Source organism: Monodon monoceros, unplaced genomic scaffold (genome assembly GCF_005190385.1).
Source record: "Monodon monoceros isolate NGI ecotype Baffin Bay Population unplaced genomic scaffold, NGI_Narwhal_1 Super_Scaffold_16, whole genome shotgun sequence".
Classification (NCBI taxonomy): domain Eukaryota; kingdom Metazoa; phylum Chordata; class Mammalia; order Artiodactyla; family Monodontidae; genus Monodon; species Monodon monoceros.
In genome coordinates this window covers 73,826,211-73,898,299 of record NW_021703772.1, presented here as the reverse complement: position 1 = coordinate 73,898,299, position 72,089 = coordinate 73,826,211, and the positions used below count along the sequence as shown (strand labels likewise).

Here is a 72,089-nt window from a genome sequence, read left to right as displayed (position 1 = left end):
TAAGTGCTAAAAGTTCACCTCACCAGTACTAAATATTCCTCTGTTTAGACACTACTCTTGTCCAAATATACACCCATATACAGTTGATCCTTGCACAACACGAGTTTGAACTACTTGGGTCCACCTACACCCGGATTTTTTTCAGTAGTAAATACTATAGTACTACACGATCCATTGTTGGTTGGATCCACAGTTGCAGAGGAACAATGGATATGGAGGAAACACCAATACGAAAGGCCAACTATAAGTTATATGTGGATCCAACCACAGCAGGTTATACCACTAACCTCCTGGTTTGTTCACAGGTCAACTGCGCATGCACTCACTAATACTCAAAACTGCTCCCTTCTCTCTGATGACCACCACCTTCTGTTTCCATATCTACAATCAAAATAATGTTATAGAGAAAAAAAAATAAAAACCTGGATATTCTGAAATATCCAGGACATCTTTACAAAGCTGCAAACTTTGTTTATATTTGTATATAGATATGTATAGATGATCCTACACATTCCTCCTCCAATAAGTTGTTTGGATAACATAGACCTAAGTCAGGAATTTTTTAAATGATTTTACCAATTTACAGTGAATGATGTGAACAAGTAAATATATCTGAAATCATAATATATTAGTAAAAATATATAACAAGTTTCCAAATGAATTGAGTAAAAATGCAATTTGGAGTCTTAATGAATCATAAAATGGATACATTCATAGTATTATTCCCAACCTACACTAAGCTAAGTTCATCCCATGACTCAGGTACATTAAGATTGGACATGACTGAAGGACTTATTAAATAGACTTACTTACCAAAATCTGTTTATAAGAAGGACATTACAGCAACTCATTCTAAAGGAGGAGAGAACACCAATTTGGTCAAGTACAGTAGCTCAGCACTGGTGAGGTCAAGCAAATGGGAAAATCCACTGCTCAGGGTATCTTTAGCTCAATTCCATGAATGTGTGTTTTATCTCCTTTAACCCCTGAAGAGACTGAAGTTTAAAGAATTTTGGTCAACATCATAAAAGTCAAAGTATGACCATTAAATTTACAGCAACTTGACTAGAGACATAACTAGTATTGTCTGTACCCAGATCACCGATTATTCATCAATCCTTCCCTGCTCCTCAGGCAATTTGCAGATTATGTTTGTCCTTCTCTGCCTGAAAAAATTAAAACCAAACTATTGGGAACACCTATACATACATCTCATGAGAAACTTACTTCTTAGATTTTGCTTGATCATTATCATTTCTAGAGATAAGCAAGTATACAGTATATTGATATAGCTGAGTTTAGAATGAGGGTTGAAGAAATACAGTGTGGTGCTAAGCAGTCTTGGTTCTACTGTATTTTAGATATTTTGTATAATTTAGCGATTCTTATTGAAACTGTTGCCATTTTACCATTGGTATATAGAGATAATTTAAATAACTCAGAGAAGAATAACAAAAATAATTCAAAAAGTAAGAACTACATTCTTAGAAGAATGATGGAAAGGAATTGGGAGCCACACTAGAAAGATTACGCTCAAAATGCTAATATAAAGTAGTCTGGCTTCCTTTAAATATGCCACTTTTTATAATGTAAATAGCTTTCATTTTACAATGGATACTCCATGGCTTAATTAAAATAATCAGGTTGAAAAGCCCCTAAACCAAAGAGACAATAGAACTGAGAAACACTGTCTTCAAATAGTGTGAGAACAGTGGGGAGAATAATTCCACCCCAGCCTAGGATTCACAGAAATTACTTCATCAGTTGTGTCTATATCAGTTTCACCTCTTAAAATAAAAAGATTAAAGCCACCATTTATATCTTGCATTTCATCCTAAGCAACATCCAGTCTTAAATCTAGTGCCTACAATTCCAAAAGCAAGGCACACTAATCACAATTCTATAATTTCTCAACAACTCAGTGACAGAACTAAAATTCTATACTCGGCCCCAGTGAAGAACCTTGTACGTGGGCCATAAAAAAGAAAACTTCTCTTCCTTATGTGAAAAGAAAAAATAGAAAGGAAGGAAGGGAGGGAGGGAGGAAAGAAAAGACTGTGTCATGATTGTACAGTATGTAAATATAACACCCCAATTCATAAAATCCAATAAATCTGCATTTCACTGAGGACCAGGTCAATGATGAATGAGTGAGAAAACACGTGTGCCCAGTTCAGGGCAAGGTTACCATAGATAAGTCATGACTGACTGTTATGACCCAGAGAAATTTGTGCTTAAATGGGTACAGCTTGAGTGCATTTAGATATTTATTAAGCATGTATGAGAACTTCTAAGTTTCGTTTGTCAATCTTTAACATTGTTCACAATCACTATTCTTTCATTGTCTGAAATATTCCTTTCTTTTGTATTTTAGAATTTTCTTACCTTTTTCCTTTCTATTCCAAGAAACCTAAGGAGTGCTTCAAGTTACTTTTTCATCAGATTTTACTATAAAAGACAAGTATTAGAAGACAAAGAAGTAACTCATTAAGACCACAATAAAGAAAAAAAAACATAAGCAATTTGTCACAACCTGAAATAGTTATAATTGCAAAATGTGGCAAAAGGCAGCTGCAATATTTGAGCACCACATTTAATCTGTAAACTCTCTTGAAGCCAAGGCAAAAAGAAGATAAAAATGTTGGTGTCTACTGCTCTAGCTATTCAGAGTCCTGAGAATGGGATCTCCTGTGGTAAGAAACAGCATACAAGCAACACCAGCAACCATAGCAGAAGGCCCCCGAAATAGCTAGTCTTCTAGGCAGAACTGACTCTGCGGTAATACCATTCTGGCTCCATTCCCCTTTCCTAAAATAACCTCTTAATCTTGACCTCCAGAACCCGTGCAGTGGATGAAGATGGAGACACACACCACAAAATTGGACAAGTACCACTCATTGGCTGGCAATGGGAAATCTGGTCCTAAAAGTTTCATAGATCAAGGATCTAACTCTGCAGGCTTCCAATGAGTAAGCACTGCAGACCCTGCCCCTTCCCTTGGCCGCCACTCCAAACACAGCCACTCAGCAGCCATATTCCATTGTGAGGGTGAGGCAGCGGAGTTCCAAATTAATGGCTCTGCTCATTAGTAATATGCTAATCATTTTCCAACCAAGCTGTATTCATCTGGAGTACAATCAGCAAAATCTAATACGTCTAGCGTTATCAGGAAAATCAACTGTTTAGCCTGGATTGTTTTAACCACGTAACTGAAGCAAACCCTTTTAACAATGTCACTTTTGAAAACTATCTTTTTGAGAAAATCATTTAACCTTCTGTAAGGACAGCTTCAGGGTTATCATTTTGATTATTAGTTATTGAACTGGGTAAATTGAAATAATGCCCTGGGAACTCACAAGGATGTAGGGCTGCATAAATGGTCCCTAGTCACCTCTCTTTTGCATGAAGAGTCCTCTGTCCTTCCTTTGAAATCTGCTGTTATTTCTCATGGCTGCCAATATGTTACCACTTTTCATCTGTTCCCTTACTCTCTGTACAGTTGTCTGGGTAAGGTTTGGAAAGTGTGCCCACCTCTCCTCTGGAGTAAGCTCTGGACTGTCATGTATCGTTAGAGGGCTGTTTCACTTACTCCCTCGTTCACAGTTTGGTTTCAGATCATGGGCTAAAATCTGCCTTCCTGACCCATTGAGGTTCACCATATTGTGTATGTTATTGTTGTTTTCCCAGAGAACATGATATGTTTAAAAGAGATTGGCTTGTGTTACCATAAATAAGAAACAAGAACTTGCCAAGGGTTTAATATATAGGCTAATAGCTTTAGAGAAGTGCAGGGCACCTTGAAGTTTCATTCTTATAGGCATTTTGGGTTTCCACCAAAAAAGACACTTAAATAAGAAAAATATATCTACTTCCTTCATGGCTAGCTCTGGCTATTTAAATCAGGCCAACTCAAATGTATACTTATACCACAGACCTTAAAGCAAACCTTAAATATGCACCAAGGTTTGTAGCTTTTCTCATGAGCTTCCTCTTACTCATTCCTAATCTAGTCCTTCATTTCATCTTTATTGAACCCCAGTCTTCTGAATCTTTGTCTCAACTTTATTTCTGCTTCTTGTATTTGAGCTTCAGCTTTTTCCAGTGAACCTGGCTTGGATGTTTTTCTGGATTTTGACTCCATGAATTACCCCTTTGGTAGAAATCCCTTGCTATAGCTCCAGGAAAGAAAGAAAGAAAGAGAGAGAGAGAGAGAGAGAAAGAGAGATGGGGGGGAGGGAGGGATGGAGGGAGGGAGGGAGGGACGTGGAAGGAAGGAAGGAAGGAAGGGGCAGCAAATACACATCTAGTCACAGGAGCTCAGACATTCACCCTTTACACTCTATACAGAGTATTTAGACTTCCAATTTCAAGGTGATTGTGAATTAGAGCAAGTTCAACTCCAACTGATATTTTGTATCAATAGGAAGCAAGTTACCTTATATCTTCTGACAAAGTGAAAGACACATGGAATGGGGAAATGGGAAAATTATTTCATGACTTTTTTTCTTTTTGACATGCATTTAACCACTCCACAGGATTAAGTAAGTGCACAGACACTTAAACAGAAGCATGTGAAGGTTTTGATTGTTTAATAAGAATGTTTAACTCTTTTAAAAACCTTGAAAATTGCCAGCTACAGTTTTCAACAGCCTGCTGACTACATAAGATAATGCAATGGGATTTTGAGGGGATGTTTCCTATTGTCTTGGAAATTCTTCTGAAGCTCCAAAAATGAAAATAGTAGGCAATGAGTACATTTACCTTCTGAAAAAAAAAAAAACAAAACAACTAAATATATCTATACTACACATAACTAAATATGGCAGAAACAATCTAATGATTTTATCAATCACAATGATGCACTTCCTGCCTCTATATAGAGTTTGTTATACTATGACCCTAATCTTCTGGCAAAATCATCATGTGTTCTGGACAAGGAGCTAGTGATCATTTGCCAAAATAGCAATAGTTTGTGCTTAAAATAGTACCAAAAATCACATGTTAGAGCATTCTGACACATCTTGCACTATCAATATTCTACACCTGATATGGCTCTAAAGGCTATGTAGTGAAAAGAAAGAAATGTGAGAATAAAAGCCCTAAGTCATTTTTAACTTAATGAAATAGGATATTGATTTAATGTTAACAAGTAGAGATATTTCAAGTAATAACTTGGTATTTTGTAAACAGATTTTGAGGAGGGCTCCTAGAAAATATTATGGTAATACTCCCAAGTTGGTAGACTATGGCAACTAAAAGGCAAGGACCCAGCCGAAGTGGCTAATCTCACTCATCCGCTGACAGACTGTGAAAAGTGTTGGATTTACGCCGGGGTCAATCGCAATTCTAAATGTGAATCTTTCTCTACTTTCTAAAGATAGACCTGCTACTTGAATATAGCAAACCTAATGAATGAATGAAAAGACAATCAAAATCCGATAATTTCAAACAAAAATTAAAGGCAATACTTCTGAAGCTGTATTCAGTTCCAAATCTGAAAACAGGAAGATAGAAATCAAAGTGTGTATTGTTTAGGAGAGAGGGGAAGATTTTGAATTTAAACAAGTGATTTAATCATGCGGTGAAAACTTTCATTATGAACTACATGCTCTCTAATACTTTAAAAATCTACTGTTCCTTTCTAGACACAATTCTGCCAAGTTTAGATCCTCCTTAAATGTCACAATTTTGATTTCTAAAATGATTTTGTTTTGTTATACCAAGTCACATTTTCTTGTTTTCAAAGTCTTTTAAGTTTATTTAAACTACTAGAAATGACCTTTTGAAAACAATACCTGGAATATCCGACAGAAAAAAATCTCTAATCTTGAAATTCACCTTAGGTTTAACAATTTGGAAAAATTAAGAGGGAATAATATAGATCACATACTTGGAGTTTTTGTTTTGGTTTAACTCAGGATTTAAGTGAACCCAGCATCTTTCCAAACCCCAAGTGTATGGAGTTTCTTGCTCTTCTTCCTGGTAAGAGAAGAGATTTTTTTTTAAAGAAATCTTTTATTATAATCATATTCTCATTTTCTTTTCTCATATTTCTCATATGTATATTAAACCTATAGAGGATTGCTAGGTAATTAAGACATCCTTATATTTTCTGAGTCCTAGAAGTCAGTTTCAAAATATTTCAATGTTAGAGGCAAATAATGTCAACCACATTGTAAATGAATATAAAAAGGGAAGCAAATGCTGTGTTAATAGGTCCAGATTTCAGTCGGGCATTTCTTGCCTTTCTGCCCTTTGTGCTAGTTAATATGTGTGGTAGGTAAGTGTGGCTCAGTGGTAGCAACATAACAGGGCGTGTGTGGACAAACATGAGCTGGGCTCCTATGGTTTCTTTCCACTCTTGAGACAAGGCAGGACACACCAGGCAGGACAGGGCTGGGGGATAGCTTCAACAGTGAACTCTCTCCCGGAATCCCTTGTAACTAAGGAATGATTGCTTTTCTAACATCTTGTCCAAATGACAAAGGCAAAATTCAACAAAATAAAAAGTTTGCATCTGTTAGGTACCACCTACATCTGCCTACATATCTTCATGACGCAGACTGGGAATGTGCGTATGTCACTAGCAGAGGGGGTTGGAGTTCATAGCATGAATCCCATTGGCAAGGATGTATTTTAGTGGGTTGAATTACACCCATCTGAAAAACAGCATTTGGGTTCACCACAGGAAGGGCTTGGAAAGAGAGAGGCTGCTCACGAGGAGATGCTGACACTGGGGAAGAAAGCAGGGAGGAAATGCAGCATAACAAAATCCCATTGAACTATTGATGATGGCGACTCTAGCATGAGAGTTTGCCGGTCACTGCTATCTTGGAAGAAGTTACACAGATATTGATATACCCAAATTAAAAAAAGAAAAAAAAGTTTCATTCTTCAAATAATTTCTTTTATATGAAGTTATTTTTCAAATACCTGTAGGATTTTTCTGGAAAAAAAAAAGTCTATAAAACCCAAATATCAGAAAGTTTTAAAGACATTTGGATAAAATCCTCCCACAGATTCAGTTGGATTAAAATTAATTCCACTTCTCTTGTAATAACCTATAATGGAAAAGAATCTAAAAAAGAATATATATATATATACACACATATATGTATGTATATAATTGAATCACTTTGTTGCACCCCTGAAACTAACACAACTTTGTAAATCAACTATATTTCAATTAAAAAAAAAACAAATTCCACTCCTGGGTCTGTCTAAAATTTTGCATTTGGCTAGGAGAGTTAGCGAACACTTATTTTTAAAGTTTATTTTAGCTGCTAAAGTATATATAGTGTGTAGTATATATGAATGCAATCACTATTTTTTCAATTGACCTCTTACACAGCAATCTTGCTAAATTAACTTAGAAATTCTAATAATTTTGTTATAGATGCCTCAGAATTTTGTATGTATGCAATCATATGACCTGAAATACAACGAGAATTGTATTTCTTTCTTCCCAGTTCTCATAGCTCCATTTTCTTGACTTACTGCATTGGCAGGGCCTTTCAAGAAAACATTGAAAAAAAGTGAATATTCAGCTACATTTTTCCATTCCTCAAATCAAAAGGAAATCATTCAGCATTCCTGGTTAAGGATGACATTTCTGGATTTTTTTTCTTCTAGATACCCTTTATCAAATCAATAGTCTCCTTCTATTCATAGTTTGCTAAGACTTTTGATCATAAATAAGAATCGAATTCTATCATAAGCTTTATCTCCATCTATTGAGATGGCTACATGATTGTTCTCCTTTGTTAACTTGTGAAATGCACTGATTTTTTTTTAATGCAAAAGCAATTTTACATTCATAGAATAAACATAACTTAATCATGATGTATCCTTTTTGGATATTGCTATATTGGGTTTACTGATACTTTGTTTAGGGTTTTTATATCTATGCTCATGAGTAAGATTGGCTTGTAACTTTTCCTTCTTATAATGTCCTTCTGAGGTTTCAATGTCAAGGTTATACTTGCCACATAAAACAGGTTGAGGAATATTCCTTCTTTATTCTCTGGCAGAATTGATCTAAACTGGTGTATTTCTTTTTAAACTGTTTGATAAAATTCATCAAAAATGACAAGTGGCTTGGGAGTACTTTTTGTGGCATATTGGATTTTGTTTGTTAGTCTGAGTTTGTTTATCTTTTAAATTTAGGATTCAATGTCTTTAATAGTCAAATTATTGTTCTCTTTTTGCATTAATTTTGGTCAGTTTTATATTTGGGGGAATTTATCAAAATTTAAATTTATTACTATATAGTTCATAATATCCTCTTTTAATAGTTTAAATCCTGAAAAATATATTATAATGTCATCTTTTCCATTTTTTATATTGATTATCTGTGTCTTTTTACTTTTTTCTTCATCATTCTTACCAAATATTTATCTATCTTGGTCTTTGCAAAAAACTAACTTTTGTCTTTGTTGATCCCTATATTATGACTGGGTTTTATTACATTATTTTATACTTTTATTATTTACTGCCTTCTACTTTCATTGGATTTAACTTGCTCTATTTAACTAAGTTTTTGAGATTAATGCTTGCCTTGTTGATTTTCAGCCATTCTTCTTTTCTGATATATACTTATTTGTATATGTACCTATATAAGTCTCACAAGTTTTGGGGTATAGTATTTTTGCAAGCATTTATTTATTCATTTTCTATTTTTCATTTTGATTTTTTCTTTGACTCATAGGCTCCTTGGAAGTATGCTCCTTAAATTCCAAATCTGTGAGGGTTTTACGGTTATCATTCTGACTAATTTCCTAATTAAGAATGTTAAGGGAAAAACACATTAAGATGGGTAGGAGGGGCAGAGATACAGCCTAGTCAGTATTCACACCCCACACAGGAGACCCACAGGTAGAAAGAATATCACAAACTCAGAGCACTTCTTAAGCAGCAAGGAGTTCTAGTCCCATACTGGACACCCCAGCCCTGGGGTCTGGCACCAGGAAGACGAGGCCCCATAACTGGCTTTGAGAACCAACAGAGCTTACAACCCAGAGAGTCAGAGGGTTATAGGAAACCAAGACTCCCAACCTAAAGGGCTCACGCAAAAAATCAGTGACTGAGTAGTGGCACAGAGGTAGCAGATTGAAAAAGCACCTGACGCTCTAGCTGACCTCCCGAGACCACCCCAGCATGACCCCAGCCTTTACCCAGCTCCAGCCTCAGCCCTCCCAGCAAGACTGCAGTCCTCAGAACACCCCCGAAAAGGTCCCAGCCCATGATGGGCTCAGGCTCTAGCACTCCCACCAAGGCAGTGGCCCCTGGAACACTGCAGTAAAAGCCTTGGTCTGTGCCCACACCAGTTCCAGCCATACCACCAAACCCACCAGGCACATACAGGCACATAGAGATGCTCCTGCACAAAGCCATGCCTCCAAGACTGGCAGAGGTAACTCTTTTGCCTTGTTCATAGAAACTAACACAGAAAATGAGATGACAAAGGAATTGATTCCAAATGAAAGAACAAGATAAAACTCCAGAGAAAAACCCTAATGAAGTGAACATAAGTAATTTACCTAGAAAAGAGTTTAAAACAATAGTCATAAGGAAGCTCACCAAACTCGGCAGAATACCAGAGAAACACAAGAACTTCAACTATAAAAAAGAATGAATCCGAGCTGAAGAATACAATAACTGAAATGAAAAATACACTAGAGGAAATCAACAGCAAATTAGATGATTCAGAAGAACACATAAGTAACCTGGAAGATAGACTAGTGGATATTACCCCTCTATTAGAGAACTTCTGGATAGCTGGGACAAAAACTTATTCAATTTTGATATCCCAAGCATTTAGCACCATACCAGGCAGATGGATATTATGGATGAATAAATGGAAAAAGAGGAAAAGGAAGGAAGTTTCTCCAGATACCTGAGGATCATAAAACGTTCTCCTGCTGTAAAATTCTTCTCTTTTTGAGTGGTGCAATACACAAGGACTAGAGGCTTAAAACTCTGTGCAGTACAACATCTGGAATATTCTGATAGTAAATAAAGTAGCTAGTTCTATATTAAAATGAAATAAGAAGCTCTTTTTAAAAAGAAAAGAGAGGGAAAAATGCATATTTCTGCCAGGTATAAACAGATCTCTAAATTAAATTTCCAATAGCAACTAGTTATTATGTCACTGTTTTTTACTTTAAAAAGTTATCATTTTTGAAAGAGGTGGAAGAAGGTAGAGGGAGTTTTTTTTGGAAAAAAATGAAGTCTGTTATTTAACACAGCTCATTGGATAGCTGGTCATTCATACTTTCTCACAAGGAGTCCCCAAGACAACACTCTATACTTTTAAACTTTGTGTCCTCGGCCTGAACCATGAAAATTATTTCTGTTAGCCTGACCAAACGTTCCCACTGTGAGCAGTGTAGGCTGCGCTCCTCTACAAATACACACACACTCCTGACTATTTGAACAGCATGTCCTCCCTCGGGAAAATAGTCACCTCTATATGGATAAATTGATTAGTCAAGCCCATACTACTCCAACTTTAAAATAGCATGAATATTTTCAACACCCAAAGATAAGGAGTTTTTAATTTAAGTGTTGAGAGGCTCTTCAAAGTGTTGACGACAGCAGAATATGACAAATTATTCTGTATGACCAAGAAGCTCCTCCAGCTAACGATTGACAGGAAATCAAAATGGTGACCCAATATTTCAGGGAACCCAAAGAGGACAAGGGGAGACCAATTTTCTCAGTTTGGAGGGCTTATGGTCTTTGGTGGTTATGCTGATAAACTGTCTGTAGAAATGTCTGTGTATAACTTGTCTGACTGCAAGGAGGGTCACTGTCTTCAAAAGACTAAAAGTAATGCAGGTAACTTTTAATCAACATGTAAAATTTACTTTTGCTAAAAGTGAAAGCATGTAACCAGACAAAATTATCAAAGCACAAACAGTCACAGCACTCTCCCCCCACCCAATTCAACCCCTGGAACTCAGTGCTGAGACTGGCCTTAAGTCAAGAACAAGAAGATCTCGTTTTATTCTACTTAATATGGAGAAGGTTATTGTGGTTTGTCAGAGAGAACATTGAGCTAAATAGGGTGTATAAGGAGATAGTGAAAAGCACAGGTTAAGGAAGATAGAGTAAGAGTCAAGCCAAAGGCAGATAAATATTGTACTTAGATACTGTGCAAAGCTGGAGTATCACACAGCTTCCCAAAGAATGAATTAGCGGTGCCTGACAGCGTCATGCTATGTGTTGCCCCTAACTTTGCCTGGTGAGGATATATGTAATCATGGTCAAGACAGTAGATGCTACATCCGACAGGAAAAAGAGTTTGAACAGTGACAAAGTCAAGAGTTCAGTAATTATAGTTGCTGCTGTAGACATATTGGAACATTGGCAGACTGCAGCAGGGATTGTTGATTTGTCCAGTGCAATCGTGACTCAGAATTCTTTTAAGTAGAGCACTAAAATTTATAGCAAGCTCTGAAACTCAAGAATCAGAACCATTAAATTTTAGTAAGGAAATTCCTTGATGTAGCAAAATCTGTGACCTCCTTGGGCTGAGTGATTTAAGAAGAGGCCAAAGACCTTCTGCTCGAAATGTCACTGAGGCCAGCCTGCTATACGCCATTCCACTCATGGAGGGCTAAGTTAGGTTTAAACATTAAAGGATCCTTTGAAAGTAAAGGTATTGTTTTTTCCCCCATTCTTTATTTATTTCAATGGTCTTGTTTCCAAAAAATAAGCAAAAATTTGAAAATGATATACATCCACAGAAAAACCTTCACACCGGTGATTAGAGCAGCTGTATTTATAATTGCCAAAACTTGGAAGCAACCAAGATGTACTTCAGTAGGTGAGTAGAAAAATCAACTATTGTACATTCAGACAATGGAATATTATTCGGCACTAAAAAAAAAAAGAGCTATCCGTCCATGAAAAGAGATGGAAGAACTTTAAATGCTTATTACTAAGTGAAAGAAGCCAATCTGAAAGGCTACGTAGTGTACTATTCCAGTTATATGACAGTCTGGAAAAGGCAAAACTATGGAGACACTACAAAGATCAGCGGTTGCCAGCGGTTGGATGGGAAAAAGGATGAATAATCAGAGCACAGAAGATCTTTAGGGCAGTGAATATACCCTATATGATACCACAGTGGTGGATACATATCATTATACATCTGTCCAAACTCATGAGATATACAACACTAAGAGTGAACTGTAATGTAAGCCATGGGCTTTGAGCGGTTATGGTGTGTCAATGTAGGTTCATCATTTGTAGTAAACATACCACTTGGATGGGAGGTGTTGATAATGGGGGAGGCCATGCATGTGTGAGCCTATATAGGAAATCTTTGTAACTTCCTCTCAATTTTGCTGTGAACCTAAAACTGCTAAAAATAAGTTTTATTAAAAATGATTTACAAATATACGTAAAATATTGCCAAAGTACATAAATTGGTTGTAGGGAAGAGAGGTGAGGCAGTGGGAGCATAAAGGTGAAGTCATTAAACACGATAACACTCTTCTTGGGGAAGGCCAAACTATTGAGCCACGATAAACCATTAATTGGTCAGATGATCAAATTAGGCACTAAGGTATACAGGACAATTTTGTTTGGGAGTTGTCAGAAGGTTGACAGATGGGAGAAATCCAGCATGTGGGACCCAATCCCTCAAGAACTGTTTTAAATGAGAAATCATAGGGGGAAAGTCTTAAGACATAGGAAGACATCATTAAGCGCTCTTAATTCTGAAATGAATGAAGCAGATGGGAAAAGCAAGCTAGCTAGCAAAGCAGGGACACAGTTTAGCAGGTGGGGAGGCACTAGAATGATTTTGCAGAAAAGGCTCTGGCTCTTGTAACAGATTCCTTTCTTTTTTACCACGTTACACGATTTTATTACAATCTCCTCTTTCCTTCTACCAAAAACTTCACTTCTAAGAAGTTTGTGCTCCACATAAGGCACAAAAATGCTCTGTAGCATCAGTGTGACCACCGTGTGTGTGGTTCCCTGGGGAAGCAGAGCCAGGACAGGGAAAAAAGAACCTGCAAAAGAGAACTTGTGATAAAAACCCAAGTGATGCAGGGCCCTCAAGAGTTCAGCTCACTAAGCTACAGGGGCAACTGAGAAATTTCTCCCTGCTACTGCTGATTGTTGGGTCTCTCCTTACACTTTTTGGTATTCATAAACAATGTCATGATCTGGTCCCTGCTTACCTCTCTAGGCTTATTTCCTGAATTTTTCCTAACCTACTACATATGCCACACGCTCTCAAGTCTCTGTGCCTTTGTACACACTGTTCCTTCAGACTGGAATTACCTAATCCCCTTGACATTCTTGATAGCTGTTATTCAATCTTTATTACTTATCCTTAAAGTTATTTCTGCTGATATTTCCAAACTAACCAGATTCTTCTGTGGATATCTATTAGCTGCAGCATTTATCATTTATCTGTGTTAAAAATGCTGGGGTTTTGGCCTAAGAAACTTGATTTTGAGGACAGTGTCTTAGAAGTTTCCCAATCCTCACTCCTAGCACATAACACACTACCTATAACATAACATTTGTAGAATGAATAGTTGATAAATTCATCATGTCCTGTTTTATCATTTATTTTTGTTACAGTTTCATCTGGCTTCTACTGATTATACATTAAGATGCATGTATATATACACATATGCACACACCTAAAGCTCATTGGTTGCCCATATCCAAATTACAGTCTAATCTGGATTACCTCTTAGAAACTTTAAAGTACATGCTAATTTCATGCACACTAAGGAGTTTTGGGTACATTTCAGTCATGTGGGATAGTATTCTTGTATCTTGTCCTTAATGTCTGTGGCCAACATTGTCTGGGGACTATAGACTACTGCCTACTTACTATATAGCAAATTATTGGGCCTACTCTCCAGTCAATTTTGTTGCTGTTGTTGTTACTGCTGCAGGCACTACTTTATAGTGTCATGATTGAAAACAAATGACAATACTTTAGCAAAACTTATTTATTAAAAATTTCAACAAAAAATATTAACTGCCATTAATTGCTACCTTAGCATTTAATGAGTATCTACTATGTGCCAGACGCAGAGCTAGGTATTTTTTACCCTCCTCGTATCCAGTTCTCACAACAGCACTAACAAATGAGCATTAAAACCCACCGCTTGCACATGAGGAAACTGAAGTTCACTGAGGATACTGGGGTGCCTCAGTCACATCACGAGGAATGGTGGAGCTGAGACTCTGTCTGCTCTTTACTATGCCACCCCGTCTCCCTATAAAGAACTTCTTTTTGTACTCATGGTTCTCTATTCAATGATTTTCTTTACTAAAAAATGAATGATGGGTGAGTATGCATATTTTAATGTAATTAAACCTTTGATACACAAAAGCACAAGCAAACAGAACAGTAAAGACAAAAGAAAGTAGTGCAAATGATACCCAGATTATGGCCATATAAACCAGTGAACCAGAAGCACTTCAGACAAACCAGCAATACCCTGAGTATCCCAGTCATACAGCCGTGAATTTGACTGCTTGTTGGCTTTTCTTTCCAGGCTGTGCTTCCTCAGAGGCAGAAAGATACAATTCAGTGAATGAAATTGCTCATAAAATCAAATTCTAGTAACTGCCCCTACCCCCAGTAGAGTTGGGGGTTGAGGTATACACGAGAGAAAAGAAATAATTTTAAATTTTGGTTTTATGGACCCTGAATTACTCAAACATTATTATTTTAGATCCCAATCTTAATCCCAATAGTATTTCTTAAGCACTTAATAGACTTTACTTTTTTTTTTTTGCGGTACGCGGGCCCTCACTGTTGTGGCCTCTCCCGTTGCGGAGCACAGGCTCCGGACGCGCAGGCTCAGCGGCCATGGCTCACAGGCCCAGCCGCGCCACGGCATGTGGGATCTTCCCGGACCGGGGCACGAACCCGTGTCCTCTGCATCGGCAGGCGGACTCTCAACCACTGCGCCACCAGGGAAGCCCTAGACTTTACTTTTTAGGGCAGTTTCATTTCTACAAAAAAAATAAATAAATAAAAATGAGGGGAAGTACAGAGAGTTCCCATATACTCTCTGCCGCACACGTGCACAGCCTCCTGCACTATCAAGATCTTGCACCAGAGTGGTATGTGATGTTCTCCAATTTTAATAAATTATATCTCCGTCTCCATGGAATTTATTGAGTATGGATTCACCATGTACTAGTTCCCTAAAAACTGGTTAAATCATACCAAAATTCTCATATACTCAACATATAAGGTGAATCCAAATAGCTCATTCCCAGCCTTTTCAGAAAAATCGAAATCGTAGCTGACACTAGCTGAACGTGTTTTATTTGTGCTTTTCTGAGCACTTGACTTGTATGAAGTCATTTAATCCTCCTAACAAATAGTGAAAAATGGGTGAGTATACATGTTTTAGCAAACTATAAAATGTCTTCATCTTCTCCATGGAATTTGTGGCACCCAGCACATGCAGTTTCCATGTGTCAGAGGTTGATCAACAAATGCATCCATGAAAGGCAGGAAAAGGTTGAACACTTCTCAATATATATTCATTGAAAAATACACTATTCATATCATGGGGGAATCATATTGTTCAGTCCATATACTGTCATACATACTTGTGTTTCCTTGCAAATGAGCCAAAGTGGGAAAGGGATGGGACAAAGTCATTGTAAACAGACGGGACAAACTAAATTGAAAATATTGTTCATCGTACCAAAGGACACACTACTATAAAGACTCTGTCTTCATAATATAAATTAAACATGAAAAATAATCAAATTAACCTCTGGGAATTGTTTCTAAAAACAATTTTTATGGCATTACAATGTTTTAACAGATTCTGCTTAATCAAATATACCTTCTAAAACTGGCTTTTCACAGAATTATCATTAAAGTCCATGATTATAACCTTGAGATTAGTCAAATCTTGAAACACCTTCTGAGTCAGTCTTTCAAAATATAAAATAACTTTCAGGGTCTTCCCTGGTGGCGTAGTGGTTGAGAGTCCACCTTCCAATGCAGGGGACACGGGTTCGTGCCCCGCTCCGGGAAGATCCTACATGCCACGGAGTGGCTGGGCCCGTGAGCCATGGCCGCTGAGCCTGCGTGTCCGGAGCCTGTGCTTCGCAACGGGAGAGGCCAAGGCAGTGAGAGGCCCGTGTACTGCAAAAAAAAAAAAATTAAAAAAAATAAATAAATAACCTTCAGTATTGGTGCAAGATTAAGAATGGTCTGTTGTATGAATCACAACCTTTTCAAGCATAGGAATTAAAGAAAAAAATTTCCAAAATTCCATAGTCCCTGCATACTGTAAATGTATTTTTTGTATCCACTTATTGAGCAAATACATAGGGACAAGACCCCTAGAACTTTTCTTTGTGTGTGTGTGTGTTTTCCTTTGCTGTGCAGAAGCTTTTAGGTTTCATTAGGTCCCATTTGTTTATTTTTGTTTTTATTTCCACTTCTCTAGGAGGTGGGTCAAAAAGGATCTGTGATTTATGTCAGAGAGTGTTCTGCCTATGTTTTCCTCTAAGAGCTTTATAGTGTCTGGCCTTACATTTAGGTCTTTAATCCATTTTTAGTTTATTTTTGTATACAGTGTTAGAGATTGTTCTAATTTCATTCTTTTACATGTAGCTGTCCAGTTTTCCCAGCACTACTTATTGAAGAGGCTGTCTTTTCTCCACTGTATATTCTTGCCTCCTTTATCAAAGATAAGGTGACCATATGTGCGTGGGTTTATCTCTGGGCTTTCTATCCTGTACAATTGATCTATATTCCTGTTTTTGTGCCAGTACCATACTGTCTTGATTACTGTAGCTGTGTAGTACAGGCTGAAGTCAGGGAGCCTGATTCCTCCAGCTCCGTTTTTCTTTCTCAAGATTGCTTTGGCTATTCGGAGTCTTTTGCGTTTCCATACAAATTGTGAAATTTTTTGTTCTAGTTCTGTGAAAAATGCCATTGGTAGTTCGATAGGGATTGCATTCAATCTGTAGATCGCTTTGGGTAGTATAGTCATTTTCACAATGCTGATTCTTCCATTCCAAGAACATGGTATATCTCTCCATCTGTTTGTATCATCTTTAATTTCTTTCATCAGTGTCTTATAGTTTTCTGCATACAGGTCTTTTGTCTCCTTAGGTAGAGGAGACAAAAGACCTAGGTATTTGTTCCTAGGTATTTTATTCTTTTTGTTGCAGTAGTAAATGGGAGTGTTTCCTTAATTTCTCTTTCAGATTTTTCATCATCAGTGTATAGGAATGCAAGAGATTTCTGTACATTAATTTTGTACCCTGCTACTTTACCAAATTCATTGATTAGCTCTAGTAGTTTTCTGGTAGCATCTTTAGGATTCTCTATGTATAGTATCATGTCATCTGCAAACAGTGACAGTTTTACTTCTTCTTTTCTGATTTGGATTCCTTTTATTTCTTTTTCTTCTCAGATTGCTGTGGCTAAAACTTCCAAAACTATGTTGAATAATAGCGGTGAGAGTGGGCAACCTTGTCTTGTTCCTGATCTTAGAGGAAATGGTTTCAGTTTTTCACCATTGAGAATGATGTTGGCTGTGGGTTTGTCATACATGGCCTTTATTATGTTGAAGTAGGTTCCCTCTATACCTACTTTCTGGAGAGTTTTTATCATAAATGGGTGTTGAATTTTGTCAAAGACTCCTAGAACTTTAAATGAATTTTTATATTTTATTAAATATAACGCTGTGTGTGTGTGTTAGGGAAATGGTTGGGGACATATTTGCATATGTGCAAGGTGGAGAAAGAAAAGCAGACTGATGTTATGTTGTCAAGGCTCACTTCACATTATGTCCATGGTGATGTCACAGCAGCTTCACAACTTCAAAGGGTCCATAGGTCACACTTTTGTAAGTATTGGTTCATTATGTTTTAGTTCCCTAAAGCCTGGTGAAAGCATATAGAAACTCTCATACACTCAACATGTAAGATGAATCCAAATAGCCGATTCCTACCCATTTCAGAAAAATCAAAATCAGAGCTGACACTTGTTGAGTGTGTTTTAGCGTCTGTTCTCCTCTAAGCACTTGACTTGTTAATTCATTTGATTTTCACAACAACACTGTGAGGAGGTACTCTTATTACCCTCCATACTGCAGATGAGGGAACAAAAATCCAGAGAGATTAAAGTACCTGTCCAGGATCACAGAGCTAAAGAGGGCAACCTAGATAGTCTATCTCCAAAGCCTTCACTTCATATACCTCAATGGGGCTCTATTGTCATCTGGGATGGCATAATCCTTGATTGGATGGGAGTGTCCCACACAGTGTAGGATATTCTGCATTCTTTCCCTCCTCCCATTCAGTGTCAGTAACAGCCCCCAGGTATTGTGACAATCAAAAGTGGTTCCCAATCCCTAGCTCTTCCAAACATCCACTTGGGAGAGGAATCCTCTATGTTAAAAATACTATAAGCCTTTTCTCCAGGCAATACCACATTTCACTGAAGGTCTACACACACACAGACACACACAGACACTCTAGTATACATACACATATTCACGTAATCACACAGCCAGGATTTTCCCTTCAGAGAAAAAAAAATATTAACCGAGTTAAACACTTTCTTCTTCATATTGCTGTCTCAATGAACATTGCCTTCCCTCCATCTCTTACATCTAGAGGGCACAGGCAGGATGAAGAAAAGACAAGGAAAAGAGAATAGAAAATGCAAAAATTAAAGGTGAGGAAAAGTAGGGGAAAACAAATCAAACAGAAGACAGAAGAAATTGTTATGTCTAGTACTTATTGAGATAGGAGTTAGCTGCTCATAAGTCACTGAATAAAATAAAAGCAGTCAGAAAACCAAAACCATATATGACTTGACTTCCCTTAAAATGTCTTTATGCATTTTAGAACCACTGAATTTCAGAATGGAGATGGCCCAGCAAATAACGATAGTGCAAACCCTCACCAAATGGAAGAATGCCCCCTACAACTTCTGTGACAGATGGCCACGCAGCCTCTGCCACATGTCATTTCCAAGAGTAGGCAGATCATTATCTACTTTTAGAAGGAATACATGTCTCTTTTGTGTAGTACTAATTGTTAGAAAGTCGTTCTCATTTAAAACAGAAATCTGCTACGCCTCGGCCTCATTTCTACCCTCTGGAACCATATGGAATGGTTAAATCCTTTTTCCACATGACATCTCTCCAAAATTATGAAGCAGTTATTATGTTGTCCTGAGTCTCCTCTAACCCAAAATAAACATACGCAAAACATAGAATATGCCCTCCAAATATCAGTACACCTGGTAGGATGACCAATGTCCTCAAAAACCCTGTTTCGTTTCCTTCTCCATAGTAATCTTTTCCTTGGAGAGCTCAAAATCAGCACATCTGGTGTGTATTTGTTTGGGAGTGCTCTGTGAACTCTGTACATACATATGTGTATAAATATGAATATGTACACACAAGCATAAATCACACATGGAGTTTGTGTGTTTGCATATAAATATGTAGACACATATGTGTGCACACATGTAAAATATACACATTGCTCATCTTTCCTTTTCTCTCAAGTGTTTCTTTTTGCATGGCTCCCATCCAGTCCAAGTTCATGAGGAGAGTTCATCTTATTTCCCGGCTTATTTCATCCCTCTGGAAATAAGGTGGGGACTTTGGGGTTATATTTACTTTCCTTAGTTCAATCATGAGTGGATGCCTGCATGCTCCTGTCTCCTACGTGCCCAGGCTTGAATAGTTAGTTAACCCTCAGCTTCTAAGGGTAAGGAAACCACTTAGAATTGTACATCAGAGGAGCTGAGTAGCTCTGAAGATATTTGATCATGTAAACGAAATTCATATCCTGTGATAACTGTAAGCATGACATTAATCTAAACCCATTTGTCTTTTCCTCTCTTAATTTCATTTCCAATTAAGTATTTCTTCCACTGTTTCTGGTTAGTTCATCACTTGTCCATTTTCTACCTTATCTTCAGAAAGCAGGAAAAAAAATCCTTCTTTGATATCCAGGAAAATGTCCAAAGGGCCCTGAGTTCAAATCGCTTTCATATCTCACATTGTGATTTGAGTTTCACGGTTCAGTACTTTAGCAGACCTCAAATGCAAGGGTTGTTTCCAGGTTATGGTAACGTAATTGGATCCAAAGTCATTGTCATCCTTTCATCCCACAGAAGGTTATTTTGATCTTGCTCCTGGGGGCAGTAATTGAGTTGGAGGTGGTGGTGGAGGGGGGAGATATGAAGCAGCATTTAGCCCTTCTTCAAGGCTTTCATTTCGTCCTACTTCTTCACAGCACATGAAAATGCCCTCAAGGGCCCTCCATTGTGCCTACCGTCTGCCCCTCCCACGACTCTTCTTTCTCTACCCCTTCTCTCCTTGCCCTTCTCTTCTCTTTGTTAAAATGGAGGTCATAGAGAAAGCAGAATGGTTCCAGGGTGGGACAGATAAGAAGAAGACAAAGAGGCAGGACATGTTCTGAGGGCATCACTGGTGTGGCACCTGGAATGTGGCAGAGGTGGCCTCAGCGGAGCACGTAGGGCTCCTGGGGGCTCAGGGCTCAAAGCTCTCTGACAGTCCTTGCTCCTGTTCTGAGTTGGCAGCTCTTCCTTCTCTTCATAGCAACTGATTCCAACCTTTAGCACGTGCCTCGACCGTCTACCCACCCACTCCCAACTCTTCACTGTCTGCCTCGTGCTTATGTAAAATAATCAGAAGCCATCGAGCACAAACTCCCTGAACTTTCTTTCCTTCCATCTCCACTCATCCTTACCTGCCCTGGAACAGGTACAATTTCAAAATGAAACATGCCCCTAGTTGTTTCTAAAATGAATTAAATAATCCACCTGTGTTCTTAAGCTTATTTCCTGTCTCCTCTGGGACGTCACTTTAATCTGATAAGGCTTTATCCACTCTTTATCTTCAATCTTACCTCCCCTATGCCTGAGTCTTCTAAAGCATTCAGGTCTAATCCATCTGCAAGTAAAAGGCAGTCTCATCAAGCTACCAAATTATCCCTTTTATTTCCCTGTTTGTAAGAAACTTATACGATAAAAACATTTATTTATAAGAGAGATATAATTTATTTATAAAAATATTCATTTATTTATAAGAAAATTTTATTACAAAATTATGTTTTTATGAGAGATATTATAGTGTAGTATATGCATTTTTCTCAATGAAGTGATGTCACCCTCAAGGGGGCAAAAATGGATTCTTAGGGGGCAAAAACATTCTAAAATATTACAATGGTTTCTGGCCCTCCAAAGCTTAACTCTACTTGACAAAGTATTATTTCTCAGTATTTAAATTCTCTCACTTTAGGGAGAGTTTTAATTTAATTTTTCTCTCAGGGAGTAAGATCTGATAATGAGAAAGAGATTGAGAAACACTGATGTATAGGATCCAGCCGGCCTGGGTTTATGTCCTGAACCCACCACTGCTTGGCTGGCTGTGTGACCTTTGACAGGCTACTTAACTTCACTGTGCCTCAGTTTTCTTACCTGTAGAATGGAGATCTTAGCACCTACTTCATGAAGTTGATTTTAAGTAAAGATTACTTGAGTTAATATAGGTAATGCTATGAGCGTTAGCCCACTCTTTCAACTAATTGAATCATATATACAATAAATGAGCTACGAAATCTGGAGCCTGCCTACCTCTTCATCTCTTCCCACTCTCCTTCTCACTCATTCTACTCCAGCTACACTCACATTCTTACCCATCTCCAAAATGCCAGGCTTGTTTCCAATGTCACATCTTGATTTTTCTGTTCTTACCATCTGGAATCTCTTCCCCCAGATTTTCTCATGGCTTACTCCCTTACTCTCTTCAAGTTTCTCCTCAGATGTTACCTCTTTAAAGAGGTTTCCCTGATTTATATTCCCACTTTTCTTTCCCTATTTCCTTTCATTCTCTTTCTAGCACACATGACTACCTAAAGTTACACATTTTTGTCTCTTTATTTCGTTATGTATGAACTACAAGACGATGGAACTTCTCTGGTTTAGTCACTGTTGTATTCTTGGTGCCCAGGACATTGGGAAAAGTAGTATTGATTGAGTACTAGGCTCTAAGGATATAGTGGTGAATAAAAGAAATGCAGGGCTTCCCTGGTGGCGCAGTGGTTGAGAGTCCGCCTGCCGATGCAGGGGACATGGGTTCGTGCCCCGGTCCGGGAAGATCCCACGTGCCGCGGAGCAGCTGGGCCCGTGAGCCATGGCTGTTGAGCCTGCGCGTCCGGAGCCTGTGCTCCGCAACGGGAGAGGCCACAACCTGCGTACTGCAAAAAAAAAAAAAAAAAAAAAAAGAAATGCAGTCTTTGCTTTCCTGGAACCTAAAATCTAGTGACAGTCAGAATTTAAACAAGAAAACATGCAATTAATGTATAAGTGGTAATCAAAATTACAAAAGTCTGCTCTCCCAGACAGCCTGAAGCAACACAACACAAATCATAAATTCCACATTGCCCTGCTGAGACCCACTGACAGGACTGCAGGTCCTTCTTAGGACCAGAGAGCTAGGGACCTGATTTCTTAGAAAATTGCAGGCTATACTAATGGCTACTCCCATCCTTCTCCAACCTGGAATGGTAAGAAACTGAAACACTAAACTTGTCTTCTTGTCAGGACTTATTTTTCTTCCTTCTTAGGTTAGTTGCTTGTTTCACTCACTTTTCCCATTTTTATATTAATATTTTGCCTCTGCCACTGAGCCAATGAACCTCAAAGTGTGGGTCTTGGTCCACCTATATCAGAATCATCTGATATTCTAGTTAAAAATCTAGATTCCCACATCCTGTATCCAACCTCAGATTTACTGAGGGAAGAACATGAGAATCTATATTTTAACAGTCCCTCCCCTTAAGATTTTTGATGCACAAAAAGTTGAAAACAACTACATTAAACTGTGAGCTTCAGCTTCTTTGTTTTCCCAGAGGCTAGTACATGGTTGGTACTCAAATATTTGCTCAATATATACATGTTTATGTATTCCACATATATTTCAAACACAACATGTTTAAATCTGAATTTCTCTTTTCTTCCAAACTGTCATTGTTCTTCCTACCTTTTCTTTCTGGATTAGTAAAGCCTTAATCAGAGTCACCCTGAGCTATTTTACCTTTTCCTCCAAATTTATAATTAACCAATACCAATGGCTCTGTTAATTTAGTATTTGAGTTAAAAGTCTCGGGCTCATTGACAACCTGTCCCTTAAGGCATTTTTTTCCTTCTGATAACTAGCTCAGTTCTTTTCCCAAGGTGGATGCTCAGTTAATGTTTTATTTTATTTTTAAATAATTTTAAAATATTTATTTATTTACTTATTTATTTGGCTGTGTCGGTTCTTAGTTGTGGCACGTGGGATCTTCATTGCAGTGCATTGAGTATGAAGGCTCTCTAGTTGTGGTGCATGGGCTCTAGAGTGTGCAGGCTCAGTAGTTGTGGCACATGGGCTTAGTTGCCCTGCGGCATGTGGGATCTTAGTTCCCCAACCAGAGATCGAACCCACATCCCCTGCATTGGAAGGCAGATGCTTAACCACTGGACCACCAGGGAAGTCCCTGTTTTATTTTAAATTTATTAAATTTTTCTTAATCAAAATAAAATATTAAAACAATTAAATTGTCCAGGGACCGAAAAAGCACAGATGCTGGCTTGGCTCCACTCTTCACAAAACAGAAATAGAGACACAAATGTAGAGAACAAATGTATGGACACCGAGGGGGGAGAAGTGGGGGTGGGGTGAAATTGGGAGATTGGGATTCACATATACACACTACTGATATTATGTATAAGATAGATAACTAATGAGAACCTACTGCATAGCTCAGGGAAATCTATTCAGTGCTCTGTGGTGACCTAAATGGGAAGGAAATCCAAAAAAGAGGGGATATATCTATACATATAGCTGATTCACTTTGCTGCACAGTAGAAATGAAGACAATGTTGTAAAGCAACTATACTCCAGTAAAAATTAATTTTTAAAAAATCAATGAAACCTGAGGTCTAAGCACAGTGTATTATCTTTCAACGGTAGAGGTCTTGCTTTCTTCAAACTCAGGCTTAATGGATTATGATTTACCACCACTAATATGGGAAAAATTTTCAAGGACAAATGTCGGAGGGAAGATCACAGCAGTCCTCATTCTCTGGGCGTTAGATAGTGAGGCTGTTTCTTAACCAGCTTCTAAATCTTATAAAAAAGGATACATACACCAAAGCTTAAATGACTGCCAGAAATTGTATTCATCCATCTTCACTGGAAGAACCAGTTAAACTGGAGTAAAATTATCATTTTTATATTTATGGTACCTATGGACTTTATAAAAACTCCAGCCTTTAAATTATGATTTTCAACTTTCTCTCCTTTTTTGTGAATTTTGTTCACAGGACAGTGTTATCTTCTTGCATACAATTTCTCTTTTTCTCAAAAATAAACAAAAAAAGAATTTTGAAGGAAAAAATGATCATATTAAAATACAAAAGCAAAATGATATTTCATATTTACTTGATTTTCCCATTCAAATTTCCTAAATGAATAATATCCTCATCCCATATTGTCTTTAATTGGAATCTCCAAATTTAAATCTACATTCAAATTCAGTGATGCATGTGTAGATTCTCATTATTCTCTAAAGAATATATGTTTAAATATATTTTCCTTTTATATCTTTTATAATTAAGGGTAAGCAACTGAGTACATATTATAAAAGAAAATAGGTATTAGTTACTCAGAATATACTTACATAGTCAAAAAAAAAAAAACAGTCAAATATTCTGAGAGAGTTACTTTAGACACAAAGCCAGGGAACTGGAACCAGTACTTCTAATATTCTGCATTCTGGCTGGGGAAATTGGAGAATAGAAATTTTAAAAAATGTTTATTGAACTCCTACTGATTATCAATGAGCATGATTCAGAGATAGTCACCTTGGAAGCAGAACAAAGGAACACAGATTTCACTCTAACTATATACAAAGCTGTCCTGCTAAACAGTTCATGATTTAATCTAGGAGAATCCAGTGTCAGGCACTCAGTAAATTCTCAATAAATGGTAGCTATTAACATGATAATCCTGACATCAACCATGTAGAGTTTAAGGACAGGTCCTCCTACTAATATACCTCTTTTACAGAAGAAGAAACTAAAAATATATTTTAAATTTTTTACTACACAAGTGTCAAAATGAAGTCAAAATGAATTAGAAAAACCCCTCCAAAAGCCTCCCAAGGACCACTTCATAGCCCTAGTTTTTTAGAATGATACCCACTCCAACTAAATATGTGCAGATTCTTGAGGAATTTGACCAGGTAAGTCTACCATTTGGGATGACAGCCAGAAGTACCTTAAACAGCCAACCCACCTATATATTTAGTTTTCTGCTAGTAATATGGAAACTAAACCAAAAAGCAGCATCATGTATCTATACGAAAGGTCATCTGTTGAATAATGTGTGTATTGACTGCTATTAAAGGTAAAATTTCTTAATTTCTTTGTTTTCTATTCTTTTTTATCCATACTTTTTCATTGCTCTGAACATCATGGAAACCCAGCTAAGAGGAAAAAAAAGAGGAGAAATACATAGCTGGTGGGGACGACCAGTAGAGATTGTTACTGATTTTCTGAAGATCCATAGTATTGAGTCTGTAGAGCTGCTTATAACCAACTTTTGTCATCCTTACAGATTCTCATAGACTAACCAGGAAAAAGATGTGGAAAAGGCTGGGAAGAGGCCTTTAGAGGTGCTTTTTCACCATGCGTTTGTCACCATTAGATTGTTGTCAAGATCGAATGAGATACTCAATGGAAAGAGCTTAGCAAACAGTTTGGGGCATATGGGGTACACACACACACACACACACACATGCCTGAGTTTCCAATCATACTGGTTCTCAGAAATGTGTGCTTCCCATAGTACTATACTCTCTCTTCACTTCTATGTTCTTGGTAATTTATCTGCCTTTCACCATCCAACTAATACTTCCCTTCTCTGACCACAGTATGAGCAGAGATAATTATGCTCTTGTTCATCCCTCAAGTCTAAGGATAGCTTCTCCAAAATTCATTCCCAAAGAATCCAGGATATGTTTCTCTCATATTACTTACTGTGTATTGTATATGTGCCTACCTGTCTGTGTCCACCAATAGACTGTGAGATCTCAAAGACAAGAACTATGTCCTTTTTACTCAATATCTTTCAACACCCAACACAGGGCCTGAGCAATGGGACAGACTCAGCAAATATTGGAAGGATGGACAAATGGAGGGCAGGGGTGCATGGAGGAAACAGCTGAGCCACCAGTGCTGCCATCCATGTGGATATTCCAAACTGGAGTGAGCAGGCACAGAATAAAAAGGAGAATCAGAGATTTAAGAAACATGTTACCATAGCTGCACTTATCTGGGTTCCCTCCCATGGGGTAAAGTACAAACTTAAAGTTAAAATGTTGTGGAAGGCAATGCATAAGTATAAACTATTCAGAATCTTCCCTTCTTCCCTTCCCAAGTCTTTGGGAGCCTAAGTTTATCTCAAAGCGGGGATGCTATACCCTTCCTAACACTGGAGAAATAAGTGGCATCACTGTCTGTAGATCACTCAGAGCTCCTCGGAGAACAGTGCTCCTGGGCTGTGCTTCTCAAACTTTAGGGACAATGCTTATAGCAGGTGAGGTTAAAATGCAGATTCTTGAAAAAGAATGGATACATGTGCGTGTATAACTGAATCACTTTGCTGTAACACCTGAAACTAACACAACATTGTAAATCAACTGTACTCCAATATAAAATTAAATTTATAAAAATGCAGATTCTGATTCAGTTGTTCTGGGAATGTATAGTTTTTATTAGGTTTTACTCTGTCTGGGGGAAAATTTCACAAAAATTGTGCGCAGTGGTCCAAAACCCAAAAAATAATGGGGAGGCATTTTATTCTAGAACGGTGTTTCTCAACTTTGGCTGTACATTAGAAAGACCTGGGAAGCTTCTAAAAACACAATGCAGACCAATGGTCATATTTTCCCCTTCCCCCCTCCATCAATTAATCAGAATTTGGGAGGATTTCTTCAGTGTGATTCTACCATCACAAAGCTGTCGGAACCAGTGTCCTACCAGTCTACCAGTGCCACTCAGAGTCTGGTCCAAGTTCTGGTTCACTCTGCAAGCTGTTGTTACATCTGGGACAAGTATCCAAACCAAGAGTAAGGGTTTAGAAACTTTTACAGCAATACGACAAATTAAGTTTATGTCCACTGAATCTAATAATAAAAATAGAGGGACTCATTTAAAACAAAAAGTTGACTTACAAACAAAGATTTTGATACCCACCGCCCCCGCCCAAGAAGACTTCTGAATAATCAAACACCCACCTTTGGTATTGAGGTTATGCTCAGCCCCTTCTATAAGCTGTTACCTCTCCAAGTTGAAACATTAAGTTCACTGATGAATTGCTGGGGCACATCACTTGGAGACCTGGGTACAACAGGGTTAATAAGCAGGAATGGGGTAGGTGGGGTTACAAACCAGGAACACATGCCCTCCAAGTTAGACAGTTTTCTTTAATTGCCCTGAAAACACACACACTCTCACATAACACGGAAGGTGAGAGCTGAATGAAGTTTTCTGGGTAATGGCTTGAAATGTTTTCCTTCTGAGAAGTGGTGTTGAGTTACAGCGTGCAGACGGAGAACTGCGAGGAGAGAAGGCACAGCCCAGACCCCACCTTTTCTTGGGTTTGTAGGAAGGTGGACATGGGCTCATGGAGACGAGGCGAGTGATCTGTTGACCTGTCTGGTGGCTGGAATCGACCGCTCCCAGGGTGACCAAAGGGCAATGTTTAGCAGGGCTTAGCCAGGGGCCAGCCAAGCAGGCACGGATGCTCTGCTGTGAAATGCCACGCAGGCAGAGACTGACAAGCGGTAGGAGCTGAGCTCTCCCTTTGGACTGCTGTTTCCTGCTCTGTTCAGGGGAGGGGGCTGCTTTCTGGCAACTTTGCTGCTGCTGCTGCTGCTGCTATTGCTACTACGTCAGCTCCCTCTCCCCTCAAGGTAAGCAGGCTCAGAGGGAGGGCAGGCTGCGAGGGAAGCCTTTGTACCATGAACAAGATCCGAAAGTTTTTCCGAGGAAGTGGGCGAGTCCTGGCATTTATATTTGTAGCTTCTGTCATCTGGCTGCTCTTTGACATGGCAGCTCTCCGCCTCTCATTCAGTGAGATCAACACTCGAGTCCTGAAGGAAGACATCATCTGGAGGGAGAGGATAGGGTTCAGGGTTCAGCCATACCTGGGGAAGAGCCTTGACGGCAGCGTGAAAGAGATGAAGCTCCCCTCGAAGGGACACGGGAAGGGCGTATGGGGCAAAGAGAACTTTAGAAAGACGGAAAAGAGTAAGCTCAAGGTTGAGGATGATTTGGACCAAGCCCAGAAGGAAAGAAAAGTGCAGAATGCCCCCGGAAGGGGCAAGGTTGCACCTCTGTGGCGTCCTGCATATCTGCAGACCCCCCCCAGTGACTTTTACCAAGCGGAAGACAGAGGGGCGAGACATCAGACCTGAAGTTTCCTCGCACGTGACGCCAAAGCAAAAGACAGCCCAGGGGGCTGAGAAAACCCCGTTCACAGCAGCAAGGGGAACTCCACTGGACAAAATATCTGTACACACAGGACCTGTTGGTATAAACCAGGAGGGCCTGAAGAGTCTTAGTCTCAGCAGTGAAACATCAAAACAAGCAGCTGAGAGGAACCCAAATGTGACCATCCATCTTAATATTGACAGATCAAAGCAGCAATTCCAGGCAGTAGCAAATGAAAGGACCTACCCTGCCAGCCCACCAGTGCCAAAACCCAGGGAAGCCATAGCCTTAAATAAAACTGAGACTCAGAGCAAAGAACTAAATGCAAATAAACACAAAGCCAATAAGAACCTTCCCTTTTCCAAGTTCATTGCCAATTCAAGTCGCTTAAAGAAGCAATCTATTAATGAGACACAGTTGGGAGGCTTGCCAAAGGTTGATGGAGCCAAAGTGGCTGATGGGAAGAAACTCAATTTGTCTGAAAGCCATGTTGTGATTATAACCAAGGAGGAGGGGCTAAAGACAGACACCAAAGAGGTCCCCAATTCCAAAACCAAAACTGTATTTCCTACGGTACTGCGCAAAAGCCAAGAGGAACACGTTGCCAGGAAGAGCAGGGAGGCATCTTTCTCTTCTCTTGCTCTCCAGAGAGCAGCAGTGTCTCAAACCAATCAAGCCTTAGCTGGTGGGCTGGGGCCAGCAAGAATCAACTTAACTGCCAAAACCCAGCCTGCACAACTCAACCAAAGTCACAGAAAAGCTCGTTCGCCTGAAGATGGTGGAATGCACCGTGTGTTAAGAATTGATGTGACACTTTCTCCAAGGGACCCCAAAGCTCCAGGTCAGTTTGGACGTCCGGTAGTTGTTCCCCATGGAAAGGAGAAGGAGGTAGAAAGAAGATGGAAAGAAGGAAATTTCAACGTCTACCTCAGTGATTTGATCCCAGTGGACAGAGCCATTGAAGACACAAGACCTTCTGGGTAAGATCCATTTTTCTTCTCTTTCCTCAGCCCCAAGTATTTTGGGTCTTACATAGAGAAGACTTATTTCTAGATAGTTCTGTGTGATTTTTGGTCACCTAGAGAATTAGAGCAACAATAATCATTAGGCACAGTTCAAATAGTCTACCATCCACACAGAGAAAAATTCCGATATCAGCATACCCATTGCACTCTCTTTATACATTTATTTCTCTGGGACTTTGGCCCTCATCCCTATTAGTTCATGTTCTGTTCCCTTTTCTGTACTGAACACCTATCAAAATGATTAGGGGAGCTCAGTTCCTAATAAAGTGTATATGAATGGTAGAGCTTAAAATGTAATTCCGTTAAAACAGCGACAATGAAGTGAATTCTCAATTTCAGAATCTTTTATTATTAGCAAGTTTGTCAGGAGTATATTTGGGAAAGGAGCACAGAGAAGGAGCCTTCTAGGCCTCTCTGGAATCATGTCTTAGCCAGCAGAATTCTGCCTAATCATGAGTAATGATTACCGTAAGTGAAGAAGTGACTTACTCCTTAGAATTTAATATCCTTTTACATGAGAATGGTAGATAGTTCAGGAGTTCAGTGATACAGGAATAATAATTTTGGAAAAAGTCAATCAGCCAATAAGTAGCAAACACCCACAGGACATACAAGAATATAATATTTTATATTTCTAGACTTTCACCATTTATGAAGCAACTGCACACAAATCACATGAATTTCACAAGAGTTCTGCAAAGGAGGCAGCAGATATTATGCGTTCAAATCAACAAGTAAGGGCACTCAGAAATTACTTCAGTCTTCCAAGACAGCACAGCCCTGAAGGTGCCCAGTGAGCCTTCATAAACCAGTTTCTAAACAGTTATATTCCTTTAACCAGAAAGTAGATCACAAATATTTAATCTGATTCAAATATATTTGGTTTCTGGCTCTTTTTGGCCCACACATAAGTGAGGGTACCTCATAGCCATATGTTCACTACCCATTAATTGATAATACAACTCCACGTATGCCTTGATAAGCAATTCCTGAGCCAAACAATGTTTGCCGAGAAGGTGGAATTAGGGAATATCAAGATTCAGATTTAGCACATGTGGTCTGTAAAGAATGCCCTCGTTTGGCTTCAATAAAAAAAAAAAAAAAAGGAAAACAACCCTTCTCTGTGATCTAGGTATTCAATGTTACTAAGAGGAAGGCAGATATAGACGTGCCTGTATTCATATTGGTGAGAGGGGCCTCTTCATTGGGACGTTAGCCATTTTCAGCTCTTAGCCACTGACAGATGGCTATTGGCCATGCGCTAATCACCTGCTTAGGCCAAGCACTCTGCCATTCATGTTCTTCACCCTGGTGAAACTCACAACCTTGAGGAGAACACAAATATACCCAAAGCAAAGATGAAGAAACTGAGGCCCTGGGAAGTTATATTGTCTGCGGTCATAGAGCTAGCAATTATAGAGAAATTATTAAAATCCATGCTCAAAATTATGTTGTGCGTTGATCGCCCATATCTTACTAATTACCACCAAAATTATGCTGCACCAGCTCTGATCTGAAATCCTGTATATCATATATCACATATATTTATGATATATCACTATATTACTACACATATACACTATGTATGGCACATCCAAATATGCCAGTATAGGGCATATACTATATATGCCATACTATGTATGGCATATTACTATACATATCCTATATAGTATATACTATATGGCCATATACTATACATGCCAAGTTTGAACACAAAACACCAGAGAATGAAGTAGGAGAGTAGCTTTATTTTAACATCCCTTCTGTGGCCTGGCAGACTGCTATGGAGCTTGGAGAAAAATCAGACACTGCACAGAAGCCCAGGCTGCACTTCCAAACCAGAGAAAGGACAATTGTGTGAGGGCCAAAAGCAAGTAATAATGATGTTAGCGTCCATATGATTTATTGAAGGCTCAGTAGCTCCCAGTGCTTGTTCGTTTCTGAAATCTGGTCTGTGGAAATTAAGGGTTGCTGCCCAGGGAAGTCATAGTCAGGCTTTGTCTTCTGAAGGAGGCTGTCCCGACAGTAGGAGAAAGTGAGTGACACGTGTGCTTGAGAGGATGAGTCAGACAGCATGTGGCCAGGCCCCTCCCTCTTATCACACAACCCACCTTGGCTAAATATAGGTGCTCTTGGCAAGGTGCCTACCTGATGCTCTACTCTTCCAACAGGATGGAGGTGACAGTTTTAAGCCAGCAGGGATCCCGTGTACAGAACCCCTTTTGGGCCATTCTTACAGGAAAGAGAATAAATTATTTTTCTTTTCTTTTACCCAATCACTCTGACTACAAGTATGTGCAAATTATGTATTCATACGGATAAAGTTTGGAAGAAAATACAAATGAAAAACATTTGATTCATCAGGTTGGCATGATTTAAAGTTCTCTTACTTTGATTTTATTTTTTTCAGCTTTGCTCAAAAGGTATATGAGATGCTTGTAAGAAAACACACAATAAGATTTTTTGAGATAATAAATTTTAAAAGTTAGCATGGGGGAAATTGTTATAGAATATAATAAGAATGTGTGTGTGTGTGTGTGTGTGTGTGTGCACGTGCATGTGAGAGAGAGAGGGTAAACGAAAGAGAGAGAAAGAAAGAAAGAAAGAAAGAGAAAGAAAAAGAAAGAAAAAGAAAGAAAGAAAGAAAGAAATGGAGAGAGAAAGAATCTATTAGAATGCCGAAGGACTGGCCTTAAAATTAGCTATGGTAGCAACCCACTGGAACCTTTAAACTTTAAGAGTTCTGGGAAATATCTCCCTTACTGCTTCTTTCATTTCCCCCAAATCCACGTTATGGATTGATTAACACAGTATAACTGACGTATCATAACTGGCTATTGAATATACATTGAACCAAAACAAGGATAAAAACCATAGATTTGCTAGTATGTTTGTTTAAATTTAGGTCCCCTCGGTAAAGATAATAAGTAGTTAATAGTTCTTAAGGATGATGATTTAACCGATATGCTAGGATGAGGTTGACATTGAGAAGCAGGAGAGAGAAGCAGCATTCCCAGGACAACTTCACTTGCTCTTGTTCTAAAATCAGACTCTCTTTTCCAAAACTGCTCTTCTCTCCTTTTCTCCTGAGTCCCAAAGAACCATTTCTGAGATGTTGAGATATAGTCCTGGCCTTTTCCAAAAGCACAAAAACTCCTTTCTGCCATTAGCATTATTCTCACTGTCCTTTCCAGTGCCACCCTGATTTCTGACCCTTGCTGTGTGGCTATCTCTTGCTGCATGTGACATGCTCTCTAATGTGGGCCTTCAGCATAAGGATAGTTAGTCTTATTATCTTTCTCTCCTCATCACGTTTGTTACCATCCACTGATATTTTTCTTAACTGGTCCCTTCCCACGGCTTCCCCCCATCCTCACCTTTCACAGTCGTCACCATTTCTCCTAGAACATCTTAACCTGACATTGCTCAAAATCTAATTGTATCTTACCTCCATCTAGACCATGATTTGATTGTGACCTCTAAATTCCAATGACCATTAATGCACTCTCCTGGTTACTGGAACACTCCTTGCTGTGTGCCCGTCACTAACCGTGGCCTTGAGAATCTGTTTCAACTTCTCAGTAAAATTCTAAGCTTAGGAAGGAAACTCTGTCTTTTACTTTATTTTGTATCCATTTAGCACTGAGCACAGTGCTGTGGACTCAAAAGATACAAGTTTACACAATATGGTTTTAAAGATAAGATTCTCTGAAATGATTTTTGAATACTGATACTATTTTTTAAAAAATAAATGATAGATAACTATTCAAATTAGGCTTGCAAGAAGTCATTTTACAAATTAATAATGACTTCCTAATTTTTCATTTTGAATATATGGAATATGTTGGTGTCTCGTTTAAGGTAAATACATCCTATTCTAACACTATTGTCTATTCATTAATTCATGTTCATTCATTAATTCATATTTTTGTTGTTGTTTGGTTTGTCATTTTAATGTTTTGACTTTCAATGGTTGAAAATCTCCTTATCTTATTTATGAGAATGTTTTATGCCAGTAAATAAAATACAATTTCATTTTGCTTAGAATTTTTGCCTATAAAATATGCTTCAGATAAAATACTGTTTTGACGGTTATTTCAAATTTCTATATTTAACCCTTTCTTTATAAAAAGCTAATCCTTGCAGTGCTTACTATTAATTATTGAAGTTTGTTTTAGCCAGCAATAATCAATACATACACACAGGCTTTGGTAAAACATGGTCCTATCTACTGGAAATGCAGAGCAATTCTACTTAGAGAAGTCTGTCCTGTGGCCTGCAGCTAGGGTGAAGATGTAACTCCAAAAATGAACTTATTTTAAGAGTGCACTTCCTGAATCTGCATTTAGAGAAAAATGACTCAAAGACATGTTTGCTGCCAATATTTAGTTTTTTAGAGGACAGTTAAGAATTACAGCATGCTTCTAGCACTGCTGTGTCATCACGATGTTAGCCAATTGTTTATTTTAATGCTTTGCTTTTCCTACAGTACTCTGGCAAGCCCCTCAATAAAGCAACTAGAATGGGCCTATTCTCTTAGCCCAGAGCTGGGACTGTCAACCAATGATTTGATTCCTTCCTACACAGCTAAAGAGAGTTTTCTTTTGGCACATATGAAAAGCAAAAGATAGCACCGTGCATTTGCCACAAACCAGTCCAATTTACTGAGGGGAAAGAAAAACCTTTATAGAACCTAAATTTCCACCTCTCCCCTACTCTCCCAATCCTAGTGAGGTCAAAAACCACAACTAATGAATTACTGAAAGTAAACTGACCACATAGCCTTCCAAACTTCATGCTTCTAGATGTGTGTATCAGGCTGAGAGAAAAGAGAAACTTTACTGTTATATGAAGTTCAGTGTCCTTAGTTTTACATAAGATTAGTATTTTAACTGGTGAAATGAGATAGCTTTTGTGACTAATAGTGATAGGAGAACATTATCTAAAATTGACTGGAAAAGCTCTGAGACCTCCCTGAGAAAGCGAACAAGGGCAGGGGAAAAAATAAATCTCACAAGATGGATTTAAAAGGGTTATTTCCTGTTTTCTCTTCCATGAGTGTACACAAAGCAATGTTGCTTTTGAATTGGGTGTGTGTATGTGTATATGCACCTTAGTGTGTTCGTGTGTGTTAGAGCACAGTGTGCTATTTCACTAAAAAGTTGTATCAGGAAGCTGGAAATATAAAGCAAACTTTGTTTAAAGGGTGCAGGCTAGACCATAACAAGACAAAGGTTAAATGTGGCCAAAAGAAGACTATAGAGCTTTTGACATTTTTACTTATCACACTCTCCCCACAACTAGGGGAATGATAAGGAGAGAGATGACCAGAGGATATAAAACACACTTCTGCCACTGATTCAAAGAGAAGAAAACAGTGCCTAATTAATGTAAAACTGAGAAATGTTAAAGCAAATCTGTGACTTTGTCATCTAAATACCGCCAGAGACCTAGAAATATTTATGCGAGAGAGGAATTAGTGAATGTAGAAATTCGAACCTGTGTACACTTCTTTTTTACACACCTCATCCAGGGCCCAGTTTAACCATCATAAAATTATTTATCAAATTCTTATGGTGATACTGTAAGGGCCCAGTTTAACCATCATAAAATTATTTATCAAATTCTTATGGTGATACTGCCCTGAGTACTCTTGTCCCAGAAAATAACTCCCTGTTGGGCTGTCCTGGGTGACCCATTCAGAGCAGACCCTCTCAAGAAGGGAACATTTTTTTGCTCAAGGTTCAGAAAATGGGGGAAAAATAGCAATGTCTGTTTAGAAGCTCTGTTTTGTTGTTTGCTTTCAGAATAAAGGGAGCTTTTTAGAGTCTCCTCTATGTTTAAAAAAAATCTATATTATTCGAAACTAAAATATCTTCTAAACTGGCCCCACTTCTAAAACGTTGGTGTACGGGTATGTGTGAGAAGGGTCAGTGCAGAGAAACTTGAGTACAGTATTTAAAAAGGCCTTTACGACTTGCCTTCTCATTTGTTCCTTAAAATTATTCTTCAAGGCAGGTACTGTCGCTGTCCCAGCTTCACCTGTAGAGAAGCTGAGACTTAGAGAGGAAGCTGAGGTTTCAGATTGCGGCAGGCAATGCAGTTGGTGGCAGTTCATTTCATTCCACGCCTGTTTGCTCACTGCCTGTCACAAGCTGGGCAGCTGGGACCTTCCATTCTCCATGTACGTCATCGTGTTTGATCCTCACAACAGCCATGCCAGATTGATAAAGTGCTACAGGTGAGGAAAAGAGCACAGGGAAAGGTAACTTGCCCAGGGACTCACAGCTCATGAATGGTAGGGTTGGGATCCAACCCTCAGTCTTCTGATTTTTCTTCACTCGGCAATGATTCAACTACACCAGGTTGGCTCTCTCCCCACCCCACCTGCTCTGCCCTTATAGTGACCGACCACACCTCTACCTCTCCTGGGTTTGCCAAGCCTCTCTGAATAAAGGGGATCTGTCCCTTGCTGAGCCTCACCAAAAAGGTGCTTATTTATGTTGCAGGCAGTGATTGTGTGTGTGTGTGTAGATTTTATATGCGTGTGGAGTTTTTTTATTCTAAACAATCCTCACAACAGCACTATGAAAGACATACTATCTCTCATGTGATTTACAGATGAGAAAAGTGAGGCTCTAGAAGATTCACTGATAGGTCTGCTGTCCCAGCAAGAAAATTTTCTGACTTCTAATTCTAGTGCTCTTTCAATAGGATACAGCTCCTCTTTCTTTTGTTTCCTTATAATCATATGACTTTAGCAGAAATTAAAACATCTCTCTTCCTTATACTCGGGGTGGGTAGCTGCAGGGAGGGGGATAGGGTCAGAGGTATACGAGGGGAATTAGTTTTGCACGTCAGGTACCTTGTCAGGGAGAAAATTTACAGGAAATCATTTTCTATACAGCACTAAGCAAAGGTGACTCTATAAAACTGCCCAACAACCACAGCTCAGCAGTGGACAAATATCTCTGAGTGCCTGCCTACTCTGCAATCTAACATCTGAGCATGGTCCTGCCTTCAAGGCAAACACATGAAAACGTTCTTCGGAAGCAGAGTAAACTACTGGGACAAGGAAGAGAAAGGCTGAGCCTGGCCTGAGAGAGGGCAGAAGTGTTTCATCTGAAACCTGAAGGGGGAGGGAGTTAGAGACATGGGAAAGGGGGTAGAAAGAATAATCCATTGAGAAGCTGAGGGAAATCTGACATAGGGTTGGGGAGAGCAGGGAGGGTAGAAATGAGACCATAGAAGTAAGCAGAGTCCAGATCACGCAGGACCTTGTTAAGGTGCTTCTAAGGACCAGAGAGAAAATGTCCAAAGATTTAAAGCCCGAAACAACACTTTAATTTACCTTTGCTCTGGCTCTCATGACCCAGAGGGAAGCACTTATGAGGCTAAAATTACATAGAGCCTCACCGAAAGTTAATACTAGATGAAGCTTCAGGAGAACTCTAATCCTGTCCCCTGCATTACAGAGAAGTCTGACGAAGGAAGTGACTTGTCCAAGGTCACAGACCCCAGGAGAGACAGAACTACCTGAAAGGTGCCCTAACCTCCACCCAGAACTATCTCTGCCACATCACACCACCTCCTGCTCTTTTTCTTTTTTTTAATTTTTATTTGTTCATTTTTGGCTGCATTGGGTCTTCATTGCTGCTCGCGGGCTTTCTCTAGTTGCGGAGCACGGGCTCTAGGCGCGTGGGCTCAGTAGTTGTGGCTCACGGGCTTCGTTGCTCCACGGCATGTGGGGTCTTCCCGGACCAGGGCTCGAACCCGTATCACCTGCATTGGCAGGCGGATTCTTAACCACTGTGCCACCAGGGAAGCCCCCACCTCCTGCTCTTCTCCCTCCCATCCCTACCTCACTCTGACAGCTGCCTGCTCAAAATAGACTATTGTTGAACTGGTGAATATTGATGCTGGTGGCTTATATTTCTAAGCCCGAGTCCAGTAGCTTTGATGGGTAGGCAGTTACCTCAGGAAACACAGCTTCAGCCTTTGGAGTATGGGTGCTGAGTGTGACTGAAAACTTCTAACTTAGTAGTCAGGCAATTCTGACTAAATGTCAGGGCTAGTCTACCCTAGAAAGAACAAAACATAAAAGTAAAAATTTTATATCACTATACCCTCTTATCAGTGAGAGGAAAAGAAGCTTCAATAATTCTAAGGTCTTGCAGAAAAGAATATAATTCTGGACAGAGTTCCTCAGCTAGATGCTCTATTCTCTTTCTGATCCTCCCAAAGATACCAGAGCTTGGAGAGGAAAGGCCCCTGAAGGCTCACACTGAGGCAGTAGTTGAATTGCAAATAGAAGCTGAGAAAATATTCTCCTCGACCTTCTGTTCAAACCTGTGAACGCTGAGACTTGACCCACATAGTCCATTTTGACTGTTTTGGAATAAAAATGAAAAATTCATAGACATGAGGGAATATTATCATTTCCTCAATCGTCTGATTTAAAACCTTCTTTATTCGATAGGCTACATACAAATCAGGTTAGTGGTTGAGCCTTCAGCACATACAAGCCAAGAAGGCAAAACGCATCACTTTCTGAGTCTCTTGGTAAATGATGAGCCCTTGATAGATTTGGATTAAAGGACGGCCTGGGAAAAGGGCAGTGCGTGCAGTCAAAATGGGTGCATGTGCTTTTGCATAATCATAGGACCTTGCACGGGTTTTTTACCATGGAACTTACAGAAATATTTTTATCTCCATCATCTCATCAAATCTTTACAGACATTCGGTGATGGAGGCGTTGTAATCTTCATCCTAACAGTGAGGAAACTGAGGTTCTGAAAAGTTACGTGACTTGCCCATAGGCGTGCAGCCAATAAGTATCAGAAAGATCTCAGTATTTAGTCATCTTCCTCAAGTCCAGAGTGTTTCTCTCCCACACAGTAGTGGACCCACTTTGTGCAGGACAGTGGAGCCCCCCACGTTAGAATCCCCCTTTATTTTTAGTACCTGGACAGACTACAGTAATCTCGGTCTAGACTTCCCCCAAACATACAGGTTACAGGTTGGGTTAATTTTAAAGTATAGCACAAGGCCTGTAGACTCTAAATACCTCACTTGTGTGACGACTGGGCATATACAATACAAATATGAATTATTAACCTCAAAAAATATTACAAACTCAGAAATATCTTGCATTTAACTTAGACTTGACTTGAGCTGCAACTCCTCCCTCCAATATGGCAGAAAGGTTTCCAATGGGCAAACTGGAGGAAAGGAAATTTGCTTCAGTTAGGTCAATGTAGGATAACCTGAAACAGTTTCACCACCTATGGGAAGTAGATGACAGTCCGTGTGTAAGAATGATGCAAGAGTTAATAAGGCTGAAAGTCTTTCCTGTCTGACCCACTGTGCCTTTGAACAAAACAAGCATGCTGGGTTTTCTATACACCTGGAAACATGTTTAACCTGTTTAGTAATGCAGGAAACCAGGTACCTATAAATGATAGAGTAGCCTGGCATCTCAGCCACCCAAACCAAGACACACTACGAAACTTTGTATTTGAAACCTCTCACATATCCTTCTGTGCCCCTCTTCCCCATCTTTTAATGCCACCCCCTTTTCCAGGCACCAGTATGATCTGTATAGCATAATCTTCCACAGGGTCATCTTCAATGTGATTCCTCAAATGCATCTAAAATATATATTTGTCCATAACTGGCAGAGGTACTATTTCCTGGGATAGAAATCCACATTGGATCTAGTGGAATCCTTCCTGATCTACCTATATAGACTCCTGATGGGGAAATTAAGGCATCACAACAGATAATGGAGAGGAAAGGAGGAAAGAAGGAGCAGGTATTTGGTGAAGGGAGGTGCCTTCCCCAAACCTCTCAAATCCCTGAGCATTCTTTCAACCTCCAATTTCAGACTGGCTCACATTACCACTTAGAACTTTCTTCTAAAAGAGGCCCAAAAAATCGACTGTTTTATAAGATGAGAAGATTCATCTTCCTTGTTATATAACATGAGTTAGCCTGCTTAGTTAACTCTCCCCAATGTATTTTCATTTGTAACTAGATGTTTCTAAAGTCGACCTAATTTTAATAATAAAGCAGCTCTGGGACTTCACAGCTAAGGCCTGCTGATTCAGATGGCTCAGGCAGAATTTGTGCAGCTGACCCTTCCTTTTTATTTTATTTTTTAAACATCTTTATTGGAGTATAATTGATTTACAATGGTGTGTTAGTTTCTGCTTTATAACAAAGTGAATCAGCTATACATATATATATATATATATATATATATATATATATCCCCATAGCCCCTCTTGCGTCTCCCTCCCACCCTCCCTATTCCACCCCTCTAGGTGGTCACAAAGCGCCGAGCTGATCTCCGTGTGCTATGTGGCTGCTTCCCACTAGCTAGCTATTTTACATTTAGTAGAGAGAGTGGCATGGACTTATATATACTTCCTTTTTAGAATTGATTTATTTTTTTCAGGACCAAATGTTGTAAAGAATATTTATGTGTGAAATGTGCATTTCCCATTCATTTACACTATAAAATTAGAGATGAGAGAGTCACAGGAGGTCACTGATGTTTTCTATACTCTTCCTTTCACTCAGGCCAATAAACTCCTCTTAGCTTTACTTCCTCTTTCCCAACTTAGAGCCCAAGATGGAACATTTAACCCTACTTCCCCAGTACCTTCAAAATCCTCTACCACTTTCCTTTTTACCTCATTTTCTCTGATGACCTAGATCTGGATTAAACTATTTGTTCACATTCTCACATACATTCTTTCCAGTGAAGGATGTTACATTTGGTAGTTCATTTGACTTCTTAAGCTCCAGTTTGCTCTATTTGAAGAAGAGTATAACAGTGTATATTTCAAGTATTTGTTATAAAGATTGAATTTAATATGTACATAATAGTATTTTACCAACTGCAAAGTGCCATTCTAATGTGTTTTTTTCTATGGCTTTTACTCTTAATCTATTTCTTATTTTCAGACTAAGCACAGTGTAGTTATGTTGTCTGGCAGAAGTACCTGCTCCCACAAAATGCCACATCTACAGCCAGCCGCTTTTATTCTTGTGGACTTAATATTTCCTGAATAGTTATTTCTGGAGCCAAACTGGACCGGAGCTGGAGCCCCAACTCTGCCATTTACTGACAGTATAATCATGGACTAGACTCCCCATGATTTCAATTATTCTTCTATAAAAAGGGGAAGAGATGCTGTTAGTCTGAGGTTTAAAATGAAATAATGCAGAAGGCTGATAATATTTATTTATGATCATTGTAATTTAATTATCACATTACTAAGAGTAGCTGCGTTAGAAATATGCCAAATACTCTTTGTGAGGTTCCACTGGGTTCCATCCTGTGAAGAGTTACTCAGGTGGGAGATGGGTGAATGTCAGCAGTGAGGCAAGATGCACTTCAGGGCATGGAGAAGTCCCAAGACCAATTACAACCCACCTGAATACCAACTCCCACTGTAGCCATTGTCTCACTTCCATGCCAGCAAAATTATTTCAACTGTGGCTACCCTGTAGCACAGAGGGTCTCAGCAAAACCCCTTAAATAGATAGAGAAGCTAGCTATTTAAGAGTTTAATTAGTATAGAATGCATATCATCTATATCCATAAATACATGCAGGGGGAAAGAATATTTTCTTTGGCATTTGGCTGAAGGCCAACTGGGAAGGCACTCATAAGCTACTTGGTAGCATTAGCTGAATTAATGTTAATTAAGTAACATTGAATAAGAGAATAGGCATGTTCTCTTGTGGTATATAACCTAATTAGGATAGCAATAGCTACCATTTGGTGAATTCCTGTGCCCAGAAACTGTGCTAGTGTGCATCCTCACTAAACTGTAAACCTCTCTTCAGTAAGAACCATTACCTCACTTTACAGATGAGGAAACTGAGGCACAGAGAGATTAAGTAAAGTATCAATAGACAAATAGCTGAGAAATATTGGCTGTGGGCTTCAAAGTAGTGTCTTAACTGCCTGCAAAGCCTATGTCCTTTCCACTGCAGGGTAATGCCTCCACAGGCCATTCTCATGTCTGGCATGTCTAGGCCTCTTATAGCAACAATTGTCATTTGGTATCCTTCCTCTGCTCTTTTATTTTGTTTATAACTCTCCCCAACAAAAGCACATGAGAAAATCATCTTATGGATAGATAGATATAAAGATAAAGATATAAATAGATGATGGAAGGATGGATGGATGGATAGATAGATAGATGGTGTGAGTGTGTGTGTATTTACACACAATTGCACTCTGTGACTTTTAAAACCACCTTGTGGATCTTGTTGGCACATCTTTTGTGCTCTGCTTTTGTATGGCCCAGGTGTGCAGAGCAACTTGTACACAATAACCTCCCAACCACCAGCGTCGTCATGTGCTTTGTGGATGAGGTGTGGTCCACTCTCCTGAGGTCTGTTCACAGCGTCCTCAACCGCTCTCCTCCACACCTCATCAAGGAGATTCTGCTGGTGGATGACTTCAGCACCAAAGGTAAGAAAACTACCCCCTGGAAAATCAAACTTTGATATGAGGCAATAGCAGTTTGGATGGAAATTACAAAAATTACAGGATAATTTGATAAAGCATAAACATTTTACAAATGCCAAATCATTTTCTCATGTTGTGCCTTAGAGGCCTAAGTCCAAACATCTATGGGTAACAGAAATTCAGCTCAACTATCCAGGGCCTATCAACTAGCGACCGCAGACTTCCCTTTAGCTATGACTTCTCTGCCATGTAGAAGTGATTTTCTAACTACAGCTCCTTGAAGTTCCAGAGACCATAAGATGTTCTCTACAATTGCATAAATAACTTTTTATGGAATCTAACAAGCAAAAACTCCATAATTAACGGGATGCCTTTCCTACTGATAATAGCTAGAGTTATAGTAAACAATGAAATGGAAGGCCTATGTTCTCTTCTTCAAGAGCCAAGCCTATTATATGTTCAGCTAAGTGTTGAGAAGCCAAATTGCCAAAGGGACAAGAAAAATGAGGTTCCAACAGGGTTCAAAGGCAGAATCCACCACTGTCTTTACTTTTGTGTTTATTACAGTGAAGAATCTCTCCCTTTGGACTGTCAAAAAAACTGTGTATGTAAATGGTCCCATGACTGCCAGAGGTCCTAGACCACATTACAAATTCCCAAAATGCAACCCACTTCAGAAAATTTTAGAAAGCAGCAAAGAGACAACAATCTTAATAGAGCAGCTTAGCCCTGGTCATGACCCCAAGGACAGGAGCCATTTCCCTCAGCCTCAGAGTACCTACCAGGGTCACACCGAGCTCCAGGAGCAGGGAGATACCTAAGGAAAACTGGTTGAAAATTTTAAGAAGTGGCCTCGATAGCATAAACAGAAATAGCATCGAGTTACCAAGCAGAGAATAGTCCCTTTAGGAATGGCCTATTCGGATTTTGTGGGACCCAAAGCTTCTATGGGGTCCTCCTTAAGAAAAAGAATTCACAATTAGTAGAAAAGTGACCAGCAGAAGTATTCCTAGAAGCCATTCCTACCTGGGATATGTCAATAACTTAATTGCACATAGAAGTAACTGCAAGCTACATAAATATACCCCACAAAACCCCCAAAAAGAACAAGAGAGCAGAGGTGTGATAGAGGGGGTGTCATAGTAGGAAGTGACAGTGGTCTTAGCCAGTTGCAGTTGCAATATATATCTTTTGCAAGTTTTCCAGTTTGCATACAATGCTTAGACTCTCCCCTAGGTCTTAGAAGGGGCCTTAGCAAGGGGAAAATGTTGTGCAGAAACCTGAGCTTTATTTATTTCAAGGTAAATTTGTACCTTGTCCTCAGAAAAGACTCTCCCCTAGGTCTTAGAAGGGGCCTTAGCAAGGGGAAAATGTTGTGCAGAAACCTGAGCTTTATTTATTTCAAGGTAAATTTGTACCAAGTCCTCAGAAAAGGCGAGCCCTCCTCTCCGTAACTTGGCTACACTGAAAAGACAGATTTGTGTTTTGGGAAAACGGAGAGCTTAGAGTATTGAACCCAGAGAAAAATCCATCCAAGAAAATGACATCATGGCTCAAAGAATAAAGTTTAGTGACTATAGTAAATGTTATAGTTTTGGGAATTTGATATTGAAGAGGCACTTCTGGTATTGTCCAGATCTCATTAGTTAAAGTGTTTCCTTGTCTATCCTTTCCCTGATACAGACTACCTGAAAGATAACTTGGATAAATACATGTCTCAGTTTCCAAAAGTTCGGATTCTTCACCTCAAAGAGAGACATGGCTTAATAAGAGCCAGGCTGGCAGGGGCACAGAACGCAACAGGTAAGAAGCTTCTAATTTTTTGTTTTGGTTACATTTTTATTTTAGTTTGTTTCCCAAATATACAGAAAATTTGAAATAATAATACAGTGAACACTCGTATATCCATCATTTCATGCCACAAAGTTTTACGTGCTTCATCACACACATACACAGACACATACATATGTACACTCTTTTTCTGAACTTTTGAAAAGGAATTTACAGACATCATGACACCATATCTCTAAGTACCTCAGTAGACATCTCTGAAGAATAGAGACATTCTCTTACATTAGCACAACTTTCATCATCTAAATATCATCTAATAAATGATCTTTTCAAATTTCCTCATTGCTCCCCCATTTTTTAATAACTGCTTCTCACTTTTGAAATTAGAAATCTAATTCAGTGTCATGCACTGCATTTGGTTGCTTGGTCTTCCTAGTCTCAGTCTAAAATAGACAAGTCCACATACATTGCTTACTTACCCTTGAGTTGTTTTTTTTTGAAGAGTACAGGCCATTTACTTCGTGCAATTGACCATGTTCGGAAATGTTCTCACTGTTATCTCACAGGATGTTTTTCGTGAATACCATATAGAATTCTATTACATAGGTGATGGGAATTGTGAACTTCTTATCGCTTCAAATCAAGAGACACGATGCCAGGTCGTCCCAGTGTTGGTGATACTAATTTTAAGCACTTGGTTAAGATGTTGACAGCTAGAGTTTTCCTCAGAGTAGGAAGTAATCTGTGGGTGATACTTTGATCCATGTGAGTATTCTGTTTCCTCACGACATTTTTTTTTCACTGCTAACATTCTTTCTTATATTTTAAAATTTCTTATGGAAAGGTGTTTTAAGTTTAACAATGTGTACATGTCAATTCCAAACTCCCAGTCTATCCCTCCCCCCCCACCCTTCCCCCTCTGGTAACTACAAGTTCATTCTCTAAGTCTGCCCTCACAACATTTTATCCAATAATCTAGCAGCCATTGATGATCATTGCTTGAATCAATTATTAGACTGAGGACTGCAAAACTGTTTTTCTAAATCTCTCATTCCTTCTTCTTTTAGAGCTGGCATTCAACTTGTAAAGAAAACATCTCCCTTTTTCTTTTCCTCTTTGCCTCTGTCTCCCCTCTCTCCCTCTTTCTCTTCCTCCTTTCTAACCCCCTGTTGTGCCCACTTCACTATGGATTTATGCCTTGAAAAAGTCAATGTGTATATTATCAGCATTAGTATTAGTATTCATATTTGTGTGTGTGTGCTCAAATCATCCCAAATTTGACCACTAGGCGCCCCTTTAAGCCTGTGACTTTTTGACCTGACCCCATCGGTTTTGAGAACTTCAGAATTAATTATCTCTCCCCTGACTTTTGTCTGCTCTTCCAATTGCCCTCTCTTCCCAAAGAGTAACATGCCTTCTTTTCCTCACCTCTTTTTAGTGTGTGGGTATTAGTGGGTGAATGGGGGAGAAGGTATATCTTTTCTCTCCATAAGTATTCTAAAAATAGCATCAAACATTTTGGTTCATTTTCACATCCTCTCTGGATGCACTTGTACCCCATAATAATAGTTGACCTTATGTACTAGGTACCATTCTACACACTTTCTATATTAATTGATTTAATCCTTACAATAACTCTATGAAGTAGATACAATCATTTCCCTCATTTTATAGATGAGAATAAGGAGGCACACTGAAGTTATGACAAGTTCTCCCAGCTAGTAAGTGGTAGAGCCAGGATTAGAACCCAGAAACCTTGGCTTTAGAACCTACACTTGTTTCTACTACATTTTGTTGCTTCTAGACATTTAGCCACCACTCTGCCCCTATAAGCCATAGCATTGCAGACCTCCACCAGCTTGGATTCAAGCATTGTCTGAAGCCGAATTATCTGCTCACCAGAGTTTCACTGTCTTGCAACTAGACCCTAGATTTGGAACCTTTCTTATCCCATTGGTTTGCTAACAAATTTCTTCTCTCTGTAATGGAAGTTTTAAATTGACAACAAGCACATCACACCAAAACGGGCCTTGTGGTGACAACTAAGATTCTTAATTATGGACTGCATTTGGAAAAATTTAATGAAATTCTCCATTTGATTTCCTTTGGAAAGTCATTATCCACAAATGATACAAAAATAAAATAGTCAAGAAATAGTCCAAGTGGATAACTTTTGAGCTGAGATCTGTGTGATGAACATTCCCAGGCAAAAGGAACAAGAAATGCAAATGTCTCAATGCAGAAACAAGCTCTGTATATTCAAATTAAAGAAAGAAGTTTATCATGGCTGATGGGTGCTGACCATGGAGGGAGTGGTAAGAGATGCATTGCGGGAGAAAGGCAAAGGCTGTCTTCTGTAAAGTTTTCTGAGTCACTTAAGAAATGCAGGCGATATTCTTGGTATAATGTGAAGTCAATGAAGAACATTAAAAAGGAGAATAAAATTGTCTGACTTACATTTTAAAAGCTCATTCTGGCCATTTTGTAGAGAATAGATATTAGGGAAGTCAGAGAGGACGTAGGGAGACCAGTTAGGAGGCTACTGTAGTTGTCCAGGTACCAGAAATGTACCAGAGCAGATAAAGGAAGTGGTCAGATTTAGAATTACTGTGGACACAGCGCCTGCAGGACTTGCCATCAGGTAAGATGTGAAGAGAGTGTTAATATGAGGAGTCAAAAAAACCCCTAGGATTGGAATCTGAACAAGCTGGTGGATGGTGGGGCTATGACCAGAGGAACAGGTTTGGGATTGCCACTGAGCTCTGATTTTGTCCATCTCAGTTTGAGATGAAAATTAGACATCCATATAGAGAAACCTGATGAACACAGGACCAAAACTGTGCTGCTTATAAAAACTGTCTCTCTGCCTGCCTGGAGCACAAGGCCTGCTGGTAATGATCTCCAGAACAGCCCACATTGTTAGACAGCATGAGAGGCCACCTTCAGAAGGGGTGCGATGAACTTGATCAAAGTTATTGCCATTGGCCTTCTCAATAACTTACACCATAAAATGATTTTTTCTGAATTTAGTAAATCCAAATGTAAAAGTGTACATTTGTTTCTCAGTCATTCAGTAACACCCTTGAACACATTAGCTCAGCCTTAGTTTAGTAACTTTCAAACTCTTTTGACCGTGACCCAGGTTAAGAAATGCATGACGGATTCTAATATCTTCTTTTCTGTTTTATTTATTTTTTTTAGATTCTGGCCAATCCCAATAAGTTGTTTTAATGACTCACTAAGGGGGGCACAACTCTGAAAAACTTCAGCGAGGTGCATCTTAATTGCTTGCCACTATGCAGCAGAGTGACTTCCCAAACTATCACAGAAGGACTTCTTTTCATTTCCATTTTTTGTGGTCACCTTTATAAATGATAATAAAAATGAATTACCTAAAAAGAGAAATGGGAAAAAAATAGCTATATACACAATTATATATACATACATCCATACACACATATAGATATATACATAATTATATATATGTGTGTGTATATATAACACACATGTATATGAAATAGACAATAAATTAACCAATTACTCTGGCAAACTGCTATAAAGTTTCAAAACATTTGTTCTCAATTTCTGTCCCTATCTCCCTATAGATGGCAGTGTCTATGGCCCATACTTTGAGCAGCATTAGTGGAGGGCTGATGTCTGAGTTTGGAAAGAAGCAGAAATGTCTGTTTGATGGGGTTAATAACAGCCTCATCTAAAGATAAATCCAACTGCCCTGAAATGCACCTGAACCGTGTGGAGAGTTTAAGGGAACTCAGGAGGTCCTGTACCAGATTTAGTCAAGGATGTAATTCAGGGACCATTCAAGGATGGCACTGAGCAGGGCTGGCCAGCCTAGTGAGTCCTCCCAAACTCTCCCAGGCATTCCCCTGACCTCACAAGTAGAGCATAGGCAGCAGCCTGCGGTGGATTTGAAGAGTCTCTATAATCAGAGATCAGCAAAGATACCAGTGTAGAAATCTTCTCTAGAACGCCTGACCAAACAAAGAGATCAAAGGTAAGACTCTGAATCCAGAATCTGACAGGCCTCGACAGCTACTGCTTCCTAAAGACTTACCCTTTAGGATTCAGAGAGGAGGGAAGAGAAGCCACAGGCAAGGTTGAGATCAGATATCCAAGGACATGCAGAAACAGAAGTCGAGTTAGCCACATCTGGTCTCAGAGTAATATCAGGCTCTCTGAGAGTCTGAAAGAGTCTTCTACAAAATAATAAGGCAAAAGTGTAACTCTCTGGCTAACTTTTAGTATGTGGAGAACAAGTGACATCTAACTTCTGGCCAACTCTCAGGTCTCCTGAAGAGCAACAGTCTTTGTGTAAATTTCTACAACTTGTTTCTGCTGCAGGGAAGACACGTGATTTCCTCACCATCACTTATAAATCATTCTGTAAAATTAAATGGGCAGCAGGTCCACAATCATCAAGGAACTCTAAGCACAATGCTCCATCACTAATTGGTGCTAGCAGCAGTATCCTAAGTTGGTCACCTAAGTGGGGGTCTGTGCTCAACAAGGACAGACAATTTTTCAAATGTACAGTTCACTGTGAAGTACATTCACACTGTTGGGCACCCAATCTCCAGCGCTCTTTTCATCTCATGAAGCTAAAACTCTATACCCATTAAACAACTCCCCATTCCCCCCTCCGTAAGCCTTTTAAAACTACCTCCTAGTCTTACTAGTTCCCCCACCTTAAATCCTTTTTACTCCTATAATGTGGAGCGATTTTTCCTCTTCATCATTCCTAAGGCCAAACTTGGAATCTCAAACTCTTCCTTGTCTTCTGCAAAACAAAGTCCCAGTCCTCTACCCCAGAGTTAATGGGACGCACCCTCAGAAGGGACAAAAGCAACTAACTTTAATACTAAATATTCCCTTCAGAGCCTTGGCTCCACATTCTAAGTGGCTGATCAATTTTTTCCAAACATAAATAATGCTTGCTCCAAGGGACTGCTAGAAACAAAATTTCTTTTATGTCATTATGGAATGAAATTAGAGAGACAAGGAAGAAATTCAGTGAGAAGAAAAGACTACTGCCTTTACAACCACATTTCTGGATCAGTCCCCAGGACCTTTGAACGTGACGTACACACATTCAGTGTATTGCATTTTCAAATAATTGTTCTTTTTCTGGCTCTGTAGGTGACGTGTTGACATTCTTAGATTCTCACGTGGAATGTAACGTTGGTTGGTTGGAACCTCTTCTGGAAAGAGTTTATTTAAGTAGAAAGAAAGTAGCCTGTCCAGTAATTGAAGTCATCAATGATAAGGATATGAGGTAATATTGTCATATTCCACAAAATACTTAAGTGAGTTTTAACCAGCAGCAGAAAGTACTGGTCATACTCCTAATATGTACATTTTTGCAAATCTAAGTAATACACAATTTATCTGTTTAAAGAAATGGAAATACATGATAGATATCTTGAGATGAAAGCTGATCAATCCAATTGTTTATTTGATTATCACAAATTCTTAACCCTTAATGCTAATAAATACTAATACTCATCGTCCAGGTCTTTCCTCTTTCTATTCAGCTGAACCCCCCAATATTTATTTTCCTTAAGATTAGTTTTTCTTTTTGTGGTATCTGTATGTATACATATATATATGTACACATACACATATGTATTCTTAAGTGGGTTTTTTTTCCTCAAAAATGGCTAGAACATTATTAAAAGAGAAGTGTAAGTTAAAAGTGAGCAATCCAGCCAGTTAGTCACTGATGCAAATTATACTCATACATTTTATTGAAAAGTTGTTAAAAAGTTTGTGATGATCTAAAATCATCTGCGTAGGCACTTGTTTCATTCGTTTGCACAAGACATGATGTCGGGTTGGTTAAGTGTATGTGTATGATCTCAGGTAGCACTTTGGTTTTTTTTCCTGGACTAGTTACATGACAGTGGACAACTTTCAGAGAGGCATCTTTGTGTGGCCAATGAACTTTGGTTGGAGAACAATTCCTCCAGACATTGTTGCAAAAAACAAAATCAAAGAAACTGATATAATAAGGTAAGTGTGTGAAACTTAAGATTAGGAAGGAGTCATATATCTTTTTTATAAAGGCATAGGAAGCAATTCCACAAAACAAGTATATGCTGTCAGTCTATAGAACACCAAGAATTACAGTTCTAGCCAATAAATGACCAAAAGCAAACAATGTTTTCCTGAGACGTTAGTTTCCCACAACAAAAACTCACCTTTTCAGTGGGCTATTGCACCCTATACAGCCCTGAACCAGGGAAATTCACAAACACTACTCCTGTTCTCTGGGATTTGCAAACTAAGAAATATAAGCCACTTAAATGTGCTGCATAAATGCTATATAAACACACATAATATTAAAGTCAACATGAGTAAAAATTAAGAGTAAATAATAGTAATAGAGATATCATTCTAATTCTTTTTGAGTCTAATCCTGTACTTTCTATGGGAAGGGTGCAAAATTCTGTGAATAAATTGAGAAATAGACACAGAAGCTGGATGCGAATTATAATTGGGGCTTTATTGCTGGAGAAACTGGATTGAAGAACACAGCTTAGACCTGAAGCCAAAGTGGTGGGAGCTTCCTAACACTTCCCCCAAAGTCTAGACCTGCAGGATGAGCACTCAGCCAGTCTCAGGCAGAGCAGGGGGAGCCCTTGGTGACCACCATGGGAAGTGATGACTGCCTTGTCTAACTGCTGACTCAAATGTAGTTTCTGTTCCCCATGACCAATAACAGCAGTGAAGGCTCTGGAGTCAGACCCTTTGGGTTTAAATCTGAACTCTACTAGGTACTAGTGGTGACTTTTTAAAAGTTTCTTAACCTCTTTGAGTCTCTGTTTCCTCATTTTTACTTTAAGACTAACAGAAGTAGCTACCTCTTGGATTGTTTTGAGAATTAAATCAGATAATACTATATATAAAGTGCTTTAAAAAGTGTTTGCCACATAACAAGCTGTCGGTAAAATTTGTGTACAGTTGAGGCAGTATAGCGGGGGAGGAATCATAGAGTCAAGCCAGACCACCCAAATTTGACCCCAGATGTACAGCCTACCAGTCTGTGACCTTAGGAAACTTTGTTACCTTTTCTGAGTTGTAGTTTCTTAGTGTTACATACAGGATTTTTGTGAGGCCTGAGTTAATACATATATAACACTTACAGCAGTGCCTGCCGGGTCTTCCCTAAACAGCACTAAATAACTGTTATTAAAAATAACATCTCTGGAGAATTTGTGTCAGGGCATAAAGGACAAGTAAGAATCCTCGTTCCAGGCCCCATCTTCGCTGACCCTAATCAAGTTCTGTCACATAAACCAGGGAATTTGTCACTTAGATGCTATGTGTGACTTCTTTCAAGACCTCCCCATACTTGGTAAATATTCTAAGATGCCTCCTAGTAGGGAACCCACTCTAAAAGTTGAGCTCCCATGACATGCGAGATTAAAAAATCAACTTTTCTTTTTGTAGATGCCCCGTCATGGCAGGTGGATTATTTTCTATTGATAAAAATTACTTTTTTGAACTTGGAACATATGATCCTGGGCTCGACGTTTGGGGTGGAGAAAATATGGAGCTCTCTTTCAAGGTATCACCAAGTGTTTCTCAAATTCTCTTTACAATTAAGAGTTTATCATTTTTAAACAGTTTCATTTTACTAATACAATCAGATATGTTACTATCTCTGGGAGGAAATTTCACAGAAATATTGAGGTCTCTGGATTAATGTCTTCATATTCCAGATTGAATTTGGAAGAATCAATAACTCTCATGAAATTTATTGGAGTTCCCTCATATTTCACAACATGGTTTCTGCATCTGAATGTGGGGGAAATAACTGTCTGCCATTCAATGTAAATGCTGTGGGATGCATACTTGACACAAAATGACTCTCATAGGTTTTTCTAATATATTAGAAATAATGGAATTATTTAGTTAATGGGCCATCTTGGAGAGCACAAGTGACAGAAGGATAAAAAGAGCCACTAGGGAAGGCCACCAACAGGCGATAGTACAGCATCTTAGGACGTCTCAGATAACTCTGGATATTTATATAACCATTGATTCATACCTGAGAAAGCGGTGGCAGCAGCCATAGTGGAGAGGACCCAAAGCACCTGCTTTCCTATGGAGAGGGGTGTATAGAGTAACAGGGGTATCACTTTGAGCTCTTGATCAGGAAGAATTGTCTTCAGTTGTGGCCACAAGTCATACAGATCATTCCAAGATGTGAGAAGGGGACATTGAAAAAAAAAGGAAATATATATTCCTTTCCTTGATCTGACTAAAGCAGGAACTCATGTTACATATTTCATACATTAGGATTCTGTTAGGATTTTTTTAGGAAAAAAACAAGATTTATACAGGATAGGAAAAGAGAAAATATATATTTTAATAACCCTAAAATGGTCCACAGCAATATACAAAACTAAATAAACCTGTTGAGTCTAATTTTCTGTTGAAAAGGATTTCAGAAGTGAAGAGTAGTACTTCAACAGGGGGAAAAAGTTGCCGGGTGGCTTCTTGTCATTAATTGCCCACGATTTGTGGGCAATCACTGGATAATTGGTGTGTGTCATCAAATTGTTCCAGGTGTGGATGTGTGGTGGTGAAATTGAGATCATTCCCTGTTCCCGAGTGGGCCACATATTCCGAAATGACAATCCATATTCCTTCCCCAAAGACCGGATGAAGACAGTGGAGAGGAACTTGGTGAGGGTGGCTGAGGTCTGGCTTGATGAGTACAAGGAGCTCTTCTACGGCCATGGGGATCACCTTACAGACCAAGGGTTAGATGTCGGAGACCTCACCCAGCAACGGGAACTTCGAAAGAAACTAAAATGCAAAAGCTTCAAGTGGTACTTGGAGAATGTTTTTCCAGACTTGAAGGCTCCCATAGTGAGGGCAAGTGGTGTGGTAAGTTCAAGCAGCAATTTAAAATCTGACTTCGTCAAAAGACAATGCAAAAACCCTTTTGAAAATGCATGGGGAAGAATGAATTATTACATTATAAATAAACAGCAAATATGAGTGCAGAGGAGACCAAGCGTGGTTGAGGACTACATACATTGGGTAAACTTGAGGAAGGCTTCCAGGCGGCCATGCTCATTGATTAATTCAGCGAACACGTACTGAGTGTCAAGAAACGAGGCAGTATTTCAGAACTGGATTGTAGGGTGATGAATGAAGTAGACTTGATCCCTTCTCTGTGGAGCTTAAAGTTGGGTAGGATAGAAAGATAATAAACAAATAAGCAAGTAAACTGTAAATAAAAAATATAATAGCTTTTATTTAGGGAACTGGCCACAGGTCATGAATTATTCTTAGAATAGTAAACTCTGTGGAGACATTGAAGGCCAGGCCTGAAAGACCAAGTGCTGGCCAAGCTGTAAAGAAGAGAGCCGTGGGCAGAGGATGCCCTTTGTGCCAAAACTCTAAGACGGGTGAAAGTTTGAGGATTTCAAGAACTGGAAAGAAGATGGATGTTGTTATCAGGGTGTGAAGCAGGGAAGGATGGCACCAGATGAAGGTGAAGAGAGAGGAAGGAGATGCATCACACAGGTCCTTGCGGGCAGAGTAAGGATTCTCTCTCTCTCTCTCTCTCTCTCTCTCTCTTTCTTCAGAATGTAATTGGAAGTTGCTGAGTAGGGTTAAGCAATGGCATGGCGTGATTTAATTAGAATTTTAGAGATTTCAAAGAGGGATTGAAAATAACAGAAATTGTCAGACAATAACAGGGAAAATTCCGGGCACAAGGTAACATACCAAAAGGAAAGAAGCCAAACTTGATAGGTTGGATAGAGTACAAAGCTAAGAAAAGTCAAGGAAGGAGAGAAACTCTAAAAAAAATAAGAGAGAAAACAAACAAACGAAAAGCCATTTCAGGGCTTCCCTGGTGGCGCAGTGGTTGAGAGTCCGCCTGCCGATGCAGGGGACACGGGTTCGTGCCCCGGTCCGGGAAGATCCCACGTGCCGCGGAGCAGCTGGGCCCGTGAGCCGTGGCCGCTGAGCCTGCGGGTCCGGAGCCTGTGTTCCGCAACGGGTAAAGAAAAAAAAAAAAAAAAAAAAAGCCATTTCAAAACCATTCTAGGAGCGAGGCTTAATTTGAAGAAGATGACAAGATATGAGAACACTTACCATAGACTGGGTTTAGAGATGGTTAGTCAAGCCTTGACCTAGAGGTCTTCTCCAGTAATGCAAATTTTTAATCTCTTTTTAGGTCATATTTTTTCAGTTCTCCCTAGAAAGTGGATTGTACAAACCCAGTCTTTCTCTGCCTAGGAAATCTCCTGATAACAAGGACACTTAGTAAAGCCATTCCCTTTGATGATATAAAGGAGATCCCAGAAAAGTGAGAAAGAGAGGAAACCAGTCTGAGAATTTGTTCTGCTTTTATAAAATTCAACTGACAAATAAGTATACGTAACCTGTTTGTGTACGACATAATTGCCACCTTTGTAGGTCAAAATGCAATAGTCGCTACCGCAGATGGTTCAACCTGATATTTTATCTTAGATAACTCATTAGGAAGAATAACCTGGGTCAATCCACTGTTCAAATAATATGCTTGTAAAATAAATTTACATTTTTAAGACTCTGTTTCCTGAGCAGGATAAAATAAAAAGAAATTATCACCGTAGTAATTTTTTCCTGTGCTAACAACACAGAATCTCAGCAAGAGCATTACTGAACTTTAACCACCAGAGGGAACTAAAAAACTATCTTTTGCTCCTCTTTGAGGCTAGCTTGTATAATAGTTCCCATGAAATTTTTGAAGAGCTCTGCTAATGAAACAGCCTTCTGCTGATGCCTGAGTTTTAATACAACAAAATGTGGAAAATATTTTTTAAATGATTTTAACAAATTCTATTTTCCTCCCTATTTGCTGCCTTCCATAGACAAATTTTAATAAAATGACATTTGCTCCCTTCTGAAGCAACCAGTAGGGAGTATTATTACTATTAAAACAAACAAACAAACAAACAAAAAACCTTTCTCCAGGCAATTCAGAGTAAGATTAACTAGACCATTATTTTGGATAGATAATCGTGTAAAGTTCCAAGAAAATAAAATCCACAGCTTTTTTTTACTTGCTCCATGTTTTTCCCTTCTTTAAACCTACACACTGAGGAAAGTTTGACTTTTTAAAAATAGGAACAAACCTTTTCTTACTGAACCAAAAATATTTGAAAATAATAAAGTAAAAGAACCTCACCAATAATTCGTATTTATATTGGATAAAACTCAGCAAACAGCTTCTAGCCTAGTGTTTAACAACTCTGAGATAAACCATAGGGAGCTCCCACCTCCTAAATTGGAAATGAAATAATTTAAAATGGATAATTTAAAATTTGTGTACTTCCTAATTTAAAAAAAAAGATTGACATGTTTACAATAAAAGCATGGATATAATTTTTAAAAAATCAAAAGTTAAAAACCAGTTTTCAAAACTATTCATAATGAGATAAAGAATAACAATTCCTTAGCACTTCATAGACCATTCCTGTATGAAGGAAAGCAGTTTCTCCAGTAATTTCCAGAAGAAGGGAAGGGAAACAGATCTTCATATGAAGTGGGAGAGGGGAGGCAAGGGATAGAAAAGTTTTCTCTCTTTCTAAGCCTTTCAGTGCTTGGAAGAAGGGATTGTGAGAAATAAATACAAAGAAATCAATTAAACCAGGCGTTCCCAAACACTGTTCTGAGCAAAGTTATTAGTTGTGCAGTCAGAAATAGGATTCCGTGGTCAAATGTATTTGGCAAACTCTCGTACCACATTGCCTTTCAGAGCCGCAAGCTAAACATTAACCTGCACTCAGTACCGAAGGCTCTGAGAAGTTCTGGAGTAAGGCAACCTGTTCAACTGTACTGAAGCCAGAGTTTTCCAAATTCATTTGAAGATAAGATATTTTCTGCATAATCTACAAGTACAGGAGTTTATATTTATTTCTGTTAAGATCCAGAGAGCAATTGGGACAGCATTTCCTTTCTTTCAACTCCAGGAGTATTCTACCACTGTGTACTTCTATTTATTAACCCTTTCTCTAAAGTTCATGGTGGTGGATTCCTTCTGTAGGTTCTGACTGCTCCCACTTACTAATGATGGGCTGTCTCCTCCCAAACTTGTCATTGTCTAGTCACAATTTAAATTGTGAATAGAGCTTCCTTTGAGGATTTCTGATGGAGATTCTGTTCTTCTAGAAATGTTTTGCTTGCCAGTCACCCCAGAGGTAACAAAACTGGTAGATTTTTATGTTTATTTTTGTGCTTTGAGGGTTCTATCAGTGTTCCTAGCCAATGCTAGTGGTGTAAGTGGGCATCTCAAACCAAAATGAAGGTTGATGTGAGGTTTCAGATTCCCATGGGAGAACCTAGCTTCCCCTTTGTCCCCCTGTGCTAATGGGTAAATTGTTTTTTCCCAGTACACCATTCCACTGAGGGTCTAACTTTTTAGCTTCCCATCATGTGCGGACGACCTCAATTCCAACTCTGGCTTATCCATGCTCACTATTGGTCCCCTGCTTGCCAGCATTTGCAATTTTCCCTCTTGTTTTTACATTTTTTTCTGCACTTTCTGGACCCTAAAGATGCCCCTTAACTTTCTCGCAAGAAAAGTTATGCATGTAAAAGTGAGAACCAGCCCACTGAACACTGCGTTATGAAGTCTGGCAACTCTGTGAGCTACATAGCCTGCGTCCTACAACGCTCCAGGGTTAGAGCTCTTTGTTAGGCGCCCTGGAACAGAAAGGACACAAATAGAGTCCCTGGCAACAAAGACCTCCCCACTTCCCAGCACAGGGGGCTTCCCTGTGTAGACACTTAGCTCTCCACAGCTCTTCTAGATATCTAAGTCCAAATTGTGCTTTTTTTTCTTTTTTTTTTTTTTTTTTGCGGTACGCGGGCCTCTCACTGTTGTGGCTTCTCCCGTTGCGGAGCACAGGCTCCGGACGCGCAGGCTCAGCGGCCATGGCTCACGGACCCAGCCGCTCCGTGGCATGTGGGATCTTCCCGGACCGGGACACGAACCCGTGTCCCCTGCATCGGCAGGCGTACTCCCAACCACTGCGCCACCAGGGAAGCCCCCAAATTGTGCTATTAACCCACCATCTCGTTAGACCTGCCCAGAATGTCAAAGGGAGCAAGGGAATCAATATTTTTCCACATTAAATGGTGACTTATAGAAAGCTGCCTTCATACTGGACCTTAGAAATCCATTAAAAACCTGGGGGCCTGCCAGAAAATGCCTTTAAGCTTTGCTCTGTATTAACTTGCGTGAGTTTCCTGTAATGAATTGTAGCTTGCCTGAGTCATTAGGAAGATTCTGACCAGGAGTCAGCTGGAATCTGCTGTTTTTGAAGGACTCAATTTATCTATGATTCAGTACCTAAGCAGTCGAATAGCTTGGAGGGGTCAGCCAGGGAACAGAGCCCATAACCACTGGTTTGATTAAATTGCAAGTATGTGCATTGACTTTTAATATATGCATCAGACAAACTTGAGACAAGAAAATAACTACTTTTCATGACACCTTTTTCTCCTTTCCTATTCAGCATTCCAGGCAAGGGTTAATTAAGAGCCTCTGTTGGCTCTGTGGCTGAATCACAGGCCTAAATTGACAGATTGAAGCTGTACTTTAGCAAGATTACATTATGTCTCTGTTAGAGACAGCAACCAATAAAATTGTATAGTGCTAAGTAATGCTATTAACTTAACTATCTTTTAACCCTATTATAGTTTTATGTTCTGTGTTTTCTGAATGTCTTGTTCTACTTTAAAATATCTTTTCTTAACGCATGTTTTATATTTTGCTTCCTAGCTTATTAATGAGGCCTTGGGTAAATGCATTTCCATCAAAAACACCACAGCCATCCTTGAAGACTGTGATGGGAGCAGCAAGGTACGCTGAGCTGGGGTTTTTTCTCTCATGGTAGGTACAGTTGATAGTAGGTGGAGGTGTAGTTGATAGGTGCAGGGTATGACATTCATCATTCACTTGAGAAATTCATTTTCGCCTACAGAAACAATAATTAGTTTCTACATTTCTGTGTAATGATAGGGTTGGTGACAACAGGGTCCACTTCTAAATGTAAAAGACAGTGACTGAGGGAATAAAGGTCAACTGTAGTTGATACTGTAGTCAACCCACCGGGGACCCAGTTCTGGTTCCATCACTTGTAAAAAACGTGTCAGCTGCAAATTTCTTAACCCTTAGGTAAATGGCAGTGATAATAGTGCCTACTCCAAAGCTGGTGTGAGGATGGAATTAGATAACACATGTGAAGCCTGTAAAAGAATAGCTAGCACTTGCCGCTCCACAAACTTTCACTGTTATAGTAATAAAAACAAAAATGAGAAAAGTAACTCATTACGTATAAAGACAAAATGATAAAGAAAATAAAGATGGTACATATTTTTAAATAATTAATCTAAGGGAGCAATTTTACTCTCTGATTCCACTCCCGCCCCACCCCACACACGTTATCCTACATCTTAAGGGAGTAATACAAATTGCGCAATTCATGATCCATGGCGGAAAACTCTAAGCAAAATTTCAACAAACTCAGAGCACAATATTTAGGGGAGGGAGTAGGGCCAGGGAGACCAGAGCAAGGACTCTGCAGGGCTGGAGGTGAGCTCTGAGTGATGGCACCTCCCTCTCCAACATATGTTTCCTAACAACTCATTCTGTGGGGACAGTTATCAGTTTGGGTACCAAATAGGACTCACAGGAACATACATTCCGGAGTTGAACTCACCCCCTAAAATTGCAAGTAAATTCTTTGACAGAGAAATTTTTTGTGATGAGAATCTAGGCTTGCCAAGACTTACTCCTTTGCTTTGACTTAGAGGTATTGCTTGTATTTTCAAGCACATCCCATCTCTACCTCTTAATTCAAAGCTGCTATAATTCAGCTATGGATTGTAAACTTGAAGCTAATGGAATTCATTCTTAATTAGGAAAGAGGAAACAGAGGAAAGAGAAAAGTGTCAAAAATCAATTGAAAGAAGTAATTTTCATGTATTAACAACTCAAAGAGGAAATAAAGTAGTAAATTGTAAAACAAAACCATAAGCAGTCCAAATTATATGAAAGTAAAATATTAACTAATGCAATCCTTCAAGACTCATCATTATATTGACTTTCTGCGTCTGATTAACCAGTATTTTATCTGAAAACCCAAGTTCTCAATAACCACTAAGTCTCGAAGGGATGCTAGGAGACAAAAAGTATGAATCATGGAGCCCCTGCTTTTCACAAACGCCCATCTTCCTTTTTGTCTTGTTACTCATTTTTAGCTTCTGCTTCTTTTGGTTGGTTTGAGTAATAAAAAGTAAAGGAACATGGAGGAAGTTAACTTATTTTTAGCAGAATTAATGAGGCTTAATATTAAGCCAGTGACTGTAGCATTCATCCAAAAAAGCTCAAAAGGAATAAAACCCTAGGATTGAACCATCAAGCCCTATCCGTCACCTTACTTAAAATGTCTCCTTAGTTATTAACTTTTCTACCAGTTGAAATGTCCCTTTTCAAGGTAAGAGTTAGCTTCCCCTAGTAGCCACATAAATCCTTGTATTATGACATGTTCGTGCTTCTCAAATTTAATGTGTACTCAGATCACCTGGGGAGTTTGTTACAATGCAGATTCTGATTTAATAGGTCCATAGTGGGGAGTGAGATTCAGCGTTTCTAAGTAGCTCCCAGGAGATGCTAATTTTGGTCCAGGTACTACCCTTTGAATGGAGAGTTCTAACACAATAACATACTTGATAATCTAAGTTAAATCTCAATTACATTACAAATGATTCATTAGATAAAAGTATTTAGATAGATTTTACCAGCAGTCTATTTTCTTAAAATATGTTTACATTGGTGCAAAACAACAAATTTCCCACACACCTAGACATTTAGAGTATATTGACCAGGCAGACAGTACTAGGTTGTAAGAAAACTGGAGAGAAATATTTATAAAAATTAAAAACAGCGTTCCATTACCTAAAACAGTATTTATTTTAGACATACAGTTGGCGACTCCCCAAAACTGGACATCTCCAAGAGCCGTTCCTGTGAACTGGGGGATGCTGACACAGTAGCAAACTGGTGATTCCTCATGCTACCAGCAAAGAAAGATTTTTAACCTTTCCTATAATAGAACAAAGCCTCTAGGAGTCCAAATGTCTAGTCTTAAAAAAAAGAAACATAATAATTCCCATCAAAGTAATTTAAGACTGTGACTTGGATCTCCCTGTAGCCCCAATGGCCAGGGGCCTAAATTATGTGGTGGTTTGAATGTTCCAATACTTCAAGCACCAAGGTAGTCTGGCATTCAGAACACCTAAAATGACATCCATTCGCAGATACATACTAATTGTACTAAATACTTTTTATTATTGCAACTAACACTTATTGAGGCCTTACTGTGTGCTCAACACTTGAGAGTCATTACCCCAAGGTTTTGAGATAGACACTATAGCTATCCAACTTAAAACTGATAAAAATGAGATTAGACAGGGTAAATAATATGCCCACATGATCAGAATTGAAAGTGGCAACACCAGGATTTGAACACAGAACATCTGACTAGAGTGCCTATATTCTTAAGCATTGCTAACAAAAACATTTGACAAAGCTGCTACTTGTGTGTGCCATTGGAAGTCACCTTCTTATTCATTTCACCTACAGCTTCAACAATTTAATTACACCTGGTTAAGACTTATTAAACAAGGAGAATGGTGCTTAGCTCCCTTCCCTGATAACGGAGCCCTGAGGCTGCACCCTTGTGATAACAGAAACAAAGGGCTAAAATGGCTGCATAAATCAACATCCGTCTTTCATCCAGAGCTGGTAAGAGAATATTTGCACCTGTTGCTTACCACAAATCCAGCTTTCAATTAAATGGGACATAAAACCCTCATTGTCAGCTTTCTCAATCAGAAGCCTTAAATGTGTTTGGGACAATAGAGACAGTGTGAAAGTTCATACAGAGAGATAAACAGATATTTTCTATAAATTGTCGAGTCTTTTTTTATTCTTTTCACAAAATTTTTTTCAAATCAGTTATTTTAAATAGAACAGTCACCAGGTTCTTTTGGTTAAATTGCTATTGTCATCTTTGTTTCTAAAAGTCATTTGCTTCAGTCAACTAATAATGCCAGAAGAAAGGTGTATAGACTAGAATTGGTTCTCACTGGTTACCAGGAAAGTTTACAGGGACAGTATATGGGAAAAGTGAGAAGCAGTGTGCTTCCCACAAGCCCTGCACTTAGTGTGAACCTGGTTCCGCATCCTGCCTCCTTTCCATGTAGAGAGACTTTCTCATGCCCTCTGGTTCCCAGAGGCCTAGGCTCTGAGCGGGCGCTGGAGCCAGCTCCAACCACCCTGGGGGAGCTGGCTGTGCACAGCTCTTGGCAACTTCACATTCAGCAATGTCACATTGGTAACTTGAAACCAGCCGTGATGCAAGTATTTATACCCATGCTACTGTTGACAAAAAATTAACCAGTCGATCTAAGAAAGAATTGGAAAATTTTATTTGAGCCAAATTTGAGGATTATAACCCGGAAAGAGCATCTCAGAAAGCTCTGAGAACTGTTCTGCCTGTTAGAAGTCAAGACACAGTTTATATAAATTTTTTGAGACACAGGGCTGCACATTAAATAACGAATTATTGACAATTTACACAATCCAGATTTAAGTGCCATCGTGGTGGGTCATGTGACCCTTCACAAGATCAGGAAGGACTGTTCTCTTTTAAGGAGTTGTTGATGCTAGAAGAATGTTGTTGTTTATGGTTGAGCAGGTATTCCTGCTGATGGGGGAGGTTCGGTCAATGCATAATGCGGAGACACAATGCATAGATGGGGGAGAGGGGAGACCAAAGGGCAGAGAAGAATTTTTATGTTTAAATTTTTCTTGTCTTGCCATAAATATGAATTTTATTTCACACTACAAATCGGGGGTGTTTTACCAGAGGTCCAGTTGTGAATATTTACCAGAACATCTCTGCTCTATCCTATTCACTCTCAAAGTCTTCTGTTTTCCCCAATTATATTTTAATAGGACACAAAGTCATAAGCTTTGGTGTAGGATCTTGGAGTGGCAGGAATAATTTCAAGCCTGCCTTCTCAAATTTTCTGCTATCTCACTAGCAGGTAGCCACCAAATCCACTGAATGCATTGAGTATGCGAGACCATCATTTTGCTCAGGGATGAACCCCGAAGTAAGCACACTTTTTTCTTTGGAGCGCCTCCATTCTTTTTGATGTCACAGCCAGTGACTGTTCTCTTCATGACATTTTTCTTCCTGCTCAGGATCAAAATTAGGACCTAAGCAACACCTCCTCCAATCTTTCTTTCTATAGATCATCCCTGTTATATTTCAGTTCCTTCTGGACAATATTTTTTTCTTTTTAGTGATGATGGTTATTATCGAGTTATTCAGAAAAATTAGGAATTACCAGTGTGTGAGCTGCTAATTTCACGTTGCATAGTGTTAAGAAAATCTGTAAACACATATTGAATAAATTACATCTTACCTTCTGCTTTCTTAACCCTGTGGCAAAGAGGAGCGATAGAGAGAGAGAGGGAGAGAGAGAGAGATAGGTAGATGGATAGATAGATTAGATAGATAGATAGATAGATAAGGAGGGAGGGAGGGAGGGAGGGAGAGAGAAAGGGGGAAAGATTGAGATTGCGAATGAGAAAAAGAATACATTTCTCATCTTCAGAAGTGAATCTGTTATCAGAAAAGATATTAGGCTGGTGAGAAAATATTTAGGAGCTGACAGTCCTTAAATTACATAGGGCTTACTTATAAACTGGATTGGGCCCACTGAGAACTTAGGCCTTTATTCGCTGATTTTTATATAGGCCTAACACTGGTCTCCTTAACGGTAAGCCAATTTGTAAATAAGGTAATTTAATTAAGCTGGCAAAAATTAGAAAGCTGTTCCCCTACCTTGTTTGTGCCTATGACTTTGTAACATGTTACATAGCTGCCTTCTGCCTTGGGTTCCCCTTTTCATGATGCTAGATGTCATGGAGATGAATATCTTGACAATTATCTTTCTTCTTTTTTCAGTATTTTGGTAGTTTTCATACTAAACCTCCTAGGTCCCCCAAGATGTATAAGTCTTAAAAAACAAAAGAAATGGAGAATAAGACTATGAATAACAGGAACATGTCTCTTCTTTTAGAAAGCATTAGGCATTGAGAGCTTCATGGAAGGCGGAAGGGTGATAGTGAGTTTGACCCCGGATACTAGTGAGCTATTAAAATTATACATTTCTGAATCTGCATTTAAAAGGTGTCCTCTAGGTCAGCCCTCCTCAAATGCTGTGAACTGTGGACACCTAAAAGGAAAAGTCTCACAGGTGGCGTCTAGGATTTGGATATAGAATGCCCCTCCAATACCGGTTTCCACATTGTGTTTTTTGCTGGGGACAAGTTATTTAGTTACCTCTTTACAACACACGAGCAGAACATTGTAGAAAATCCAGAATGATCTTCTCAATTTTATCTCTTTTACAAAATCTTGAGCATACTCAAGCATCATATTCCCAAAATCCTACAAGGATGACATTGTTTTTGTAAGAGCATCTCTAAAATAAATTATTATGAAGTCACCCCTGTTTGATAAATTTTTAAAGCATTTCAAAACAACATATATATATATTATATATATAATTAAATATATATATATATATATATATATAATTAGAATGACCTTTGTCACAGTCATGGGTAATTGAGAGGATTGGTAAGTGAAAAAATTATAAACCCATGAGCAAGTTCTAAGTAGGTTATCGACCATTTCTAGGTCATTCAATAAATATTAAGCAATAATAGAACCTCTGAAATACCTATGACTTTCTCTAATCACGTCTGGACTTTCTGGACATCAGGCATTATGTACTCTCAGAGATCATGATAGGAAACTCTTGAATAAAATACATCATTTCTAGCACTTTTTATTCCAAATTTGCATTCTAAGTCACAGACTTAAGAAATTAACTAACACACTTTTTATAATGGTGTGTGTTTTTTCTTACTACCAGCAGTGAGGCAGCCAGCGATCAAATATAGTAAATGCCATCTGGAATTATGTCCTTTAAATAATATAGTTATCAGCCATATCATCAGAAAATTCACCTTTTGCTTCATGAAGAATTAAAAGTCTTGTAGCTTGGAGAATGTGAGAACTTAGTTTGAGATAAAGACAAACTTAATACTGCCTAAAACCTGTGTTTATGTTATTAATTTTGTTCAGGAGAATTCCTGAAAAATCAAAAATGTAATTACCTAATTTTTTATTGGTTTTCATTTTCTTACATCACGATTGTCAAATTCAGTCTGTGGCTCATTCTCAGATCATGTTTCTCTCCAGGTGAATCACATTGTTTTTGGAAACTATCACCAGTTGTTATGCTTAGAAGGAAATTCCTCTCAGAAGACCCTGAAAGTTGCTGCTTGTGACCCAGTGAAGCCATATCAAAAGTGGAAATTTGAAAAATATTATGAAGACTGAGGGGGAACTGATGTCTTTATCTAGTAAATCTATTAGACACTGTGACTATGACAATGAACTTGGTGACTATTTCTCCATGCTAGTTCAAAATTAATAACATTTGAATGGAAGATTTTTTAAAAATCACAATATTTGAGATACCAAAAGTTAACTCAGGGAAACAGTCCAACATTAGATTGGAGTCCTTCTTCAGCACTAGATGGGCTTTTGAATTGCCTGCTTTCCACCCTGTGCTGGAACAAAGCCTTCAAGTTTCCACATGCCATCTAACAGGTAACTGGAAAAGAAGATGGAAGTACTTGGAGAAGCACAATGATACTCATGAAGGCTGAGTTTGATCATAACCAGCTCTTTTGGTCCACGAGTAGTTATAATCAGTGAGAAGCTGATCCTTTATTTGCTATTTTTTCATCAAAAAAAAATAAAAGAAAGAAAGAAAATTACTTGAGTTCCTAGGCTAAAAGACCTCAGAAACACACAGCTTTCACCTTGGTGAAATCCCTCCCAACTATATGCATGTTTACCTAACAGTTTGAAATAGTATTGATACAATACTCCTTGATGGCAGGGTTTTGATCTAGATGACTATATTATGTTTTTCCCAATCTGAGTCAGTGGAAAAACTTTAAGTGAGGAAGTCACATGCTTATTCAATTCTAGACATGGATGTTGTTTCCATTCATTCTGTGCTTTTAAATTGCACTTTAAAAAATGGCCATACTAGTAACTTCTAGACTCATGTGGATATTAAAAAAGAAAGAAAAAAATGCAGAGAAATAGAGGCTGGGTCACAGCACACCGCAGTAACCAAAAATACATTTAATCATTGAACCTACTCTAATGTGGGACCAAATAAGAGGAGTTGAAATGAGTAAAGCAGAAATAGAGCACGGAAAAATATTAAAGTTCTTTTATGTGAAAATACTACTTTAGATTCAGCAGCATTCACAGGGATGAAGAATGCTAAAAATGGGCTCTAAAAGATTTCAAAGTAGAAATAAAGTGAGGAAAACATAAAGAAAGGGGAAGAGAATGAGTTAAAACAGTTAGGAAGAGAGTTAAGAAAAAATTGTCTGAGACTTGTCCAAAAACGGAAGGGGATCTGGCATCTCTATGGGGTGGTGGGGTGGGGGGGGGAGAAAAGAATAAAGTCCTAGATGTGGGCTTCAAGATAACACTGATAAATTTGGGGAAAATTCCAATATTTCTTTGATCCAAATTGAGCACATAATCTTAGGTATGACAATACTTAGGCATACCGGAAGATATCTTAGAAATCCTAATATCCTTTGCATTCATTTTGGTAAGGAAGATGGCCTGTCCAGAAATCCCAGGCCAGTTAGTGAGAGAATCAGTATTAGAATTTGGATCTCCAGAGACAGGGCCACTAGCCTAACCAAATCTCCTCCACAACATTCTTAAGAAAGATATACATAAATTTTTTTGTTAGGGTTGGGTCTCTGGAGGTCAATCATGCTATATTCTTGTTAATATTAAAATAAACAAACAAACCTGTGCTGTTGAGCTGATGGTAAAACTGGGCATCTTTAGTTCTGATTTCCTGTTTAAATTTTAACTCCCAATTAATTACAGAAAAGCAAAACAATAACTAACAGCTGGAAGGGGAAATAGTTTTACGTATTTGCAACATATTTAAGATGTTTTATGTAAATAATTGACATTGCAGATGAGAGAAGAAAATGAGTAGAAAATGAGATAATTATTTTCAAAACAGAGCCATGTGAGGGATAAAACACAAGTCAGTTGCCAAAGGACTAATTGAGTTGCTGACCAAACTAAATATGCTGGATGCCTCATGCAATGCTTTGTGTAAATGAAAAATTTTGAAAGGTTTTCTGCCAGTCTAAAGAATCTCTTTTTATTCAAAAAGAGTTTCCACCAAAAATGTCAACTCTGTTCACAAAAAGATGAATTATGTTTTTGATACACTTACCTTTGGGTATACCAGCTGAAGAAATTTGAATGTTTTTGCTCAAAAGAACCTTCTGTGGTCTGTTCAGTGTATGCTCTTCCTGGCTTTACCTTGACATACTTAATATGTGAAGCTGTATTTGGATCCACATTGTCAATATAACAAAGAACTGTTTTCATACGTCACATATTTGTTCGTGGGTAGAATTTTTTTTTTTTTCTTTTTTTGCGGTACACGGGCCTCTCACTGCTGTGGCCTCTCCCGCTGCAGAGCACAGGCTCCGGATGCGCAGGCCCAGCGGCCATGGCTTACGGGCCCAGCCGCTCCGCGGCATGTGGAATCTTCCCGGACCGGGGCACGAACCCGCGTCCCCTGCATCGGCAGGCGGACTCTCAACCACTGCGCCACCAGGGAAGCCCTGGGTAGAATTTTTAAAACAGTTTTTACCATGTTTTTGCTCAATTATTCTTAGAAGCAAGGAACTAAGCAGTAGTTAGGAATCTTATGGACCTAACTGTAAGAGTATTGACTAGTTGTGAAATCTACTACCAACATTCTTTTAAACATTGCCCTCTAATTTTTGTTTTCTAATTTAAATTTTCATTGCCCTCTAATTTTGTTTTTGTTTTGTTTCTAATTTTTGTTTTATAAAAATTCTACTTTTATAAAAGTAGAAATGCCTCTAGGTTTTCTGGTACTTCTAAAGATAAACCCTTGGCTGGGACACATTAGGGTCTTAATTAGCCCAAGTTCCTCCATAGGGGGCTCTGTTCTTGGGGACTTCAGAGTTTTCCCTGGATTAGCTTAAGTTATTGCCTTTTCTTTAAAAAATGTCTCTGCATCTTGTTACCTTGAACACAAACATAGTTGATAATATTTTACAGGACTTATTTGATCAAAAACTAATTTACCAAACCGTCTGAGTTCTTCTGAGCCTTCCAGCTTGCACAGTTCTTTTCTTGTTTTCAACAGTTACCTAGAGATTCTACCCTACTCTCTTGAAGGATTACACAGCTGTTGTTGATACAACTGTTTTTTATCACCAGCCTCAAATTTGCTCAATTCTTCTTGCCAACATTTAATCAGCTGTCATTCACAAGGGCAAAACCCACCATGTGCTATGATCACAATGTATCATTAGCTTTGAACTCTAATTTGGAAATACTTTCTTATATATTAACACCTTGCCTCTAGAATTGCCTTAGGAACTGTAGAGGAGCAAAGATACTAGTTATGGTGTATAGGAATTCAATTTTTCCAGTCAACCTTCATTTCATGAATGGCTTAGAATGATTTTCAAGGGTCTCTCATGCAAGAGAATGGAGTTGAGGTGCACCAGATAGTACCATCTTGATTTGTTGTAACTTTCACATTCAAACGCAGAAAAGAAATTCTGTCTCAAAAGAAAGCCCCAAGAACTTGGATAAAAACAAGAAAATTACAAGGAGTAAAGAGAAAAGAAGTGGGACTAAGTACCTTTGAGTACCTACTATGTGCTAGGCACTGTTTGTGCCCCCATCTCACTATTGTGCACAACTTAGTGAGGGGAGTTTCATTCTCCTCATTATGCAGACGAGGATAGCTAGCTGAGAGGGATTGTCTAAAGTCGTCCCACTAGTAAGAGTTAAAACCCAGATTCCATTCTATTGGGCTCAAAAAAAAAAAAGGTGAGCCTCTTTCACTAAACCATGCTGCTGTGATTCTTTGATTCTTCTCCTCTTCCTTCTCTTCTTCTTCTCCTCCCCCTCCTTCTTCTCCTCTTTCTATTTCTTCTGTAAGTAGGACAGACAACTCAGGTGGGCTCAGCTAAAATCCCTTGGTATAGAGTCACACCTCTTTGGTCTCTCTCTTGCATGTTGTACAGACAGGAAATAGAGGCTGCGCCCCTCTCTGTTAAACAACTGAAGTGTAGGCTTAAGGATAGTTATCCTCATACACTTCGCAGTGGTCTATCTCCTTGACTTCATGCAGGACATATTCCTTTCCATTTCCTAGAACAAGTATGAGAGGGAGAAGTGGACATAGAGAGATTGCTTCTCTGTGAATGATATTACCAACTCTTTGTTCCCCCAACCATTAATCAAAGCTGACAAATTGCTCAATTTGAACAGAGGTGGAAAGTGAAAAACTGGAGTCCTTTAATTTAAAACAAAAACCAAGTCGTGTAGCTTTCATTCCAATGTGTAGATTGTCACCATAATGCTTTTACAACAACCTTTGCATAAGTTTACTCAACAATTGCTACAAGCCAAGATGCCTTGAAATGAGAAAAGGAACACTAACCACAGTTCATGTACAAAAATATTTATTTTTGGCAAATAGCCATTCCATGGTCAGGTTTGAATAAGCCATGTAAAGTATTATCTACTCCTGATGAGGTTTAATGGGTGGAATTTCAGGTGTTGGTGGTGTCCGTGCCTAAAAGAAAGGAAAAAAATACCACCGCACTAAGATTTAATGCCTCTGTTTTCAACCTAATGGGTCAACTAATAGTTATCACTACAGTTAGGGTCTCTTTTCAAGTTTATGTGAATCTTTGCTTTGCAAAAACACAAAAATCTCATTTTCCAGCAAATAGAGCAACTTCTAATATGCTGAGTTTCTAATGACGACAGTTGCCATCAAATAAGTAACAAATAATTTCTTTGAAAACTGAGATTTTCTATTTTGTTATTGACTGATAGGTTTTCCCAGTTCAAGGATATTGGTTATAAATATCTATACAAAGTCTTTATATTAGCTGTTGAAACTAAAACACATATATATGGCTATGGGTATGTTTCTATATTTTATGCTTTGAATTGAGAGAAAGTAAAACCAAGAGTTTTAACTAACAAAGAAAAATTAAGGACTGTTTTGGGATTTTTTTTAAGTCTCTCTTAAGTGCATAGCTTCATCTGCATCTGGCCTTCTGGACAAAAGTATCTCACACAGACTTTCACTCTGGGTATTTTTTTTCCAGACCTGAAAGGAGTAACCAAACTCTAAATTATCAGGATGCTTGTTATTCAGTTTAGGTTTATGCACATGCGTTAATTCTTCTCCTTCAAACAACTGCCCAAATGTTGCTAGTTTTATACATATTAGCTATAAGAGCTGGGCATAAAAACAAGGGAAGGCAAAGGTTAAATTTGTGAATTTGTTATTGATTACCTAAAAATATTTGTTAGTGGAAAAACTAGATTGAAACTATGGAGTAGAAAGGAATTTGGAATAAATTTGAACATTTTTAGGTACCCAGTTTTTCTGCCTCTGACCAACCAAGTTTACTATAAAGAATAAATCAAATATGTAATTTTAAGTTTCTAAGTAAAAATTCAATTACTTTCCAAACTGATAACCAAAACTCATCCAAGCAGACGGTTAATTACAAAATGCTTTGATTTTGTAGTTTGCCACGTATCTGGGTGATTTCCACTGCTCATTACTACCCGTGTCATTGTGTTTATGTCAATTGTATGTTCTACTTACCTTGTGTTCTTCATGAGCTGTGTACACGTTTTGGTATTCATATTTATTACGTTACTGTCTGATATTTTAATATGGACAAATGTTTGCTGTAACTTTTGACATTACTTTTTATAGCCCTCTTGCTTTTATAGAGAAATGAAAGTTTAGGCTTTAAAAGAAATAATGCCTTTCTCATATGGCCAGACATATTTCTTCATGATACGCTGGTGTTTCATCTTTTTCCATAATTCTCTATTAGTACTTATTTTAAATGTTTTTCCTATCATTTTGAAAAACTCAAATGTCTGTTCTCCATTTGAAAGTGTGCCAAAAGTACTCCACCATGTAAATATGTAGAAACAATTACTATAAAAGTGTCAGCGTAGTTCACAGCAATGTGTTACCTTAGTGACTACAAAGATATATATATTTTTCAAGTTGTTGGAATTAAGATGTATCTGAAACAGTAGTTCAGTTCCTGTAAAAATAATAGAAATGTCCCATGAACATTACATATCTATCCATCAGAAATTCTTTTTACAATTTCATATACAAGCATTTTAAGACCTTTTTGAAATAAATAATGCAAATGAATTAAAATGAGGTGTTCTCTTGATTTCTGAAATGGTATTTACTGATGGTCTCAATAGTGGCTAATATGCGAGGGTTCTTTTAAATTTTAAAAGGCAGATTAAAAAAAATAAAATCTAGGCACCAAAAACAAGGACACAAACTTTTATTGAGAGCAAGTCAAACACAGTTCTTTATTTAAACTGTTAATAGGTAGATAGATAGAGTCTGATATATTCTGTGTCTTCAAAGGTAGCATTATATGAAGGGTTAAGTTTTATATTGACAGAGAAATAGAGCTGTTATTACTTCCTGTTCACCCAGCATCTAAGGAAAATAAAAAGTCATGTAAGAAATACCAGCATTCTCACAATAAATCAATTCTCCCTCCTACCAGGTACCAGAGTCCTTCTTCCATTCCTGAACCTTGAAGCACAAAAGCAGTAAACCTTCATGTGTAGCTACCAATCTGTGTTCTTAATGTGTCCCATATGCTTTTCAAATATGTTAAGTATCCCCCCATGAGATCTGAACCAGACCCTTGTCTTTCTTAGGCTACAAGAATCAAACAGCCACCCATCACCATTATGTACTTACAGTCACTAAGCTCTGTGGCCTTAGTGTAAGATGGCGGAATAGGACGATGGGCACTAATGCCAAATAATAGTTTCAGCGCTCTTCTGCAACTACATTGCCTCATTCATGAGCATTAAGCATTTACTCATTGAACATACCCTGAAATAGTCTTGTTGATAAAATCTTTCATAGTTGGTTAATCATCTGGTAAGAGCACAAAACTAAAAGGGCCAGGGTTACTATATTTTGGAGCCCAATTAGAGCTAGTTGCTTGGCCACATCAAATGACCACAGACCTCCCACCTCACTCAAGTTCCACAGGAATTGGCTGCCTCTGCTGGAATAATTCAAAATACAGGCTCTGTTGATGGTAGGTTAAGAATATGGTCCTGTTCCATGATGGATAACACAATACTGTGCTTTGACGTTAAGTAGAAAATAGTAGGGGTCACCAGTAATCCAAAAAGAAAATAGCTTGTCCAAGTGAAAAGATTTAGAGGCTCTAAGTAAACAGGTAATTGTCCTAGTGCATCAATCTTCTACCGAAATTTGTCAATAAAAAACTGATTTCCCTGTCTTTATTCTGAAAACTTGCATTGTCGAGAATGAAATGTATAGATTCTATAGATTAAGCGTGACAGACTTATATATGGTCAGGTTGTGAAGTATCTGTTTGAAAGAATAAAAGGAAAAAATTCAAAATTGAGTCTCGTAAACACTAATAGTATATGATACCATGGAAACATATTACATGATAATAAAGAATTAAAGAAAGTGCCTTTAGAATGTGTGGGATTTGTTACACATAAACAAGCAAAACTCTGAGAAGGGCTAACCCAGGGTTTTTCACAAAATGAAAAATAAATAAACAAAGGGTTGAATAGTACAATGAAGACTGTATTACATTCAGACAATAACGAATTGTCTTTTTATTTCTAGGGCCAAAAGAAATGTCTTTATCTGTGGTGACAGAAAGCTCAGGATAATATATATAGAAGCATGAAATGAAAAATTATGGAACTATCTAAGAATATAAATATAGACTCTCCCTTTTCATAAATATTCAATACATTATCTGACACATTGGTTTGAGTGAAGCTTCACAAGCACAATTTTAAGCATCTTGATTTGGGCTGAGGTCCAGTAAATTATATATTCCCAACAACCATCAGAGCTTTCT

General features: G+C 38.6%; 1 protein-coding gene across 1 annotated transcript; it reads left to right on the top strand.

Annotated features, from left to right (window-relative positions):
* The first annotated feature begins 28,080 nt into the window (after positions 1 to 28,080).
* On the top strand, positions 28,081 to 64,380 carry GALNT5 (polypeptide N-acetylgalactosaminyltransferase 5). Its single transcript, XM_029225676.1, is given in 11 exon segments — positions 28,081 to 28,482; positions 28,484 to 29,532; positions 41,904 to 42,070; positions 43,751 to 43,870; positions 49,016 to 49,151; positions 49,769 to 49,888; positions 51,329 to 51,446; positions 52,451 to 52,774; positions 57,672 to 57,752; positions 60,537 to 60,698; positions 64,240 to 64,380. Coding segments are annotated over 11 exon segments (2,820 nt in total).
* The last annotated feature ends 7,709 nt before the right edge of the window (positions 64,381 to 72,089 follow it).